Raw genomic sequence first — 72,089 nt, forward strand, 5'->3', positions numbered from 1 at the left:
TTGCTATTATAACTGTATATGTTGATGACTTAAATATAATTGGACTCATGAAGAGCTTCTAAAGGCAATAGAATATCTTAAGAAATAATTTGAGATGAGCGATCTTAGAAAAACAAAATTTTGCCTTGATTTACAAATTGAGAATTTAGCGGGTGGAATATTTGTTCGTCAGTTAACTTATATAGGAAAAGTTTTGAAAATGTTCTATATGGACAAAGCACATCCATTGAACATTCCAATGGAAGTTCGTTCTCTAGATGTGAAGAAAGATATATTTTGATCTCGAGACGATAATGAAGAACTACTTAGTCATGAAGTACCATATCTTAGTGCAATTGGTGCACTTATGTATCTTGCTAATAATACAAGACTAAATATAGTAAATTCATTAGCTAGATATAGTTATTGTCCAACAAAAAGACATTGGAATAAAGTTAAGCATATACTTTGTTATCTCCGAGGAACGATCAACACAGTTTTGTTTTATTCAAATAAATTGAATTTTGATCTGGTTGGTTATGCAGATTTTAGATATTTATCTGATCCACACAAAGCTAGATCTCAAACAAGTTATCTATTCACATGTGGAGGAACTGCTATATCATGGTGATTTGTGAAACAAACCATAATAGTCACTTCCTCAAATCATGTTGAAATTCTTGCAATTCATGAGGCTAGTCGAGAATAGGGTTGGCAAAAATCCTCACGGGTACCCACCTCGATCGGGGTAGGGAATCCTTGGTTTGACCGGGGATGGTGGTCAAACCGAGGACACAAATTTGGTCCCCGATTAAGGATGGGATGAGATGGTGGTCAAACCAAGGACATAAATCTTTTTTTTTTTTTTACAAAATCAATTTCTTTTCATTTTCTTTTCTTTCAATAAAAACAAAAATCCACCAATTGCAAATTAAAATTCCCATGTGGCAAGCTTTAATTGGTCTAATTTGATGATTAATTCGCTATATACCATTTCACATATTTTCTTTTATGCTTCCTTTTCATTTGAACTTTGATTTGGGTGATTCAAGATGCTCGGAATTGTTGTTCCGAACTCTACGCCATGGACTATTCAAAATAATAAATTATTAGTAAACAAAATCAAGTTTGTTATCATCAAAATATTAATTAATTAATTAATTAAAATTAATTAATTTGAGATTAATGATCAAAAAGTCAACCGACACACATAATCAATCCAAAAAGAGGGGAGAAAGTGAAGAAATCTACTATTTATTATTTTATTTACTTTTTATTATATTGTATTATATTTTCTCAATATCTATATTATTCATAACAGGTGCATATATATTAAAAAAATAATAATAATAAGAAACTCCTTATCATATCCAAAATCGTAGGACCATTTTACCCCCTATAAAAGGAGGCCATTTATCCGGTGGAAAGGCAAGAAGAAAAATAAAAGAAAAACATATATTTCAATCGTTTTAGATTATGCTGCAGAAGCCCATCGAAAGCTTCTCCCTTTCCAGCTCTCTGTGAAACCCTAACTTCCATAGCCTCACCAATTCCTTGCTTTCCCGAGGGTTTATCTTTCATAATCTTAGGTATTCTGCTTCGCAATCTCGATCTCCTTGCGTATCGTTATTCCCTTCCCCCCCTCGATTTGTAGGTATTTCGACCTCGGATGGTTTATTTTTCCCTCTCGATTTGCGCTTTGAGGTTTTCGATCTGCATGCCTGTTTCTTCACGGATTGTTTTGTGTCTCTTGTTTTCTTTTCGTTATTGATGGTACTCGATAGTTTCTTGTGTGATTATGCACCTAAGAATTTTTTGTTGTAATTATGAGGACGATAATTGGCATTGCGATGTTGCGTGAATTGTTGGATTGATTTCTCTGGTGCTTACTTGATAATGGGTTGTGAACTGCTCTAATTGTTTGTATGTGTTGATCTTAATTGGCGATCTTGCTTTCTCTATCGTTTGGTGGATCGGTTTGTGCTTTGAATTTACAAATAAGTAGGAAGTGGAAGAAGCCAGAGATAGAAAATGCAGATTAAAGTCAAACAACTACCATATGAGAAACCCCCTTTTACTATCTGGTCTTTGTTTCTGTATGAAAATTTATTCCGTCTCTTGCACCTCAATTAATGACAATGAATTATTGTTCACATCAATTCAGAAGTTAGGATTTCATGGTGTACATTTGTTGGTGGTGACACGGAATTATAAGTTGATGAGCGTGGAGTACTGTGTTTAACTTTGTGTACTAAATTTGAGGTTTTAATTGTAATAAGGCTGCCCATAATTTTGCAGTGTTCTCCTTTAAGTTGGCAAAATGGCGTCAGTTTCTAGTCAGCCACAGTTCCGTTACACCCAACCACCATCAAAGGTTCTTCACTTGAGGAATTTACCTTGGGAATGTACCGAGGAGGAACTGATTGAACTGGGAAAGCCATTTGGAAAAGTCGTGAATACAAAGTGTAATGTTGGAGCTAACAGAAATCAAGCTTTTATTGAGTTTGTAAGTGCAGTATTTTTTAATATATTGTTTTCCATCTTCAATGGACCGCACTAGCTACTCATTATTGATAAATATTTGACCAAGTTTAATATCACAGGCAGACATAAATCAAGCTATTGCAATGATATCATATTATGCATCTTCCTCTGAGCCTGCTCAAGTGAGAGGAAAAACTGTTTATCTGCAGTATTCTAACCGTCAAGAAATTGTGAACAATAAAACTACAGCTGATGTTCCTGGAAATGTGCTTTTGGTAACAATTGAAGGCACTGATGCACGCCTTGTCAGCATTGATGTTTTGCACTTGGTAAGCAGATTGTAGTACATTCTTGTTGCAGTTGAAGGTGAACCTCTGTGGCACTAAGATTAAATTATAGTGATTAGGTTATAGTTTGTCATGTTTCAAAAGCTTTTGTTTGACGTGAATGTAAATGAATCAGCAGGCCCTTGTCAAGGCAATATCTTTGATGGCAGCTTAGTGCATCGGGAGAAAGAGCACATGTGTGTTTGTCTCCTTTCTCCTTTCCTTAACACTACCTCTCTCTTCCCTTCTCTTCTTCCTCAACTTCCTCCTACCTTTCACAGTTTAGGATATTATCATTTCTGCTCTCTTGTGCATCCTTCTCCCTATCATCTCTGCATGTTGTGTCAGTGATACTGCTGTCTACATCCAGTCATTAGATTCAGAGGGTAGGATTTTTTTATACTAAATTTTGGATTATCTGTTCATTATAAAAGTATTCTGCCCTAATGGACGAACATTTGAAAATTTAGTTGGAAGATTAATAACATGATATTCCTTATGGCTTAGCATCTAAATTTTTTGGGGTGACTTTGCCTTCCCTTATTAAAATTATAGGATGAATGTTAAATTTGCAGAGGCATTCAACTAATATTTTACAGCTTATTTCATTTATGATTATTTTTAGGATAGATGACAACTATGCTGGTTATTGATTTCAAACCAATAGCTGCTCTTTCTCAAGTGAGAGAGTCTGGTGTTATTGACTTGTTCTGAATTTTGTTTTTTGCTTTATCATATCTTCCCTCATAGAGGAGTTGAAATGTACTTCTTGATGTTTGATTGCCAAATACCATTATGTGTTCTAATCTTTCCTTTTATTTGATGTATAAGTTCCATTTTACTCTTGAAAAAAGTTTACAAGCTTGTGTCTTTGTTGTCTAATATATGCCATAGGTTGGTTCTCCTTTTACTCTTGTTCCTGGCAGTAGCGTTGCTATTGCAATAATAAACTCCTATTGTTTTAACTCAGTTTTTTGTAGTAGAGTTTGCAATTTAAATGTTTAATGTTAATTAGTTGTAGCTATTCCATTTAGACATCCTACTTGGTCTATATTTGGAGATTTAGGTAGGTTTGCTTTGGTTATGATTGTAAATAATTCACATGATAGTAGTCATTTAATAGGTGTTGGGATATACTGAAAATGTGATAAATGGTGTGATATCATTTTGTTTGATTGCATTCTGAAGGTTATTCAATAATATGCCAGGTCTTTTCTGCCTTTGGGTTTGTGCATAAGATTACTACCTTTGAGAAAACAGCTGGATTTCAGGTCCGTGAATATCTATAATCTTAGTGGTAATTGCACTATTGTTTCTTCTGAGCTTGGATAAAATCTCATCATATATTGATGTGAACATTTTAGGCGTTGGTGCAATTTTCGGATGCTGAGACTGCCTCATCTGCTAAGAATGCCTTGGATGGGAGAAGCATCCCTAGGTGACAATTGTATTGAATGTTACACATGGTTTTTTGCCCTCTTTTATGGAGTATATAGCAGTAGAAGAGGTGCACATGCACGAGCTTGGTGTCTGTCTATGATTATTTTTGTTCATAGTAGTTTAAGCCATTGTAGAATATGGACTGAAAATTTTTCATTCCATTGCCAGCAGTATTCGAGCTTTCTTTAAAAAGATACTAAGTTTTAGATTCTTGTATGTCATTATTCTTTTTTCACATGTATCATCAATTATTTTTTGCTTGCAGGTATCTGCTTCCTGATCACGTTGGACCATGTCCCTTAGAATTACTTACTCTGCCCATACTGATCTGACTGTGAAATTTCAGAGCCACCGAAGCAGGTTTTCCCAACTTTCTGCATCTATTTTTCTATGAATGTGTTATTTTTACTCGGTTGAACATTTCACAATATCTAAGATAAATTTCCCCTGTTAAGTACCTTGTCTATTTTATCACTCTCCTTTTCCTGCTCTACTTTCTGATAGTATTTGATTTCAGGGACTACACTAATCCTTATCTTCCTGTTGCTCCGTCAGCCATAGATGGAAGTGGTCAGGTAAGGAATGCATTAGGTGGCATGTTGTTAAGTTGTGCTCATGAATTCTCCTTTCCATTCATCCTACTCGCATGTGATACAGAAAAAGCATCAAATGTAGTCCAATAAATTAATAAAAATAAAGCTTCAAATGATATACTTTTGACCAAAGTGCTGGCTTATCAGTACAATTCTTGGCATTTCTTCTTATCACCTTGTTTCTTATGTTACTTTTCTAAATCCTTTTCATCCATTGATTGAATTTGCCGTCAGTCACCTTTGCAGTTCACCGTGGGTTTGGATGGAAAGAAACTTGAACCAGAGAGTAATGTTCTTCTTGCCTCCATTGAGAATATGCAGTATGCAGTCACCTTGGAGGTTTTGCACATGGTATTGCAAAACAGCAATTTTATAATGGTTCTGTCTGTGACTTCGGAAGCGTATATATGTGCACACACACATATGTATACATGTTGATTGGCTACTTATTCATATCTTATAATTCTCTGCAAATTATTTTATTATGCTAATCATTTCTTTTTCTACTGGTAGGTTTTTTCTGCATTTGGACCTGTCCAAAAGATTGCCATGTTTGATAAGAATGGGGGAGTCCAGGCCTTGATTCAATATCCAGGTAATTCACTTTAACTAAACTCGTGCCGACACTAATCTCACTGTTGGGTGTAAATGTTAGCATATTTTGTACCCTTTATAACACGATAGGAACTACATCATTTATAAGTTAAAAAAGGATTCTTTTTAATTTAAAATCTGTGAACACAGCAACGTATTTGATATGGTTCAAATTTTCAATATTCATTCATATTATTTCAATAAGCATGGTAATCAGTAATATACCACGTGTGGGCAGATGTTCAGACTGCGGTAGTTGCCAAGGAAGCCCTGGAGGGACATTGTATTTATGATGGAGGGTTTTGCAAGCTTCACATCTCATATTCACGCCATACTGATTTGAGTATCAAGGTAATAAAAACTTTACTCTTTTGGTGAGTTGTCCAAGAGCAATTATAAGCTAAATGTTTCTTTACAGAGGATGATTGTTTTTACTTCATATTGGGTTCTTTGTGGCCTCGTTATCAACTGCATTGCTCCTTTTTATGGTGTTTTATTTATTATTATAGTTTTATTTATTATCAACTGCACTGCTCCTTTTTATGGTGACTTAATTTTTTTACTATATTCGCTGATATTGGGATTTCAAGTTTATAAATATAATGATAAAATATCTTTCAACAGATATTTATGTAAATAAAGATATTCTTATCAAAACTATTTATATTAAAACTCAAGCTATAGATCTTGTTATATCAGTAACCATATTTATATTGAGATTAATAGATATATATTTTTCTAATGTTGTGTATTTATAAAAAAAAATGTTGGAGATATTGATTAATCCTGCATATTGATGTTAGACCCTCCGATCGTTTAGTTCAAACCCTTTGATTGTATAAAAGATGAATGTTCCTAAATGTCTAGTTTGATGTGATTGTAGGTGAATAATGACCGAAGTCGAGACTATACAATTCCCAATAATCCTCCTATGGTGAATTCTCAACCGCCTGTTGTGGGGCAGCAACCACATCAAATGATGGGTCCTTCCACCCATCAATACAACGGAAATCAGTATGGTCCTTCCGCAGAGCAGCAGCCTCAGCAATCTTCAGGTTGGGGTTCGGGCGGTCCTGCTGTGCCGTACTCCATGCCCATGCACAATCCTGGTTACATGCCATCAGGGACAATGCCACCACAGCATGGTATGATGCCAAGCCCCAGTGGTTTACACCAGACACCACCACCACCCTATCGCCCCGATCATAGGCAATAGCATGTATTGTCTTCTTCTGTTTCATAGTTGAACGTCCATTCAAGAAAACCAACTAAGTCTTCTTAAAATACTAGAGCTTGCATTTTGGCAGAGGAAAAATGTGCATTAAATTCAACAGCGTGAACTCTTTCACTGTTCAGAGAACAAATTAGGTCAGTCCTTGTTCATTTCCCTTTTATTTTAAGGGATGTGAATGAATGTATGATCCCGAGTGCAAAAAACCGAGCACCTTTCTTTGATGCCAAGTGACTTACTAAACTCGGTTATCATTGATGATCACTGTTTTATTAGTCTTCCTCTTCCTTTTGCTCAATTCTCATCATTTCTAAAACTTACTCAACGTTTATGCAATGTACTTGTTTCAATTGTGGCTGTGTTTAACAAAGACTGAGTTTAAGAGGAAAATCTTATACATTACTCGTGCTAATGAAAAATTGTACTGAGGACTATATATATATATATCTAAAAATGTGTTTTTCTTTGTTATATATCTAAAAATACAGTAGGAATTTTAGTAAATTTCACTCTATGTATATCCTTATTACTGCTTTCAGTAAGCTTAATTGATGTATGTGAATACCGTCTTGATATGAAAATCTTAGCAACAAAATTAAGGTTAAAGTTCTTGAGATAGAAGTTCCTTGGTCTAAAATTTGAATTATTGTTGATGGTATGGTTCATATCATGTATGATGACGAGTTCATTGGTTAAAATTGATTCAACTCAGGTATGATGACGAGTTCATTGGTTAAAATTGAATTAAAATGTGTTGTCATCGTAAGCCAGAGATTAAAAGAGAAGGCATTGTTTTGGGACTTTGCCTGCTCATCAAACAATAATAGTGAAAAAAAGAGTATATACGTATGTATTGTGAAAGTGATGCCTTCGTTCTTTTTAACTAAGCCATGTTTACTAGCTTTTTGAGAACGTATTTAAATATGTTTCGCTTTTCATACGATTTATTGATTATGTTAACTAGGAAGTAGACATGCTACTTATTATTACTAACGAGGACATAAAAGGTTGCCCAAATTTATTTTTATGCACCCCTTTTGGTTGAGTTCAAGAAAAAGGTATTACTTCCTCCAAGGTCAAGAAATACCAAAATGAAAAAGGGCAGTAAAAAAAATTCCTTACAACGTGGATAAAGAATCAAATTAATCTGAAACAAAGAACAGTTTTTATATAAATGCTACTATTGAAACAAAAATGGCAGAATTTCATTCAACCACATTTAGAAAATTGCTAACACCTTGTTAAAATAAATTACTAGGTCTACAAATTTGGCAGTCCATATTTCAGCTGGAAGGGCTATGCCTACTGATGTTAAGGGTCTTTGAGCCAACTTAAAAAAAAAAAAAAAAAAAAATACATGTGATGTCAATATCTTTGCTAGTTGAACTATGTTAATTTGACTAATACAAGTCAAAATGAACATAACTTGGCTGAATTAGTGCTTCTACTATTAATCTCAAAGTTACAGGTTCAATTCCCTTACTCCACATATTGTTAAAAAGGAGGAAAAAAAACCAACTTTTATCATATAAACCTTAAATTTCATGAAAAATAAACATTACATCGTATAATTGTCTACTTCATATTTAAAAGATGTTAAACCTTTTTACTTTAGTTTGAGCTTTTATTTGAGAATCATTACAAAATAATATTTTTTGAAACTATTATCATCTCAAAGATTGACGTGTTTGGTTTCCTGCTTCTATGATTTTTAAACTAAAAATAAATAAATTAAGGCATCATACATTCGTTCCATGTGTTAAATGTTCTCATCTTTACCTCATGGTTTACTACAAAAGAAGGTGCATCCAATCAATTTAAAGATTTGGGCCTTAATGTGAAATCATGAGTGGTTTTAGATATAGATATCATAACATGGTTAAATTTGTGAGTTTTGATTTAATGGTTGGCTTTTGTGCATTTAAATTTTGATTAACTTGGATTTTAATCGATACCAATACGTATATATTTTCAATTTTGTGTCTTACCAATCTCAACAATGCTTATTACCAAAAATCCATGACTTTAGTACAAGACCTCTTAAATTAGAAAATCAAAAAGTATATGAAACTTTTTACCACCCATACTTATGGACGTGATACAAATATACTTTTTTTTTTTTATCTAACCAAAAACGACAACCAAACGCCACTCCCTTTTAGATATTTGGAAGAGGATCAAAGCCGAAAAATACTCTTTCTAAACTAAAGAACACAAGAAAAATATGTCAAAACGACTAGTCCATGAGTAACTTTATTCTCCTCTTTAAGAATTTTACAAAAATGTCTAATATTCCACAAATAAGAATCAAAGCTTAAAAGCTTATGAATAACTAACAAGCTTAAAGCTTAAAGATGTCAAACGGTTAGCCTATTGAGTAACTAACAAGCTTAAGGCTTCTTCAACAAAAAGGCAAACCTCAGACAAATAAGAATCAAAGAAATGTAATAGACTAATCACTTCAAGATAATCCGACATGACATCCATCAAAACATGCCTCTCAAACCTTACACAATAGCTTTGCCTTGAGAACTTTCATCGACCGTTTAAATGAAAAGATAACTTCCAAGAACCAAATGAGGTTTTGTGAGACTAAATATGCCACAACATTATTAGAATGCCGCCCAACTCCTCTTTGGACTGAATTTTCCCTAAGGCAGGCCAAATAATCAAGAGTTTGACCAACAACCACAGGCCACCAAAAACTAACGTTAGAGGGGAGGAAAGCAATCCAAATATGTTTAGGTAATTTACAATCTCACATGACACAAGTAGTTTCCACCAAGACCTTGAAAAAGAGTCGGATAAGTTAGAAGTTATATAGATCAAATTTGTAATTTACGAAGGTTTACCAAATTGTAAGGATTAAATTCTAACTTTTAAAACTACCAAGACTAAATTTCAACATTATGAAATTATAGGGACAATTTTTGTAATACACTACAAGAATTTTCACCTTTTCCTACACTGTCGGACAAAGTACTAAAAACGTTGGGATAGGTTATACCAATGCATTTTTTTGCGTCATCGGAAAAATGGGAGAAAAAGAAAAAATATATATATTTTTTTAACTTTGGCCGACGCGTTGTGTCTCGAGATAAGTGTCTAGTTGTGTCAGCATAAATATGTAAAAAAAAATGTAGGTTGCTTCATTTTGGCCGACGAATTAAAATTACGTCAGGAGAAATCAGTCTATGCCAACGAAAACTGATGCGTTGGAAAAAAAATACGTCGGAACAGGTAAAAATTCTAATGGTAGAGGGGAAGAAAGCAGTCAAAAAATATTTAGATAATTTACAATCCCACATAATATGACAAGTAGTTTCCACCAAAACCTTGAAAAAGAGCAAAATAAGTTAGAATCTATATAGATCAAATTTGTAATTTATGAAGGCTTACCAAACCGTAAGGACTAAATTCTAACTTTTAAAACTATCAAGACTAAATTTCAACATTATGAAATTATAAGGACAAAATTTGTAATATAACCCTTAATCCAACTCAAAATCTAGAGTGACTCTTGTGGCTTTCCTATCTGTACTAGGTTCAAAAGATTCGATAGAAGGCGACCTATCGAGATGTTGGAAGGAGAGGCTATTCAAGCTAGTCTTTATTTCCTTCTCCAATTGGGAGGAGAGGAGTGTCAACCTCTATTGGCGGAGTCAAAGTCGACATATATCATTTAGGCCCTAAATGATCCGAACTTTGATATTCCTGAAACATATAACATGGTGGATGCCACTATTGCACTTGCCAAACATTTTAGTGAGGTTTTCTTTGGTTATTGTAATTGCTATTGTAATTTTATTGTCCATTTCCGGTGTATATTGCTGTGAAGGTATGACGTTACCTAATTGGATGTCCTCTATCCTTATCACTCTTCTTGGGATTAGTTTCACGTCTTAATGGTTTATTGGGAAAAAAAAATGAAAACTTTTAAAGAGCGTGAAAGAAAGAAAGAAGGATTATGTTCATGGAAGATTAACCCACAAAGCTGGTTCACAAAGTCCGCGTAAAAAAGCCGGCGCCAAGAAGAGGTTTGCAAATCCAAATATTGTTATTTTGAGGATAAGGCTTTCTTTCTTCCTCCCCCTCTCCTTTTTTCCCCCCCTCTGCTCTCTTTTCACTCTCTCTCTATTTCTCCTCTCAACTTCCATTACCCATTTCGGATTTTGGGAGTTTCAACCGTAATGGTCAATCTTCAAGCTTCTTTGTTTTGCAATCCTTCACTTTCTTCTTTGCCTCCTCTGCTTTCTTCTTCCTCTTCAACCCAAAGGTTTCACTTCTCTTTCTCCCTTCCTTCTCGTTCCATTTCTTGCAACCCCTTTTGGGCTTCTGGGTTTCGATTTACTCATCGTTCTCCTTCTTCTCTTCCGTGTACATTGCACCCCGACTATGGGAATTTCAATTCAGAATCGATTTCTTCTCCCGGTGGCAACATGGGTTCTGGTCCTCAAGATTTCAATCTTGGTGGGTTTGGCGATCAGGGTGCGGATTTTGATGGGAGTAGGGTGGAGGGTAGTGAGAGTTCGGAGATTTTGATGAACATTGAGTCTGGGGTGATGGCTACTGATGAAATTGTTGAGCCAGTCTTGGATAGTCCTGGAAGTGTGGAATTCGAAAGTGGAATTCAGTCTGAGAAAGAGGGCAAGTGGAGAAAGTTGCCGTTTGTGGTGTTCTTGATGGGATTGTGGGCAGCAACGAGAAGGAGATTTCAGAAGGTGATTGAAATTGTAATGGATTGGTATAGTTGGTGGCCGTTTTGGCGGCAGGAGAAGCGTTTAGAGCGCTTGACTGCAGAGGCTGATGCGAATCCGAAGGATGCGGCAAAGCAGAGTGCTTTATTAGCCGAGTTGAATAAGCAGAGGTAAGTTCTGGAACTTTTTTTTTCTTGATTGCAAACTGGTTCTGCCGCTACAGGACGATTTAATTGATATTGTTTTGAAGTTTTTATTTTGAACTGTAAAGAATCAACATACTCAACTTTCACAAAAGTTCAATTTGTGAATGGTGATTTCATTTAAATCGAACTTTTTGGACCGTCTGTTTAGTTTTCAATGGTAGCAATGACCATAGAGTTTTATCAATCTCTTTTGGTTCTGAAACATTCCCTTTTCCCCTTGTCATTTGCTGAGATGAAATAACTAATTCTGACAATGCCTTCTTCAAGTAGTGTTATTGTTTGGAATTATGATTTCATATGTCATTAACTAGACGATACTTACTGTTTCACATTCTCTGTAATGTGTGGATCCGTTTCCAGTCCCGAGGCTGTCATTAGACGTTTTGAGCAAAGGGATCATGCTGTAGACAGCAGAGGAGTGGTGGAGTATCTTCGAGCTCTTGTTGTCACCAACGCAATTGCTGAATATCTTCCAGATTCTGAAAGTGGAAGGCCATCAAGTCTTCCTACATTGGTACTTAAGTTTGATCAATCTCCCTTCCTTTCATAAGAACTCTAATTTGTATGAGCACACTCGGATTAATTGCTGTTTGGTTTGTTCTTAATTATTATTAATAATTTTAATTATTCTTGTGGTTGTTTCTAATTGATAAAATATGCACAGCTACAAGAGTTGAAGCAGCGTGCTTCGGGAAATGTGGAGGAGTCCTTTGTGAACCCTGGCATTTCTGAGAAACAACCATTGCATGTAGTAATGGTAAATATTATATCATTTATCGTGATGAGGTGTTTCTTGGACTTCCCCTCATCGTTAAATATTAATTTTGTTTCTTTATGTGAACTATTATTTCCCCCCCTAATTATAAGGTGAATTTCTTTTGAAGGTTGACCCTAAAGTACCCAACAAGTCTCGTTTTGTACAAGAACTTATCTCCACTATACTTTTCACTGTTGCTGTTGGATTAGTATGGTATTAGCCTTTACTTCATGATCTCTACCATTGTTCTTCTCCCTTCTCCCCCAAAATGCAGTGTGGTTCTGTGTTTTTTTAGTTAATCGTATTAAATGAGAATCTTCTTGCAGGTTTATGGGTGCTACCGCACTTCAAAAATATATAGGGAGTTTGGGGGGCATAGGAACCTCAGGCGTTGGATCAAGTTCTTCATATGCCCCAAAGGAGTTAAATAAAGAAGTTATGCCAGAGAAGGTAGATACGAAGTATCCCATGTGGATTCTTTGTACTGATTGTATGTGAAATAAGTATTGTAGATGTCATGAAAAGCTAGGGGTTGCTTGGAATATGTTTACAAAATAGTTTTCTGCTTTTTAGATTACAAATAATGTAAAGAAGTTTGTTTGTTTGTTCCCCCCTCCCTTCGTTTACTATTCATGTGTTTTGATAAATGATATATTAAAAGAAGAATAATGTCGTTCAAGTTTATTTTCATTTCAGTAGTTTGTGAATAATGGTTTCAACTTACGCATTTATGAATTATAAGTCATTTGTTAAAAACAGTTCCGAAAACGAAAACCGAAAACGGTGATAACAGACATCTGTTAAAATAATGGTTTCATTATCATTGATTTTTCCTTCATCCGTAGAGGCGTCAGTAGAAAAAGGCTATTATTGTTCTCATTTTGATTAACCTGGGCAGAAATGTACGATCTAGGCTAGGAGTGAGTTAAGGCGAATTGGTAGAGGAAGAGAACTTATCTTTTTCATTATTCTTGTATAGTTGGTCTTACATTTTAATAAGCTCGTATCTTGGCAGGTAGTTAATAGGAATTAAGTTTCCTTTTGATTAAAAGCTCGTGTTTCAAGCTTTTCTGCCTCATGTACTCTCATGCATAACCTTTCTTTTGGAGTGTTTTGGTTCTTATTCTGTGGTAACCTTTTCCGTGTAGAATGTCAAGACATTTAAGGATGTTAAAGGTTGTGATGATGCAAAGCAAGAACTGGAAGAAGTGGTGGAATATCTGAAAAATCCTTCCAAGTTTACCCGGCTGGGAGGAAAGTTGCCAAAGGTTTGTGTTTGTCACTGTCTTTATTTTCATTTGTAGTTTTCTTATATCTGATGCTCACTTTGTTTCCTCTTTTTCTTACCTGGAAGCTCTTTAGCAGGCTGCTTGTCTTGTCCCTTGCTTTGTAATTTGTTTATGTTGTTTAATCTCACAAGGACTTTGGTATAAGGTTTTTTTTTTTTTTTTTTTTTTTTTGTGTGTGTGTGTGGGGGGGGGGGGGGGGGGGGAGGGGTGGGGGGGGGGGGGGGGTGGGGGGGGGGGGGTAGCACCTATAGAATAGTTACAAAAGGTCTTCGAAATCGAAGCCCACGGAGAAACATGAAAGTGAACAAGAGGGACCAAACTTCACTAGAGTCCTTGTCCACCCCTCTAAAAATTTTGCTATTCCGCTCACCCCATAAAACCCACAAGATTACACACCCCAACAAGCCACAAAAAGCGACCTTTTTCTTCCCATGAGGCAGATTGATGAGAAACTCCTCGAACATAGCACTAGCATCCCTCTGGCCAGCAAACAAAAAGTCGAATGTCTGGAGAAAACGTTCCCAAATAGAGCTACGCCAAAGACTATGATCCAGATCTTCCTCCACTTTTCAACAAAGGATACAACAAAATGGCCCAACGAGTGAGGGAAGTTTCTTAGTGAGATGATCCCCCGTATTCGCACGGGCACGTAAAACTTGCCAGGTAAAGAATCTCACTTTCCTAGAGACCTTAATCCTCCAAGGGAGAATAGTCCACGAGACTGTGAAGAAGAGTTTTTCTGAAAACTTCATTTAACCCTGGGATTTATTAAAAAACTTGCAGGAACAACGAAATTCAACAAAATCAGTTCTCGGTTATTTAGTAATCAACAGAAGAAAAGGATTATAGTTTCGTTCATCTTCATGCCGATGGATGACCTATTGGGCCTAATTATAGCTAAATTTAACAATTATTAAAAAAACGGTAGAAGTAGTTCTATCAATGTTAAGTAACTCACCACTACATCGCTTGTAGAATTAATTAGTAGTCATTGTTTAATTAGTTCAAGAGATCGTTGCACTTCTTTAGAACGACGAGCATTATTCTTAACTTTAATAACTTGAAAAATGTGATAATTACAATTATCATTAAGAAATCCCCCTCCCCAATGTTTTAAAAGGCTAAAGGGGCCTGAGTTGAGGCATAAGCCTCAAATAGTGAGTTAAAAACAATTTGTAAATAGTGAGTTCAAAACAATTTACAAATCCTTAATTGGTATGACCAAGTATCGCTAAACATGATATTCATATAAAAGTATAAAAAACATTCACCCCAGCAATTTGGTTGAATGGGTACTCCTTTATGCTGAAGCTAAAACCTTACCTTCTGACTGAGAGAATTTATGGTTGGGAAGTACCCTAGCCTCTCGTTTCTCCAAATTTTATGCCATCTCTACTAACTCCTTCAAGATGGTAGCCTATGCTTGAAATAGGAGCTTCGAAATTCTCCCACTCCCTGTTATCCAGAAAACTAAATAGATAAAAGAAAAAGAAAAAGAAAAAGGAGCTTTGGAATTTGGGAGGAGGAATTTTAGGAGTGACTTTCTCTCGCATGGGCTACATTGACTCCTGGTTGAGGCCTCTTGACCCTTAGTTTATCTCACATGTAGCTCCCTCCTTGAAGATCTCAATTTTCTTGGAGAGCTCTAAACTTGGATCTTTGAACTATGGTATGGAAGGATAAATTTCCCGAGAGGTCTTCATATGAGAAGTTGGTAGAGAGCATCAACACCTAAGACAAGATCCAAAGGAGAAATCCTTCTATGATTCCCTCTCCAAGTAGATGCATTCTTTGTAAGTGTGCGTTCTTTGGATCGAGAGAAATCACTGAATTTGAGTAGGGAAGGACTGGAACCTGCCTTCCTTTTCTTGATACTGTTATTTTTGCTGCTGGTTCTTGGTATGGACTTAGTAAATCCTTTTATAACTATTCAATTTCTGATATTTGGACTAATTGGAGAGCTTTCTTATATAAACTCTGTTAGCCTGGGTTGAGTTGTCTTTTCTCCCTTTGGATGTTTGGTCTTTCGTTTGATTTCATTTTTTTTTTTTTTTTTTTTTTTTTTTTTTTTTTTTTGTGGAGGGGGGAAGATGAAACAATTTTATTGATAAAAAGAATAAAGGAGCAAAACTTCAAACACCTAATTGGTGGATGTGAATTACAAGGAGGTTGTCCAATTTGAAATGAAATACGATAAGCTATAAAGAGCAAAAGGGTGTTTATCTTTACACCAAAAGAAACTAGTAGAAAGAACCATATCTATAAAACAGTCAAAGAAGAGGAAACATTTCTGAAATGTGGCCATTCCGTTCACACCAAGGATGCCAGAAAAATGCACAGATAATTGCCAACCATAAAGTCTTACTCAAACCACAAGAAGGGTAGCCCACCAGCAAGGAGATCATATATCTTTTGTTTTTGTAGGTCCTATTTTGCACAATTAGAGCCCTTTCCTTTAGAAGCGTTCCTTTTGAGTTTTGAGGGCTTTGTCCTCTTTAAGCCCTTGTATTCATTCATTCTCAACGAAAGTTGTTTCATAAAAAACAATAACAATAACAAGTAACAATACTGATATATTCTTGGAACTAATCTCTCTATTTACAATCCCCTTCATTTTTTGTTTCTTCTTTCTTCTTTCAATGATCTTTACTTTATTCATTTTCATATGGTACTTGCCTAAAAGATTTATTTACAGGGAATTCTTTTAACAGGAGCCCCAGGCACTGGAAAAACTTTACTTGCTAAGGTAAAAACTTCACTCAGCTTTCCTATACGATATTATGTTCTTTATTAGAATTGGAATCGTATATGCTACATTTTCTTCATGGCTTTGTTGGCTTTCATCTTGTTGATCTTCTGTTGAACAATATGTTTACTACTATGGCTGACAACTGACTGGTAATTTGGACTTTTTCCCTCATAAGAGCTCAGTAGTTGTAGATGCACTTTAGAAGGTGTAGAAATACTGGTTGTTCTTTTTGGTTAGAGAAGATATTTCTTGTTTGTAAATTCTATGACAGGTGGAAAAGTACCCAACACCTACCTGCAAAACATAAATGCTCAATACAAAACCCAAAAGTCTAGTTTCTTCCTATTAACATCATCAAAAGTGAATTAACTGAGCAACACCAAGCGAAGATATTTCTTGTCATGATCTAACCTGGTTGTTTCCATCATAGAAGACAGATCAGTGAAATAGGGGGTGCTTTTCCAACGAACTTCCGTTGAGAAAAAAAATTTAGGAAGAAGGGAGAAACATCCTTAGGGTTAGCACTAGACCATAGCTGTATCAAAAACTCTAAAAACAATATTCCAACTCTTCACACTGAGTTTGTTATATTCCAAAAAATAATATATCCCAGTTTCTTATAAAGAGAGAAATTCCAACTCTTGATATCAAACTTAGTTTTAATATGATGTATCTAATTAGTTTGGTTAGCTGCTGTTAACTCTTCCAATGTATTACTTTTTGATCTGTTTGGATACAACCGGTTATTAAATGTCTTCATTAATTAGTTAGTTAGTTATTTAGGTTGTTGGGTCATTTTCCTATAAATACAGGCAAGGCCATTTGATTAAAGGTTCAATAAAATCTTCGAGTATTTTCTTCAAGACTGATTCACACCAGAAGTGAAAAAATAGATGGTCCATGGTTTCCATATTATTTAATTGGTTGAAGCAAACGTGAGAAGTAGAGGGTTCTTTTTTTGCCTTATGGCTCGAGTTGAAGTTGTGGACGAAGACTCTTCAACACAGAGATAGATGGATGACCCAAACAACAATACTCTTCAAAGGGATATGACACGCTTGAGCATGTGATGGCCGTAGGTGTTTGTGGTTCAAAGATGTAAAGACCTCCAAATTCACGCCCTTTACCAATAGTCTGTTTCGTCGTAAGATCCTGAAATAAGCAATAACCAGGAAAAAAGGAGACACAACAATGAAGATCACGAGTGGGTTTATTGATTGAAATCAAATTAAACGAGAAATGTGGTAAATTTAAAACTGATGACAAAGAAATTGATTCAGTAAGATGGACGGTTCTTGATCCTAGAATAGGAGTGGAGGTTCCATCAGCTATAGCGACATTAGGTGAAGAGGTAGATGTACAAAGGTTAGAGAATAAATTGGGGTTACCTGTCATATGGTCTGTAATGTCAGAGTCAATGACCCATTTTGACGTGGAGGAAAGAAGGCATTTAGAAATGTTACCTGTCTCTGCGATGGCCGTAATGGGAGTAGAAGATGATGCCCCCAATGACTCTTGATACTGCTGAAATTTAGCAAACTCCTCTGCAGAAATCGTAATTGTCAAAATTATCAGGAGTAGAGGCGACATGTACAGAGGGTGATGGCATCCTCTGACCCTTATTCAGCAATCTTCTGCATTCACGTTTCGTATGGTCAGGTTTATAACAATAATAGCAAACAACACCTCCTGGATTTGATATTTGGTTATTGGGATGACCTTTGGAGCTATTTGATTCAGCCCCCTTATTCCCTCTATAATCATTTGTGTGCCCAATCAAAGCACTACTAGAATCAGATGATGTAACTGCTTGTGTCTTCTCAGTACGAAATATTCAAGTGTAAGCTTCTTCCAACGATGAAATATTTGAACTTGACAACACTTGATCTTTGGCCATCTCATATTTAGGTGCAAGACCTACCAAAAAACTCATGATAAACAACTTTTCACGTTGAGCCATTAGAACTTTTGGATCCTGATTGACATCATGGCATTGAATTCCGTGCATGTATTTTTAACCTCCATAAAGTAGTTTGTAAGAGATTTTTTTCCTTGATCAGGTTGATATAGAGTCTTACAAACATCAAACACTCTATTAATATTCTCTTTCCCTGAATAAAGGAAATCCAGATATTCCAATAGTTCCTTGACTGATTCACAGTGATTTACTAGTTCAACAATTTCACGGTCAATAGAATTCTTGATTTGTAGAAGCATCCTTGAATCGTCCCGCCACCAAATCTTCTTATTAGCATCAATCAATGGCTCTTCTGTGATGTGATCATCCATCTCCATGCTCCTAATAAAGTGGCGAACATTTGATCTCCATGAATAGTAGTTGGATCCATTCAACTTGTGTTCAGTTACTTTTGACACCATAGGAATAATCTCAGACATGACTACTGGTTTCTTATTAGCCATTACCTCAAAAAATAGACACCGGACAGCAGAGAATCAAACCCTAATTTACCGAAGAGATGTCTTTACAAGCAGTTAGTATTTCTATATATCCCAAACAAACACACCACCAAGAAAAGTCAACAACACTGAAGAAACCCATGGAAGACAAACCAAAATCAATGGCGCACGACGCGGACGGACGGCAAGTTGGAATAATCGGCGCATAAGCCCCACGCGCTGGTCAGACGGGATCCGGACTTTGGGGTTTTGTAGATCGGCGGCTGGGCTCCTCGATGGACTGGGCGGTGTCAAAAAAATAGCCCTTTTTTTTTTTTCCCAGCAGCGGCGGTGGCTAACGACGGCGAACGGACCAAAGACGGCAATTGTGAGCAAAAGTGTAAACTCACCTCTCCACAAAACTCTAAACGTATCACAAACGGGTTCTAAATTCTCAAACCCTAAGGTTCACAAAACCCTAAGTTTATTTAGAGAGCTCTAATACCATGTAGAACTCTTAGGTTTGAGAAAGAATCAGAATGCTCTATTCATTCACCAAAGATATAAATATATACAAGTGTACAAAGCATAGAAAAGGAAAATATCACAAAATATTTACAAGAATGAAAAACCCTAACTATAGAATTATAACATGCCTTATGGCTCGAGTTTTTAGGTTTTATGATAGAAGGACTTAGTAGGATTTACGAGGGTTATTGTGAAGCTTTGATAGTGGAAAAAACAGATTAAGAGGAAAAGCTTCTTAAGCTGCCCAACTGTGATTTTAATTTTTTTTTTTTAAACCAGAAACAGAAGTTTTCATTTAATAAATGAAAAGAAATAATTGCTCAAGCCTCAAAGGATACAAACTCCACGAGGGAGAGACAATTACAACGGAAATAAAAAAGCAATCCAAATAATACTGTATCAAAAGATGAAAAATCAACAAGATAGAAGAAGAGCACTAAGATGAAGTTGAAAGTGCATTAAGATGAAGTTGAAACGATATGGACTCAAACCATTCAGCCCAAAGAAAATAATTTTCTTCAAAAATAATTTTGTTCCTTTCCAACCACAAATCCGATAACAGAACTTCGACCGTACGAATGCATTATTAATGTGGATTTTTCCATTCACGGACCAACATAAAGCTGATGAATCCTCAAGATAGGGAGATGAAAACTATGATTAAAAGCATCTACATCCCAGTTTAGTGTATAAGTTTGTTGAGTTACAAAATATAAATAAGAGAAGCTCTTGTATACTAGGTTATGAAAAGGCCCTCCAGTTTTTTATAAGGTCACTCAGGCTCTACTTCGTGTAAGGCAATAAAAAATATGCACCAACCTAAGTGCTAAATCCCCAATATTTTCTTCTTGTAATATTTAGATTCTTCGCCCCTTTTTTATTTTTATTTTTTATAGACAAACTTTTATTGAGAAAAAAAAAGAAAGATTACGAGGGCGTACAAAGAACCAAGTCCACAAAAGCGAGACCAACTAAAGGAAAGGGCTCCATTCAAGCAAAATGGTGCCTATAGAATAGTTATAAAAACACTTTGAAATTCAAAACCCAAAGTGAAACATGAAATCTAATAGGTTAAATTGAAGATTTGATCCCTATGGTTTGGTGAAAGTTAGGTCCCTATGGTTTATAATTATAATTTAGTCCCCATGGTTTGATAAAACCCTCATTTGTCCTCTATTTATGAGAGTTTTATCAAATCACAGGAACTATTTACGAGAGTTTTATTAAATTATAGGGACTAAATTATAACTTTCTCTAAACTATAGAGACCAATTTTGTAATTTAACCAAGAGAACAAGGGACCAAACATCACTAGGATCCCTTTCCAACCCTCCAAACACTCTATTGTTCCTTTCACCCAAAAGATTCTATATAACAACACACACCCCAACAAACCACAAGAAACAATCCTACTCATATTCTTCTGTAACAACCTTATGTTTTCATGGTTTAAGTCATTCTTTACTTAAACCGGATTCTACGTTCTACGTGGAATAGGTATTAAGAAGATGACTGCAAATCTATTGATGTATGGAGATTTACTTGCCATGTATAATTCCAAACCTACTGCATATATATATATATGTGTGTATATATATGTGCGTGTATATATATATATTTTCATTTCTTTGGTTGTTTCATAATATGATGGTGTCAATTTTATCTCAGAAATTTTTAAGACATGATTTTTTTAATTGTTCAATCTGAAATGTCTAATTGTTTTTCTATGATGACTTGATATAATTGTTGTCCTGAAGGCTATTGCTGGTGAAGCTGGTGTACCATTTTTCTATAAAGCAGGATCTGAGTTTGAAGAAATGTAAGCCTCCTTTTTGTGCATATTGGTGATCTTGCATTAGGATACATTCCTTTTTCCTCTCCAGAGACATGAATTTAATGTTAATGATATCATGCAATTATAATCCTACTCAAGTAAAGGAAATCAATGAGTATTTGCCTCATAATGATAAACAACAAATTAACGGCAAGGTTAAAAATATTATTCTTGTGAAGTTGTCTTCAAAAAAGTATTTAAAAGCTTAATTAAATCAAATGAGTAAAGAATTTCACACAAAAGTATAACTAAGTTTGTCGTGTGAATGCATACATGTGTTGACTTAGATATGATACATCTCTACGGATGTTGATAGGGTATGAAAAGGATAAGAATTATATACCATGAAGGGCTTTAGTGTCGATGTTGTTTCATTTTCACGTCTTTAGTGTAGAGCAGGGACTATCAGCTTTAGGATTGTGGGACTTTCTGAGTTTTACTTCAACATTAGTGATGCTGACTCGCATTGTGTTTTCAATTGGCAGGTTTGTTGGTGTTGGTGCTCGGCGTGTAAGATCATTATTTCAAGCAGCCAAGAAAAAGGTTTGTTTCCCTTTAGTCTGCATCTGGATAACTTTAGTCGCTCGAAGGGGCATGGAAACTTTTAAAAACGAAAAAAAGGGTCTACCCTATAGACAAATTTATATCATGAGAGCGTCAAAGTCCTATTATAGTATTCATCTTTTCCCTATCCTCCACAGGCTCCTTGCATCATTTTTATCGACGAAATAGATGCTGTCGGGTCCACAAGGAAACAGTGGGAAGGCCACACAAAGAAAACATTGCATCAACTGCTTGTTGAAATGGACGGCTTTGAGCAAAACGAGGTACATCATAATTATTGGCTGCATACGTGAGATTTCTTATCTATTGAGGAGTTCGATTTAATTTCATTTTTCTGTAGGGCATCATATTGATGGCTGCTACAAACTTGCCAGATATTCTTGATCCAGCCTTGACAAGGCCCGGTAGATTTGACAGGCATGTAAGTTCCTTTGAAGCTGTGTAAGTTTTTTCTTCTTCTTTTCTTAGGAAAGATGCTGTGTGAACAATAGGTGTGAAGAATATTGTTATGAATTGTGAAGTATGAATGATATAGTTAGTGCACTCGTGTTGTAATGAGTTATTGTCTATTTATTCCTGCTACAGATATTATATCAGAGTGACAAAGTCTAAATCATTTCTCGTTTAGAGATGGTCAATTCAATCTCGGTTTCTATTTGGGAAAAGTTATAGTGCTCTTGGATGATCCTTGAATCATTTTGTTCATTAATGGAAGGATCTTAAGCCAATATTTGGATTTAATCCATTATAACTGTTCTTTATACTGTTCTATAGTTACAGTCTCCTTGAGTACTTAAAAACTAACCATCCAACCAACATTCATTTGTAGATTGTTGTCCCAAACCCCGATGTACGGGGCCGCCAAGAGATTCTAGAGCTCTACTTACAAGACAAACCATTGGATGATGATGTAGATGTTAAAGCAATCGCTCGGGGCACACCAGGATTTAATGGGGCAGGTAAATTTTCGACTCTTCAGATACCTTAACTATCACTACTTAATCTTATGATTTTAGATATTTATCAATCAACGCTTGTTTTCTTGTCAGATCTTGCAAATTTGGTTAACATTGCAGCCATTAAAGCTGCCGTTGATGGTGCCGAGAAGTTAAACTCTTCGCAGCTGGAGTTCGCAAAAGATAGAATAGTGATGGGTACTGAGAGGAAAACAATGTTTTTATCAGAAGAGTCAAAGAAGGTATTAATTTCTGAAGAAATTGGCTTCTTTGTGATTAATGCTTTTAGCTATTTTGATTATTACCTACGTTTTAGCATCGGCATCAAGTTTCTAAATATTGTATGGATGCTTGCTTATGTAAGCTCACTGCATATCACGAGAGTGGTCATGCAATTGTTGCATTTAACACTGAGGGTGCACACCCGATTCATAAGGCAACGATCATGCCTCGTGGATCTGCTCTAGGAATGGTCACACAACTTCCTTCAAGCGACGAGACATCTATTAGCAAGAAGCAACTATTAGCACGACTCGACGTTTGTATGGGTGGAAGAGTTGCCGAGGAGATCATATTTGGGCAGGACCATATCACTACAGGAGCGAGTAGTGATCTTAACACAGCTACGGAGCTTGCCCAATATATGGTACTTCACTACATTAGATTGTGTTTTTAGTTTCTTTCATTTTTCTAAATATTGATCGATCATATGATGGGCATTGCTTTGCTTTCTCATTCTCAATGCTGTTCTTGAAGGTATCGAGTTGTGGGATGAGTGATGCAATTGGACCCGTTCATATCAAAGAACGTCCGAGTTCAGAACTGCAATCCCGAATCGATGCAGAAGTATGTTATTGACACATTCAGCACTTTGAATGACCTGTCCAAGCTAATTCCTTGCAAACCTTAAAGTATCTAATTTTTTGTGCAGGTGGTTAAACTCCTTAGAGATGCATATGATCGCGTGAAAGCCCTCTTGAAAAAGGTTAGTTTTACGTTTTGATTCCTTCTCCACCGCGTTTCCCATTTCTAAAAATCGAAACCAGTTCTTAGGAACTAAATCAGAGAACAACGATCTCACATCATTCATTTCAAGTTCGATTGTAACGTTTGATGTTTTCATTTCAGCACGAGAAGGCATTACATGCATTGTCAAATGCTCTTTTAGAATACGAGACACTCAGTGCAGAAGAAATAAAGAGGATTCTACTTCCTTATCGAGAAGGACAGTTGCCAGACCAACAAATAGAAGTAGAACAACAAGGGGACCTTGTGTTGGCTTGAATCAGGCTCCATTGTTATCTCTGTAAAGTACCTGAAACAACCGTGAAAGAAAAGGTGACATTTCATATTTATTCTGAATATATAATGGTGGGTTATAGACAGTAAGTGTAGGATCCTAGCATCTTCTTTCAGGCAAGATTGTGTATTATGCCACTTTCCACAAGTGGGGTGAATTTTGGAACACAACAATCAGTCCCTTTACACTATTTTTTTCAGGAATTATTCATAATTATGCCCATGGAAGAACGCATTTGTAATACTATGACACTTTTTTTCTTTCCCCTTTTTGACAGTACATGTAATTTTTTATGTTAAATGTTACTGTTGGTGTATAAAAAAAAACTATTCTTCTTGGACATTGATTTTGCTATCAGATATCTAATTAGACAGAAGGTCCTTTATTGAATCTTTTCGCTACTCTGAACTTGAATGTAGATAGATTGATTAACATTAAGATAAGTGTTTAAATTAACTTCTTTTTTCCTCTCACAATTGTGTCTAAAGATATTATGAGAGTGATCCTAGCTGCTCAATTTGGGGAATTTCAAGCCGAGCTTCACTCACTATTCCGTAAGAGACAAAAAAACAGTGGCTCATCTCTTGAATCAGGAAGGAAATCGGAACAAATCTTTAATCTGTGAGCTCCTGCTATTCCTTCCCCTTGATGCTTCGGTTATTTTAAGTATCCCCTCCCCTTAGAGGGAGGAGAGCTAGGAATGAGGTTATATGGGTGTATGATAAACCAGGCAAATTCTCTGTTAAAAGCGCCTATCATTTGAGTATGAATCTTATGGTGGTTGATGGCCGATGGGGTTTTTTTCCTCTAACTCCAATTCTAGATCCTTTTGGACGGCTCTGTGGGACCTTAATACAAGACTCAAGATCAAGTGTATCTTATTGGTGTATGATCAGCGATTCCCTATGGCTAGTAACTTAATATCAAAAGATATTATTCTCATAGAAAATAAAAAATCTAAAGACGTTTCTTTCTTCATTTATTCGTGTGCCGTGAATCTGATCATGACGTGTTCTTAGATTCATCCCCAAGAATTACTGTCAAGCAGGCCAGTCGGCTTAGAGATAGAGAGAGAGCTAGAGAGAGGTTACACTCACAGTTTGCAGGAATGGACCTGGCGTCAAAGCATCTCCCTTCTCAATTGTAATTTGAAAATGGGCTGCAATGACAACATAAAGGTAGATTCAGGACCCCCAGAAACCTGACATCCTTTGTCATAGTGAAGGAAAAGGCTTCACTGATGTCATAGGATCCATAGTGCTGCACCTGCATGAATAGGTTCAGGTGAACTGAATTTGGTTTGGTGTGTGTGTGTGTGTGAGAGAGAGAGAGAGAGAGCATTTTATGCACCTTGGACCCATAAAAATTAAGACACGAACAGTTCAATCCATCAGCCTGATATTTTGCATGAATCCAAACCGCAGCAATTTGTCCACTCTCACCAGATACTTGAATAATTCCAATACAGTTTGCTTAACTTCTTAAAATTTGAACCTCAGATATTTTCATTGCCATCAAACTTTATATGTATGCACGAGTTGCTGACACTGATGTCCACCCTAATCGAATATCAGTATGTACAGTACAAGTAACACAGAAATGCAACAAAACTGAGATCATGAAGATGGGGACATTGGCAGATAGATGGGTAATAAGAGAAGTCAGTAATGCATGTATGTCAGCTCAGATGGAGCTTTTTGATGTCAAACAATCAGAGATACCTTGTGATGAAACGGCAGAGAAACCTAAAACACAGGACGCCACCAAGAAATAATATTACATTTACCTCAAGTAATCATAGCATCTTATCAGACATCGACTAACTGTAGTTTGTCAAACTGAAACAGAGAGGACGCCAATATACAGAAACCATTCATTGTTATCACAGATATATACATCAATAAGCATACACCTCCATGGACAAAACCCTGTAAATTAGATGAAGGAATTTAGACTTCCCTCTCTCTCTTCCTCTCTCTAAATAACTAAATTCTTAAGAGTTTCTCAAACCTTACAAGAACCCTTTGTACTCCCCAGTTACTAGATATGACTTGCTGAACTAAAATAAAAAGGAAGACAATATCAACCGATAAAAAAGAGTATGCTAATTTGTGTATAATATACCCTCCTGCCAGTCCATCTCCAAAGCCTCCAAAGATATGAGAGCCTTGGAGGCTTCATTCATGGCAAGCCCTTGCATACATCACATGTTACCAATCCCATTTTTTAGATCCTATCAAGAGGCTCAGTGCGATCTTGCACTGCAAGTCGCTCTGAAACATCAGCAAGTGACTTGAGATTGCATTTAATCAAGGCTTCCACAAAGTAGCAAGTCTCATCCTTCGTGTTTCCTTCAGGCACATCCACCACAAACGATTCAATTACCAAAGTCCCTGGTCTTCCATCGATGATTTCTGGATGCAGGGAAATGATTGAAGAGTAATTCTGAAAGAAAGTTGCCGATAATTTAGAATTATTACTGATTTAGACACTTGTTCAAAAATGGAGCGTGAAATGAAGCATCTAACTAGGTATCCCAAAACGAGAAAGTGAGAACTATACATCTTCAATAGCTATTACAGTGCCCATTAAAATATTGTCGTAGAAACAAAGCAGAATTTCCAGTTTAATTCATCAATCAAAAAGTTAACATCATGATAAAGCTTTGATCGATGTTAAATCCTTAGTCAGACAGTCACATGATACTCATCATAAGATGTTCATTTTTCTCTATTCCAAAGCACATGCCGCAAAAGCAAATAGTTGAAATTACATGGATGATAAAAGTTCAAGCCAACTTGAGTTTACAAATCCAATGCATTATCTGTGGGCACAAATGACTACCAAAAGCTCATTTTGAAACAAAATCATGGCAAAACTCTATAAAATGATCATTACAGGCAAGTCCAAATATTTTCAATAAAAACTGTTCTCAACGGTTTCTCCTTTTGAACATGTACAAACTTTGGATCAATTTAGGTTTCAAACTTTCAAGGATGAATATCAGCATAAAAAGCTCGGAAAATTATGAATATTACAGATAATTCTCATGCATACTTTCTATGAAAACACACAGGACAACTATTTTCACCTTAAACAATTAAAAACTGTACACGTCCATCCAAAATCAGGACCATGCAGTTCTCAAATAAAATACTACAGACAAAATACATTAAGACGTATACCTTTAGTCTGTGATCTCCGCCAACAATCCTCATGCTAAGTATGTGCCGGTCATCATCAAGGAGTTCCAATCTCTCTGTACTCGTTGTGGCAGGAAGCCCCGATTTCACATCAACTTCTCTGAGAGTCCCGATTTCAAGGTTTCCCTTCAAAACACATCTGCTAACAAAAGGTTTGTATCTTTGTGGTTGATCAAACCTCCTTACCAGAGACCATACCTGGAGATGAAAATTTCCAATTCAGAAAACAATTCAGTACACAATGAAGGCAAGAATCCAAAAACCCAAATTATGACAATAAACCAATATACCCGTAATAATTATTACAAATTTGTACATCTATTGTTCAATAAGATCAAAAGACCCATAATGGTTCACTTTCCAAGTTTGAATAATTCCATAAGACCTCCATATGAACTCAGCTATAGAACAAATGAAAACATAAAGCAACATAGTTCACTAGTTCCTAGTGATACAATGTCTAGTGATACAATGTATTTACACTTTTTACTTGAAGTTGGTACAGTAGGACTATACCTTCCACTTTCTTTGCAAAAACTACCTGCAGAAAACAAACTCCAAAATTCACGAAAAGAACCTCTTGGTAGCAGCTGACTCATTTAGAATTGCTACTATACTCTGCTTCTGTATTCTTCAAAGCTGTTTCTTAAATCACCCCGAGAAGACAATGTCTCCTTCCCAGAAAATATCCAAGGGATTGAACTCACCCACAAAAGGTAAGGAAGGAACCGTGGTGATGATTAAGTTATAATGCATGGACATTCAGATTTCCATATAAACATAAAAGGATGCAGAGACCAATAGAAACAATTAAGCCAATAAAATAAGATATAAATTATCATGATACGTAAAGCACTTATTGATGCCAAACCGATCAGTCAGATCCTCTAAATTTGGAACCTCTTAGACCATTAATGTTAAGAAGTAAATTAAGATTTCGAAAGCACAAATTACGCACAAAAAACCCAAAAAAAAAAAAAAAAAAAAAAAAAGACAGGCATCTTTAGCAACAGAAATTTAAAATGGACGGAGAGAGAGGGAAGATGATTTACAAGAGGAACAGGAGCTTTAATGCTTTAACTAGCCGAGAGGTGCACTGATTCTCAGCAGGCTCGTTTCTGTGGTACCTCCGTATAAGCTCCCATTCCGCGTCACTGAATCCTCCTACATTCCCATTCCCATTCACAGTGTTGTTTCCATTCATTTTCGCAACTGATTCTCCTTCTCCACACAACAAAATCAAACTCCACCGCTAAATCAAACCAGTTTTTCTCCTTCCTCCCTCGTCGTTAGTTAAACAAAACAAAAGAAACCGAAAAATTCAACTCTCTCTCTGTATAACCAAAAAAAAAAAGGTCAAATCATCACATCAACCTATACAATCCAAGTCCTCGCTCAATCGCCGGCAACCGGAAGATCCAATCGCCGGCATAAAAGGCTTAATAAACAGAAAAACTCCGTCAGAAACACAACCGTGATTTGGTTTCACTGGAGAAACGGCCACCGGAGACTCACCGCCATAGACGACCGATCGAACTTTGCCTCAAAGCTTTTTCTTCTTCTTCTCTTCCTTCGTCTCCTCTTTACCGCTTCATATAAATTTCTCTCTTAATTAATTGATTAATTTAATTAACTATGCTTTTTTTCCTGTATTAAAATATTAATAATCTCTTGTTAATGACAACAAATTTTCGATCCCGAAACTACCCCTACTTTTTTCGTATAATTACGTCCTATGCCCATTCCTTTTATTACCGACTTTTCTCGTCGTTATCTTTAACCGTTGGGTAAAAATAGAAAGTTGAATTTTATTTTTAACTGAGAAAAGAAAAAGAAAATGCCTACGTTTTCTTGTCGGCGGTTATTTGTATTTGAAACCGTTGCACTAACGGTGCCGTTTGCTACCGTTAAAGGCAGTTGATATTTTTGTTTAAGTGAGATATTTATCGGTCAGTTCTGATTAAGGAATTAATAATCACCTAATTTTTTAAATAAAAAAATTCTTCTCCCTTCCAATTTTTGCAAAATTGATTTGTTTGGTCAACTTTTGTCTCATCTAAAAATCTAACTATACTTTATAAACCAAAAAATAAGTTTCCAAGGCTAGTGTTTTATTGATAATTCATATTTTTTTTCAATCTTAAGATCTTAGTCAACCTTTTGAATAGTTCGAGCTGTTTGAAAGATATTTAATTTATATTGAAATGCCTGTTAAATGATATAATACTTCGAATGATTAAGTACAGCGTCTCACTGACACTAGGATTTAGAGAAGTGCACTATATAAATTCTCAAACCCTTGAGGTACTATTATTCTGTATTGTATAATATTCTCTCTAATAAAATTTTTATTTCTCTACTCCATTGACATAGCTAACACAATGTTATTGTCGATTTCGTAACATTTTAGTATATATATATAACATATTTTTAAAATTATGGTTAGGATTTTAGATAGGAAAATAAATAGATTTCTACACATATAGCCTAACACAATTGTCTACACTTATATATATATACACTTATATATATTTATCTGAATAGCCTAACGGGCTATTATTTTACACAAAATTCTCGCCCAATTATATATATAATGTTGGGATTGGTCTCCTAATTCTTTTGGAGTCTCGTAGTTTGTAAACTTTGTACACATTGTTATTAATAAAATAAGAGTTATTTTAGTTGCATTTACTCATATCCAATAAACAAATATCCATGGTTATTATATGTAAACTTAAGCATGTATATGAGATATACAAGTGGATCATGCCTTAAAGTAATAACCTAAAAGGTCTGTAGTATAAGGATTAAAGAGGGATACCTTATCCTGGTGACACTACGAATATAGCTCTGGTCTGATCCTGACTATTCATGTGGAGACATGCGAGTAGGGGTGTCCTATACAAAGAGTTTGTATAAGACCGGATCATGAGATGATTACTCTTTATATAACGCCGTTGATAATTGAGACTTACATCTAACTAAAACGACTATAGGTGACATGACCTTAATCCTAGGTGTTTTGGGAACTCCTGCCTATGAGAGCGGTCCTTTGATTAGTATGGGTGAGAGTGGCCAGATTGCCAACTCACTTGCCTACCTTTTTGGGGATTTGTTTGATTAGGGAGCTGGGAATTCAGTTACACAAGACAAAATTCACTCCTTCCCTAAAGTAGGGGTAAGTAGATAGATTGCTCCCTTAAGGGCTGATTCCGGGTCTTGAACATAGTGGTCACATCCTCTCTTTGTAAGAGAGGACCCAGTCATAATAGAATTATGACTTATTGTTCATCAGAGAAATTAGTGGTACTTAAAGAGTTAGATGTAACTATAGGGGTAAAACAATAAATTGACCCAGCTATACTTACGAGAAATCTGTGAAGGGTTATCGCACTGTTGATTGATTGATATGGACACAAAAATATATCTGTAGTGAGAAGAGTGCAGTTGTCGGTGTTTAGTGAAGTGTCCGACAGTTAACAATAGTGGATCCTATGACTAAAGAGTTTAGCCAGTTATTCACGTACCATTGGAGCTTCAACACGTACCATTGGAGCTTCAAGCTATAGGTCCATAAGGTCCCCTTGATAGCTTAATGGATTCAAGTTGAGAATCAGTTCTTAAGGTTAGTTTGAAGTGTTCAAATTAATAAGAGGAAATTCAACTATATATGATATAATTGGTGTGATATATGAGATACATCAAGTAGAGGAATTAATATAAATATGATTTACATTAAGTATCATAAAATAGAAAAAGAACTATAGTTTGTATGTTTCATGAGATGAAATATTAAAACTATAAGTTATAAATATAATATGATAAGTTGGTTATCATATTTATTTATAATAAAATAATTATATGATAATTAATTTCTTTTTCTCTAGTAACCGATTGATTGAGAGGTTATTGGTGGTTTTATGGTAACCATGAGATAAAAGAAAAATTGTTTTCTTAAAATTAGAAATTACTTGATTCGGAAAGAACTCACGGAGAAAAGCTGTCAAGTGAAAGAGTTTCACCAAATAATCACTTATCTTTGACTGTGCGATAGTCATTTAGCTGATCGTAGCTAAACGATCGAGTGGCTAAGTCTATACAATAGGCTGTCATTTACTAAATGATCGAGCACATCGTCTATACGATAGACAGCTGCTTATCTCCCACTTGCTCGATCGTAGTCCTCCAGTCTCTTCCTCAAGTCAATATCACACAGAGCCCACAACTCCTGGATTCTCACACCGAGAATACCAAGATAACCATTGTAGTGGTGTCCTCACTTAGTTCGTGGATCGAGTTAGACTCGATTGGTTTCGAGGAGCTGTTGGCCATTCATTGTGTTCGTGCTGTTAGTCATGTTGTTTTGGTCGTTGCGTTCGAGTGTTGTTGTGGACACTTTGGACTGATCGAGGGATTCGTGAAGAATGGTTCTTCAGATGTACGCATACTTTATCCCTTGAGTTCTATCTTAGCATTCTGTAATTTCTTGTTGTGCATGATATTTTAGTTTCCATTCTTAGACTGTAATTGTTTATGTTCAATTCGAATGAAATTTGAAACGATCCCTTCTGCTGCTCATGGAAATCCTCGTATTTGATTTTCTTCGTATATATATATATATATATATTAATAATAATAATAATAATACCAAATGAAGCATGCAATGGAAGTTTTTTGTGGCTATAACTTTCCAAAACTATTTTCTTTTCAAAACCTATACAAGTAAGAAAAGTTCTTTAAGAAAAAAAATTCAAAAATTTTTGCCCTCATAAATGAAAGCAACAATCAACAAGAAATTTCAAAGGAGAAGACAAGATATATTTGATATATATACAACACTATATATTTGAAGTTTCTAGAAATAATCAGGGTATATTTGATTAAAAAAAAACATGTGGTATATAGTTACATTTTCCAATATATTTGTAAACAAGCCAAAAATTAAATCATAATATATGCGATGTATATTTACATTTTTTCAGTATACTATCAATATATTTGACATATACTTAAAGATCTAAATGGAGATGTGATTGGTTTTTAACTAGGAATATGAAAAAAAATAAATGAAATCACCTAACATTAATTTGAAATATCATGCATTAAATGAATATCAACTAAAATTAATAAATAACAAAAACAAAAGTCAAAACTCGAATATGATATTAATAAGGACAGAACTAAACATATTGAAAATTTATTGATGAGTTGAGAGATAACGCGGTTAATGATTTTTAAAAAATAAAATTCTTATAAACTTAATAGTAGATCTGGAAATTATATATATATATATAAAAGGATATTACAAAATTAAAAGATGAGAGAGAATATCAAGAATTAAAAATATCTCAAAATGTTACTAAAATCTAGATATGGGATATAAGACATTTATGATATTATTAGTTATATAGTAGGTTGGTTTCCTAAATCTCTTAGTTTTACTGCATAAAGGCTGAATTTATTAGGTACCATTGTATTAAGGTATCAATATGATAAGATACTACAAGCTTTCAAATGGTTGCCTTAAATATTATATAATTGTTTGTGCATGATTCCATAATTTACTAATGTTTCTGGTTTAGGTAAGGAGTCAATAAAAAAAAAATAAAGAACATCATAATTGTAAGTAAGGATTTACAAATAAATATAAAGGTTAAGTGTCACGTCCCCTCTCAGGCTACTGGCTACTCTCTTGTCTTAGAAAGAGGTGTGAAAACAATAGATATCAACTCTCTTATGACACCTATTGTCCACTTAGACTTGTAATCGGTTTCCTCGCTTCTGTATCACCTAATAGACAAGTATAACTTTATGTATAATTTCATGCAACTGAACTCAAGCTTCTAAAGTGATCAGAACTCTTCACATAAAGGGGTTAACACATCATCAACTTATATATATATTTACAACCAAAGTTCATGTCACAAGTTTCAAAACATGAGTTACAAACTTGAGTTCTACCCTTTCCCACTAATATATACATGAGTTCAAAACCCTCTCAAACAAAACAAAGATCTAAGTAGACTTCAGATCTATCAGGGAATCTACTATCTTATGGCAAACTAGCAGCTGTAAGCTACGCTCCAAGACTTCGATTGTTATCTGGAGAGGGAAAACATTTGAAAAAGTAAGTTGTGATGCTTAGTGAGTGACTATTTAAAAATAAACTTCATCAACATCAACATATTGAAGAATTTAGAAAATAACTAACAACCATAAATGCTTTCATAAATTCAGGGTTATAGCTTGTTTTACTTAAACTTTAAACTTTAAAGCATCAATATACTCATATAGTCATTAAAAAACCTTGAAACATATCGTATCTTTTGCAAATCACATAACATATGCATACTTAACTTTGTAACCGTATACCTTAGTTGAGGTAAAGCCCTTTTACTCATACTCTTAATGTCAATAGCCTTAGCTAAGGCGGCATTTATACATCACCATCAATATTGATAATACTCATATGTCAACGTGGATATACCCTAAAGGCTAATAGTAACCTAACATACGATCCATATGTGTGCTAAAGTGGGTCCCAAAGACATTCATAAGATAATCTCTGGATAACTTCATCTCCTTCAGTATCAGGAATTCATAACTAGGGTACTGAAATCATGTTTTAAACAAAACATATGTTGTTCTTAAACCCATTTCACATTCCTTATAAAAACATGGCATTAAAGATAGGTAACATAGTATAACGCTTTCATGAACTCATTAATAATGTTTTACCTTATTGAAAACATACTTGAACATCATGTGGAACATAGCATATAACTTGCCTTCAAAAGAAATACATACTTTAGAAACATTGAAGCTTGCAGCTTATTAAAAAGAAACTCATGCTTTAGCATACTTTGGGACTTTGCTTCATGTTGGATAATTCATTCTTTCAACATAAGTCATGCTTTGACTAAAATAGACTTTGAAAGTATTTAAGTAAAGTTTCATAAAACATATGCATAAAAAGCATACTAAGAATAACATTTTTAAAACTTTGTTACTCACTGTTACTAGCTAGCTTCCAAAGGGTTATAGGCTTTTCCAATCTCTGCTTGGCCTGTAAAATAAATGGATAACCCTTGGTCAATGATACTTGCTCACCTTTGAGCTTAAATAACTATAACTAACTTAGCCCTTTTAGGTCATTTTTCCTTTATCTTAAGTTAAGCCTTATATTCTTTATAGAGACCACATTTATGCCTTCTTATAGCTTAATATTCATAATACTTCTTAATGGACTCAACAATACCTAACACTAAAATTCCAAGATTAGGCCAATCCCAAGCTTACAACAACCTAGGCACACCAATGGATCGGATGGCACAAAGCACACGCACACTAACACTAGGAGTGGGTGCTAGGACACGCACACTGGCCTTCAGGTGCAAGCACAAGGCAATCAGATGGCCCTCCGTAGGCAATAGTCAAGCACACAAGTGCTTGCGTGAGTGGTGTGGTTAAAAACTGTGCGCGCATCCTAGCCGTCAAGGTGCGCAAAGACTGGGTGACGGGTAGACGTGGTCGCCTGGTTCGCATAGTTGCTTGCTGATAAGTGTGGGTCGTGCGAAGGGCGTGCATGAGAGACGCAACACCACCAGTCTACTCAACGCCAGCTTCCTCAATCCTTGATCAGCTGCCTGCTTCTTCAACCTATGAAGTTGCTTGCTTATTCAATATCAAATTCTAGATTCAATTTCTAGGACTTATAACTTAAAATCTATTCATCAAAACTCAAAACTTCTTTCTATGAACTTCTTACATATTCTTTAAACTAGCTTGCCTCAAAATTTGAGCTTCCAATTTTTCCTAAAGAGCTCAAAATTCATCAATCTTTACAGCTTATTCGAAATTATCTAGAAATCAGAACACTTATTAATTTCTTCAAGATTTCAACATCAAACTGTGAGTATTTCTTCACAGCAGACCTAGATCATCAAGTAGATAGATCAAGCTTCACTTTGGTTGTTGAAGCTCTTCCTTTGAGAGAGAATAGGCAAAACCGATTTCCTCTTTCTAGCATCTATATATACTTGCTCTTGCATGGCTACTTTGTCTAATTAAGTGATACCCCATGCCATTAACCTTTGTCTTAAGCCTCTAACTATGCCATGTAGCCCACTAATTAGGTTGAATAAATGGTCTCTCTTAGCATATCAATGCCTAAAGTGGCATGACCTTCATACCCTTTAGTCTCTCGGCCAAGGATTCTCCTCATGACCCATGCTACTACCTTGCCATCACCTAATACTTCTAATCTTCCTCGCCCAAGGCTCACCTTCATCTCCTCGCCTAGGCCTTCTTTGCATCATCCTTGTCTCTTGACAAGCCTTCCATGACTTACCCACCAAGATCTTTGCCTAAAGCTTGCCAACACCGACCTTTTTTTAGCTTGCTACCAAGGCCTCCTACGCATCTTCTTCATACTTCAAAAATTCACTAAGTATTGGAAACTCCTATTTTAACCCGAGTGCTTCTTTTTCTATACTTAGAATATTTTCCCACTAAACTTTAGTTCCTTCCTTTTTAGAATTTGAACACTTAGAAAAGTTTCTTCTTTTATTACTTCACTTACTAACTTCAAATTCAATAAAATAAAAACTAATTTCCTAAGCATTCTTTAAAGCAATTAATAACAACATAGACTTTCATGCAATATCATTTAGGAAGCCAAATTTTGAGGTTTACCTTAAGGAGGCAAGCAAGGAACAAAGAACAACATTGATAGTCAACCTGAGAATAATTCAACTAATTTAACTTAAGTTACATGCTCTTGATCAAAATGTTATTATTTTGAATATCCTACCCCACTGGTTGAACAAAACAAATGTGGACATGTGATAATTAGCCTTAATTACTAATTTGTCAGGTTGGTTGAGAAAAGTAACAACCAATGTGATGGGAAGTGAAATGGGATGGAACAACTATGGCCATTGGACTCTTTCATTGGTTTCCTTAATAGCTAAAGTCACACTCACATATGCAAGGAGTTCTTTCTTACCTAAATGGTAAGATGGTTTTAAGTTTTCCTAGATAATTTAGCATCTCACTTTCATAGTAAGAGAAAGTATGAGTGATCATTTATTTAAGTCGGTTGATGCAAAGAATCAAATTCAATTTAGATAGGGGTGTTCAAAAAACCTAATGATCCGAAAAAATCGATCAACCCAATCCAATCCGTATGATTTGAATTGGGTTATCAATTCATTTGGGTTGGGTTGGATTAAGTTCAAATAAATGAAAATTTTATGGGTTTACCTAATATAACCCAAACCAACTTGAATCAACCCAAATCTATTATTAACTTTAAAATATTTTTTTTTATTACTTATAACACAATTATTTATACATATATTGATTTTAATTTTATTTGATTCCAATATTTTTTGTAGTTTATTCTTCAACTACTCTTAAAAATAGTTTCTTTACCTTTTAGAAAGAAAATTTTTATTATATAAATTGAAATTGAATTGCTAATCTTAATTCAATATATGAAAATAATTAAATTAGATTTTTACATATTTACGTTTTACTTCTTTTTAGAACAAAAATTTAAACATATGACCCGATTAACCCGAACCAACCCAACTCATATTTCATGGTTGAATTGGGTTGGGTTCATTTTTTAATAAGGGTTGTTTGGATATTGAAGAAATTTACAACCCGAACAATTGAGTTATGTCAAACTATATCAACTGATATATTGACAATATATCAATCAAATCATAGATTCAGCGGTAGTAAAAAGAATAGTTCCAAAAAACCCAAAGTTCAAGATAGATCTCGTGACGGATAGTGCAAAAATTAGTTTTTGAAATCAAGCACATTCGAAGACAAGATATAAAGGGAGATCGTACTCCTAAGTTGAGTTCTCAAAAGCTTGACCCAATGGATAGTTGAATCACAAACTCCAATTAGGAGTGGAGCTAATGTTATGGGTAATTTTTGACCGAATTTAATAGACATAAAATAGGGATAGAAGTAATAAGATGGACATAATAATAAGGTTTAGGCCAAAAATAGAGGGTTAGCTCGAGACAAGTCCAAATCATCATGTTTGGCCTTAACCCCCAACGAAATAGTTAATGTGACACGTCTCACACATTCTTGCTTCAAATATGGTTTGATATTGTACTTTTCTTCGCCACCTTAAATATTGTCTATCTCCCTCCCATTAGACCATTGTACATGCAATCTAACAGATTGTTAGTCCAAAGAAGTCCTATTTACTAATCTCAAACTTTTAAGGTTGGTTTCATTATCACAATTATTCCCTACTACATAAATTATTTATTAGGTCAAGAATCTTAAAGCAACCTCACTGTAATCTAGACAATTATTTAGACCCTAACTAACGGATGCAAACACTTTTCCCTTTTTTCTCTACTCACTTCCTTTTAGCTGAATGAACCAATAACTTATATCTTTAATGCTTCATTTGTATTGAATTGATCCCATATATAAGGAATAGAATTGGAACGACAAAAATAGATTAGCTGATCCAAGACTCTGAATTAATATAATAATTTAGACCCTATATTTTAAATTCCGTCAACAATTTAGTCTTTAAATTTTAATATATAATAATTTAGATCTTATACTTTAAAATTTGTAGTACTTTAGATTTAGTCACTAACATTAAAAAAAATGTTAAATTTAATAGATTTCATACTAAATCGATAGATTAATAAGAAACTAAATAAGTAATTATGACTAAATTGTTACATGATCGAAATTAACACTAAGATAGATTAATTAGAAACTAAATAAGTAATTACAACTAAATTGTTACATGATCGAAATTGACACTTCATTTGATGAAAATGTTCAAATGTTCACAATAAAAATTAAAATATTACAATATTAGAAAGACATAGGACTAAACCACTATAATCTAAAGTCAATGGACTAAGGGTCTCTTTGGATTGATTTGAAAACAAAAATATTTTTCAAAAAACTTATTTTTATTTAAACATTTTTGACAAAAATTGTTGAAAATATATTTCAAAAGCAATTTTGATTTGTTCCAAATAAAATTTAAATAAGATAAATTAGAAGTTTAGTTCTTAAAATTTTTAGGATTATTTAATTGTTGTACTTTGAAGATATTCCACCAATAGAATTTTTCAAGATTGTGTCTATACCATGAAATGTTTGAAGCAGTCCATCGCGTAAGCTTTAAATATACATCAAGTTTGCCACAAGCAAGAAATTGATAGTCGACGACTATGATCTATTAACCACGAATTTAAGCGTTCAAATGCCTATTGAAATTCTTTTTGAGGAGAGAAATTCAAAAGACAAAAAAATAATAATAATAATAAAAATAAGGCTTGTCTGTTAATCCTTTCATTTTTATTTATTTATTTATTTTTTTTTTTTTGAAAATTAAGTCTATTTTAATTTTCTTCTTATTTCTTCTAATGATTTGCATCTTCTTATCTACAATGGTTGAATTCTTAGCTAAATTTCAAAAGCAAAAACAGTTTTTAAAAACTACTCTTTTTAACTCTCAAAGTTTGGCTGACTTTTTAAATTATGGGTAAAAACTAGCTAACAAATGAAGAAATTAGAGGTAGAAGTAGTGTACGACTTAATTTTCAAAAATACAAAAAACCAAATAGTTGTAAAATGAAGCCTAAAAGTTCAAGAGAAAACTAAACCTTAGAAATGTAAGGACTAAACAAACTTATCTTTTATATTCTTTAATTACCATTTTTATCGTGTAAGTCGTTCATTCAACTCTTGGACTATACTTATCAAAGCAAACATAATTCAACTGACAAATGATCAAGGTCTAAATGTCAAATTCAACATAAATACTGATGTCTTAATTTTATGAAAATTTCAATGGAAAAATCAATAAAATATCGATATCGATGATTATTTCTGGAAAAATTATAAAAACAAACAACTCAAACAAATAAATTTAAATTAGTAATAAACATTTCATGATTTTTAAACAAGTTAATATATCTACTATTTATATTATTTTTACATTAGTTGCTAGTGTTTTTTATGTTTCATGAATTTTTCTACAATACAATAGAAATATCAACTCACTCACATTGGTATCAAACCCATAGAAATATGTAAATGTTAATAGAAACATCGACATGTCACTGAAAATTAATACTATGCATGTGATACGTGTTAATGACAATGAAGCCTATAGTTCAAATCTCTTATTGCCTGTCATACTTAAGGAAAACTTCTAGAACTAAATTTGTCATTTAACTCAATAAAAATCTTTTACTGTTAAAACTATGAACCTTTACTATCTGCATTCATACTCAACATTTCATCAACATTTCCACTGTATCTCAAACATATCAATGTCAAAAAAATTTATATGAATGCATATACATATACACTAGCATCCACATATTCCCACAAGCAAGATGCCCTTAAAGCCTTGATGTAGGTCCCACCCTAGTAAGTGCAACCAATGAAAATGGAAGTTGCCAAAAATATCAAAGTGACTTTGGAAAAATGAATAAGAAATTCAAAGGCACAGCTGAAAAGAAAAAGTCCACCAAAACCTATTTTGGATGGTCATATCAATGTTACCAAGAAATTGGAGAGGGTTCCCCAGACAGAAAGTGAGACTGCATATATCCTCACTCTTCTTCTACAACCAAAAGCATATCATTCTCCAGTTAAAGATGAAGCATTTTTCATTAATAAAAGAAACAAAAAGCCAAACCCTTTCATTATTGTACTTGAAATTCCTCATGTCAGACACCTGTCAATCTCTTATTTCCAGAAGGGCTAGTGCAGCAACTCCCACTGTGACAAGTATTAAAAAAAAGATATTATATGCAAAAGAGAGAGATGAGAGAGAAGCATTATAATTTATACACATGCAAGAATGCAAAAAAGAATGATCCAGTGCAATTGATCAGATAAATTTTAGAGGAACAAAATTCCAAAAGATATCAAGTGTAAATGATTTAGCTTTGTTCTTTTCTAATCAAAGAAAAGAAAAGAAAAGAAAAGAAAAAAAGTTCTCACAATATTACAACAGCTGATTTGATTTTGAATGGTATTTCTGGAACTAAAATAGAGGAAAGCATCCTAAATGAATAATTGCATATCATATGGAGCAATTATTTAGGAGCAAGAAAGAGCTCCCACAGCACCACCTTGTACAAAAAAATGCATAAAGATCTAAGCTGATTAACATATTAAATTAAGAGCACAGATGGAAACGAGAGCCACTATTGAATAAAGCAAATAAAATGCTATCTACACAGTGGCCAATACATGGATATACAACCTTAAGAAAGAGAGTGCTGATTCGCTCAAAAGAAATCTATAACACTAGATTTGAATTGCCTATTTGTCTCTGCAATCTAATAGAATATGTAAAGCAAAAAAAAAAACCATCAATGCATCCTATGATTCTCAAGCCTGTACCTAATTGGATAATCACTATAACGCACAAAGATTTAAGTATCAATTCTCCAATTCACAGCACCAATCAGATATAAACTAGTGAGATCAGTACTAATTTTTTTAAGCTCTGCAAATCTCCATCCATGTGATTATTGGTGTAAAGTGCCCAACAAAGACTAATTACGTGTCATAATTTGCAACAAAGGAAGACTTTGGTATTTAACTAATATAAAAAAAAAAATAGACAGTACAGCACATGCAGTCACAGCCATAAGATATTTTGCCACAGAGCTATTATGAAATTCCTCCATTGCTATTAGCTGAAGATAGTTTATTCTAAAGGTTGCCTGTTGGCTAACCTTTAAGATGTTCTCTCTTCCCCTCCGTACGTTCACCAAGAAGCCAACTGAATTGATACATACCTGCAGCAAAACGCAAATTTTCCACCCATATCTGGATGTGCGCAGACAGGAGAAATGTGTGTTTGTATGTGTGTAAACTGTATGTATCTCATGTATGAAAGGTGTATATTCATGCTCATATTATGCACATATTTGTATGTGCAATGATGAATCGATAAATTTGCATATAAAATGACTTTTATGCGTATGAAACTATTATGTACATACTATATATGACAATCATTAAACATGGCCATACGATTGCTCTTCCTGGTAGCAACACCAGTAGCTCTGATCCTGAAGAGATGACAGAGTACATATAGCTGCGTCAATAAGAAAGTTTCCTGAGCTTTTTTTTGTGGGGTAACTTTACAATATCCAATATATACATATAGTAGTTTCAAACCTAATTCTTGTTTGATGCTTTTACTTGTACCTAACCACCCAATTTATGTACGTTCAAGTCAGGAAAAAGGGGAAAGGCAATTAACCAACAAAAACTGAAATATATTGATGGAGCTCTTACTTCAATAAGGAAGAGAGAACAAACATGTTTTAAAGGATCCTTACAAGAGAAAGGAATATGAACCAAAAGTATAAACGTGGGCCGTAAATGAAGCATTTAAGAACTGGGTCTGGGTCAATTTAGTGCTAAGGAACCACATATAACTAGACCCTCAAAAATTTCAGGTAAGTAGAGAAAAGTTGGATCTCATTTTTGTCCCAAGTATGGCTGTCATCATCGATGAATTTCTCGATAAGACTTAAGAGATTCCACTGTCCCAGGTACAAAGCCACAAAACCAATAAACAATTGGAGCAACCATGGATCCAGTCCAAACAAAAGCAAGAAATTCTCTACAATTTTGGTCAGACAGAATTCAAAAAATGCACCTATTGAGTATACCTCGAGCAATCTCCATATCTAGTTGATTCACTTTTGTTGGCATCATTTGCCATATCAGCTTCCTTAGCTACCCTGGAAGGCAACATCACCAGACATCTTAGTGTGTTCATCTTCCTGGGTTACTACATCTACCTTCCTAGCTTCCAAAGTGTCTTCCACTTGATTAACTACAGTTTCCTGGTTAATATGAGATATTGCTTCTTCAGTTTTTACCTCAGTCTCCTTCGTCATTGCCCGATTCGATTCTGTATCAATCTGGAGGAGCTCCAAAGGTGTTGCTGCTGGATCCAATTCCCGACAACCCTTGGGAGCATTTTGGGCTTCTTCTCCCGTAAGTAAGTAATTGGGAACCTGATGGGAGAAGCGAAACATCTCTTCTTTAGGGATCTTCCTCACTTCTTTTGGGTCCATGTGTGTACGGAATACTGTCCTGAAACCAGCAACCTTAACAAGAGGAGCAACAGATACGCCTTCTTCATTAAAATCATTAAGCACTTCTACCATATCATACTTGTGTATCATTTCTTCTGAAGTACCTTTATTCCAATCCGCAGACCAGTTTCTATAAAGAGCCCAGACTTCACCCTTCTGAGGAAATATCCGAATCACACCTCGTAAACCTTTTACCCAGCAAACCTTATGCGAGAAAGAGTTCAATGATCTTGTGACTTCATGTCTTCCTATTCTGAAATCCCCACAGGTTTTTGTGAACCCCGAACCTATCCAGTCCATTGGGCCAATCTCAGTGTTGCTTCTTGAATTGAGCCAACTGATACGCATTCTGAATGGTCTTAGGGATATCACCTTGTGAATTCGAGCATAGAAACGAGGCATTCCATCATCATCATCATAACAAGCCCAAACTTGATCATCCCCAAATGAACTTTCGGCTCGGTCCAAGTCAAAATTATGAAAATCAGGATCCGGAACATTAATTGAGATAGGATCATTCTCATTGTCTGTACTTTTACCAGCTAAAGAGTCTGACTCAGGCTTCCTCTCATGCCCTCCTTTACCATTTGCAGAAGATTTACCATTAATTTTTATATCATGAGTCCCATCATTCACCACACTCTTTTTCTTCTTTGACTGTTTATTCAAAGTTGACTTTTCAGCCAATGATCTCCATTCTTTAAGTTTCTTACGTATTTCAGCTCGAGCTTTGTCCATTAGCATGTTCCGAATTTCAAAGATTGACAACTCTCTCTGGCTATTGTTCCTGTTAAATACACCATACAAACTATGTAACTTTTGAGTATCAGGGTAACTCTTCCTTAATTCGGTTAAACCAACACCAGCTGATCCATCTCCTCTGGCCACTTGATTTGCCACGTGGACCCCATAGTTGTTAATTCCATCCGTTTTTTTCTTTTTTAAAGAGGGCAAATGACTCCTCTCCACTTCAATCGATGGCTGTGTTTCATCACGATCTCTCTTCACTTTCTCACTTGCTTGTTGAACCAAATTTGCAGCTTGCGCGGAAGCTGACGAAAAGTTGCTACCCACACCAGTTGTCCTGGAAGAAGGACCCCACTGGAAGTTTGTGTTATCAACTGAATTAACACCCACAGAATGCCCAGTATCAGGATTTTTAACATTTCTGCCAGTATTATAGACATTGCCACTAACAGGATGCTGTCTAGAATTTTGATGCTGCTGCTGAGAAGACCAACTAGGTGACTTGAATACATTTGGGGGTGGAGCCTTCTCTACAGCTAAAAAAGCTTCATGACAATTAGGACAAAGGAGAGTGTGATTTAGATATACTCTAAGGTACTCGTAATGTGTCTTGCATCGATTGCAAAGAGTCCAAAAGGTATCTGGTTTTCTAAGAGAAGGCTGAAATGGGGTAGTAGCCCCTACCTGGACCTTAGTTTGAACGTTCCTTGCATTTGGAGCAACATTCTTAAAATTTTGAAAGCCATTTGCACTTGGCGGCGCTGAAGTACTATGAGAGTGGGTAGGTGTTTTCTGTCGACCTCCTTTCGGGTCCCTCTTCTGATTATAAGCCAACCTCTTTGCCTTGTCGGATAACAAACTCCACGCCTCTGAAACCAATTTAAATGCACCCTCTGCACCAAGTGACTTGTTTTTATCAGGATGAAGGACAAGAGCCAGTTTTCTATATTGTCTCCTAATAGTCTCATCATCGGCCAAGTGGTTCACACCGAGTATCCCATACCAATCCATTTCCCCATTTATCTTATTATCTGCAGAGATATACACTTCGAGAGTCGTCATCATTTGAGAGAGACCATCAAGCCCAGGGTACAAATTTTGAGCCTTCAAAACAAACTTCTTTGCAGCAGAATAATTTCTCTCTGTAAATTTCCTCTCAGCAATTTCTTTTGCTCTAGCTGCCTCATCTTTGTTGCACTCCATAATTCCCTAAGAATCTGACTCTTGAGAACCACGTCCAACTATAAACTTTAATTCAATCAATAATATCAGGTTCTACAGCTCAAGAAAATTTTGCTCTCGATAGGAAGTGCTATAGAAGTTAAGATACCTGATACAAAATCAAATTAAAAGTTATAAATAAACCGGCCTGCAAGGGTAAGCAGTACAATGGATCTTATCTGTGGGGTTAAGTTAAGAAGAGGGAATTGCTAAAGAAACTTAGAGATAGATCAACTACAATTGTTCGTTAGTGTATATATCAACATTAATCATGATGCACGTACTGAATAAAATACAACTAGATGTCGTGCAAATTCAAGAATTCGTCTTTTTATTCATCATGAGTGCCTTAATTTCTTTACTCCAGACTACATTTAGTAATAAAACCAACCAATCTAGTATAATATAATTTAACTATTTAAAGGATAGAGTAGAGTGTAAGAGTTTTCTAGATTTGAATGGAATATAATATTTTTGTATTCCGATTATTCCATTATAATATACATAGCCTTCTTACATAGGAGATAGGCTCATTACATAAAAGGAAAGAATTATAATGAGAATAGAATAAAATCATAGCTAATTTTACCACTAGTTATCTTATTTAAAACCAACATTCCCCTCAAGCTAGTTTAAATATATCTTCCATTGCCAGCTTGGATGTCATTCTATTGAACTGTACTTTTGGTAGCCCTTTAGTCAACACATCTACATAGCAGCAATTTGTTCCGTACTAGGTTGGTTTTCCAAAAATGACACACCCATACTCACATAAAGTTGTTCTAATTTAACAATTCAATTGAAGTGTGTGCAAGCTAGGATAGACACCCATGAAATCAAAAAATAAGAACAACAATAATAATAACTAAAAAAAACTATTTTCATTAGAGAAAACCCACAAACCAGCATTGATTATTTCTCCCCCAACAGTAAAATTCTCAATAAATGTAAATAAATCCTGAGAATTAATAAATAGTATGTGGTAGATCTTTACGCATGTTAAAGAAATGATATTATATTCATGTATTTAAGTTTAACAAAGTCAGAAGGACGTCACTCCTGATTTCTCATAAAACAAAAAATTATAACCACATAATTTTATAATTTTATAAACACAGCTTTCTCCTCATTATCAGCTACCTCTTGGCCGCAATGGCATTCAACTCAAGTGGATACCATTATATTCTCTCTCGCACACTCCCTCTGCCCCTTCCTACCTTTCTCTCAATCAACAAGGCAAAAAATAAATATGTAACAAGGAAAAACTTACATGACATCAACTTGGGCACCCATCAAGGAGGTGAGAGAAAATGAGGAAAGTGTGTTTAGAAAAATAATCACTTTCAGAAGCTTAAATTTTAGCCTTTATAACCATGTTGTCTCCTAAATAGAAATCACATATTAGAGCCTAAAAGAAAATTGCAGTAAGAAATATATGCAATACTTCACCACCCTCTCTCTTACTCCTATGACTAAAAATCCTCATCAACAAGCACAAACTGAGAAACAAGAAACTCATGCAACGTTTTCACCATCCTCCAAATCAGCATCTCCCCCCACCCAACTCACTAAGAAATCCCACCACAAGACTCACATCTATAAGATGATCTGTGTGTTCATCACCACCATCCAAATGGCTCCATCCAAGATAAGTTTGCATTTCAAAACCTTCAGTTCTTTATTGACAATATCAAAGTTCAATTTTTTTTTTTTTTAAATCACATAACCAACAGTCTAATACTATTCCTCTGCAGTTTCACTACAAAATGAGTGCCCAATCCCAAAAGTACACTCAACATATCCTCCATGTGTGTTGCAATACCAAATAAAAAGATAATAGTGAAAAACCAAGAGCCCAAGGTCACCTAACACTCTAATCAAATTCTAACCAAATTAGAGAATTAATGCTTCCAACATGCACAACAATTAAATGCTAGTTTCCTCCATCTACCATCTAAATCCATAACATAAAATAGTGTAAAACTAATTTCTTGAACACGATCTTGGAGAACTTTTGAAGAACTCTGTTATTACTCCTAGAACTAATGCCTCTTAAAACCTAGGGACCCCTATTTAAAGGCTACAAACCAACCTTTGAGAGATTTAAAAAGAATAACTAAAAACAACTAACCAACCAAAAAACTTAAAAAGTGACCAGCTGTAAAAACAGAGTTACAAAAAACAGAGGAAAAAAACAGAGCATACTACTTTGTCTTATACCGACCCGAGAGAAAACAGAACTAGAAAAGGACTTAATCCTCAGCTTATTACATCATAGAAGATTAGAAAATCTCAATAATATACTCGCATGATCTCCAAAGCAAATACTTTTACTTCATCCACACACAATTTCACTAGATTACCAAGTCCAAGGACCTGTTTTTGTCAAGTTGTTGGTTTAATTGCAACTTGGATACCGTTTCTTATTGTCCCTCCTAATATTGTCATATAGTTACTAATTCTAAGTAGTTCTTTTAAACACCACAAGATTTTGAAGCACGGTGAGAAACTACGACATTATTTAGCTCAAATATTGCACTTGAGAGCACCATTAGAGATCCTCCAATTGCCAAATAATGTAGATCAGGGTTCTTCAAATCAAATTATCAATATATTATTCAATTTATTTTCTTATTAGGCTATTACTCACAACAAAAAGCCAAAATATATTGTTCAATTTATTTTTCTCAGATTTAGGGATAGGAATTCTAGACCTTTGATCTCGAGGAAAGAAGAAGATGCCTTAACTGGTGAATTATGCTCTTGTTGGTAAAAAAAAGGACAACAAATTTGGTAATTGATCAGACTCATTTTATTATGAAGAAAGATAATACGCTCTTATTTACCTCAAGACTATTTCTTTCTAGAGCTAATAAATTGTGCACCATTTGTTTGATCAGTGCCCCTTTAGCCTGAAATGTTTTGAACAGATTATTTTACGTAATTTTAAATAAGATGATTTTTTCCGTCCACAGCTGAAAACTTAAATAAGCAAATTATTTGCAGGTAGAATGTTAAAACCAAAGAATAGATCCATGGGATATATCAATATGTGATCAAAGCGGAACGAAGGGATCTTCAAAGACACAGTAGAAACTGAGAAGAGACTTATAGCATGGCCAAACTCATAGCTTATTTTTTCCGTGCACAGCTGAAAACTTAAATGAGCAAATGATTTGCAGGCAGAGTGTTGAAACCAAAGAATAGATCCATGGGATGTGTGGTCAAAGAGGAACGAAGGGATATTCCAAGACACTGTAGAAACTGTAAAAAGACTTATAACATGGCCGAAATCATAGCTTCTATTTCAGGCACTATCCAAATCTTCTTTAAATCACAGCTCTTTTTCTTTTCTTTCATTTTTTTTTTTTTTTCCTTTTAACATCAATTGGACAAATTCCTTTACAAGATCTTGGGATTTTTGGAGCATTTCCTCTATTTCAAGTATTCGATGTCTAAATCTTCAAATAAATTGCAACCCATAAAACATCGTAATGGCTAATCAGACTGCCTATACAATTTACATACATGCAACCAATATCAGAGTCTCAGCGCATGTGGATAGACGCATAAAATTATTCATATAAATGAACTTCTTTTCAGAGTCCCGTTGTTCTCAAACACCTTTAAACTCTTCAAAGTAAAACTACCCGTCGAGCCCATCACACATTACATCAATAGTTATAAATGCCCAATTAACAATATATTTTACAAATTTAAACCCACATTCTCCTCAAAATTCCATCGGAAAACCAGATACGAAATTATCACGATTCCGTACTGACAGCCACTGAACAATAAGGGATAGTTAATTTTATTTCAAAAAGGAAAAAAAAAAAAAAAAACAAATAATCGGAACAACAAGCAGCTAAAGACTGATCTAAGAACAAGGAATTGGAAGTGGAGGTTAACGGTCAAATTTCCGTAGAAGCATTTGAATTGAAGCAATCCAGTAGTGAAAATGAAACCCTAGAAAAACCGAAATTGAAGGAACAAATTTATGCAGAAAACGAAGGTCCATCCGAATCAATAAATTTGAATATCGTAGAAAGAATTTTTACCTAATACGAAAAAAATAGAAGGGCTCCGTGTTTGAAGTGATTTGAATCTGAGAAGACCATCACCATGTACAGTGACCCATTTGTCAAAACCCCCTGAGAGCTTCAGAGATTTTCCAAATGCCCCAAAAAAAACTGAAATTTTGGGGGAGACAAAAAATTAGCAAGTATGGGTTTGGTTAATATTTAACCTTTCTCTCTCCTTTTTTTTTTTTTTTTTTTTTTTGAGATTTAACCATAATGCACTTTTTTTATGGGAGAACCAAAAAAAAAAATTGCTTAACTAGAGTTAACTTTTAACTCTAGTATATGGTTTGTAATATGCTAAATATGGTTAATCATTTATAATGTATTTTCTTCCATATCAAAGTGAGAGGAGGAAAAGGTAAAATAAATTTTATTAATAAAATTTTTAAGTAGAAAATTATGCTTTATTTTTCATTTTTATATGTATTAGAGAATCATGGAAACAATTTTTTGTGATAATTATAAATGCCAAATCCTATGTGTAATACATGCTTTTGATTTTTGTTTTTTTTTCCCCTTTTTCCTTTTTAACTTTTACTTTTACTTTTAACTTTTAGGATTAAAACATGAATGCCATTATGTATGTAGACCTAATAAATGTAGAAGCATACATAGACCTAATAAAAAAACCCCACTTCAATTTTATGTTTGAGGTAAATTTGTTGAGTTGAGAAATGGAGCTTTGGAAGTTAGATCATCTTGTTCACTTTAGAAAATAATGCTTTAAAATTAACAAAAACAGAACAAGAAAACCATCTTTAAACTTAATCTTACCAAACAAATATTATGCAAGTATAATATTATCTACGGTGGGTGACTTTGCTTTTAGATTCAATTAAAACTTCTCGTTCCAATGAGGATGATTGTTCTCGCTTATCTATTTATGGTTGTTTTTAAGAACCCGTGATATATTGTGCCCTCATAAAGTCAATGTAGGACTTGGTTGTTCTCGCTTATATACCTATGATCTTTTCCTCACCTAGTCAATTTGAGACCTTAACTGCATTCTCGACAATCTCTTGACTCAATATGTCAGATAGCTAAAGAAAGAATTGAGTAATTTTCCTAGCATGCCCTAACTCCTAAGAACATGTTGAATGGAGACATGTAGAGCTTTAGGTAATCAAATAAGAAGGTAGAATGAACTATAAAAGAATTTTGGACAAGATAAGCTTTTGGCTTCAATCCCTAATTTTGAGTTAAATATGTGAATTGTTTATAGCACAACAATAATTAAGCACATACAAAGGGATTTTATTTATTTATTTATTTATTTATTATCACTACATTAATGACACACGTTTGTGTCATTAAGAAAAGTACATATAACGTTTGAATTCTACATTTATTGTTGAATTAGGAGCATTAAACGAAGCACATGATTGTTTGGTTGAGACATTATAATGCATACAAAATTCAAACCAAATATAGAAAGGTATAAGGAAGGGAAAAGAATAAGCATATATCATGCTTCATTATGACTTGGAAACTTATCTATTCTCACTTAATTAAACAATAAAACTTCCAAATTATAGAATTACACAAGCTTCAAAGTCGTTTATTCAGAAATAAAACTCAAAGTATCTGTTTGATGACACTTTCAGGTCTAGTTTAAACAAGTTATAATCAATGTATAAGGAAAATCCTTGCTTATACATGTGCATTTAATAGATAAGATATCTCATAAATATATGAGTCACTATAAACAACCTTTGATTTTGGAAGTTGTAATATTCTGAAAATAAAAAAGAAAATTGGAAGCTGGTGAGGATAAATAGTTGCTTATATTGTTTGTCAATGTTGCCTTGGAAGAAAGTAACTCGATTTTGATTCCAAGCAGCGTCCTTCAACTGCACAAAATACAATGTTGGCAACAGCCACACGAAACTAAAAAATAAAAAATAAAAATCTCCATGGAAGAAAGCAACCCGATTATGCCTGTCTCAGCCTTGTCCTTCGGTTAGTTCACAAAAACACTGCACCCAAATAATACTTTATGCAATACAATGAGCTTTTGGCCAAAAAGAAAGAACCTTCTTACATATGCTTGTTTTCACATAGCTTTCCAAGTATCAGACACAAATTACACACTTCCTTTGTTTTTCGTTTTTTTTTTCTTTTAGTGCAACTAAAATAGAGAGAGAAGATGATGTCTTTGGGCACCACTGCTCTGCTTCTCCATAGATATTGATATATGATGTGCTAGACATATAAAAGGCAAAATGTGTGGATGTTTGTCTAATGTTGTAATGCATTGAGTCCAAGATTAGAATTAGGATCTGAAATTTGCGGCACATAGCCCCTACATTTTCATACATCTCTCTAGGTCACCATACTTGTCACAAACAGCTTTTGAGAGTGATGACTGTCCCCATATACCAGCAGAGATCCTCTCGTTTGCCTTGGTTCATCCCCAAATCACATCATGTTAGAGAGGTTCTCTCTGGCTTAGGATTCAAAATATGGGCGTTGACTAGTTAGAGGGCATAACAGACAGTATCAAATCAAAGAGGAATGGATTTTGAAGCAAATTCTGATTCTTGGGCTTGGTGTTACAGACGCAGATTAGAGACGACAAGAATTGTGCAAAGTAATTGACAATTATCTGGTGTATATTTAGTTTGTGCAATTGTGAAGTGTAAAAATTGGTGAATAGCCTACAACCCCAGAGATTATATAAGCTCATAAGATTAACAAATTCATAATATATGATAAATAAGCCCACATATCGTACAGAGGCTTGACCTCCCCACCGTATGCTTACCACAGAGCCACCCTGTAATCCGAACACCCTCTTAACGTCTATCTAATTAATTCAAAATGTTGTGAAGAAATGAAAGTTACACGAGATCCCACGGCCATCAATCACACAGGCAGCTCAACATGCAGCATGCACCACCAAGTACTACAATTACAATGATCAATTTTCAGTCTACGACAAACATATCAAAAATCCTATACTGTATGCCACTTACTGCCAATAAAGGCCATCACAAAAAATAATGTAATATCACATCTTTTTTCCCCCATATATTTCTAAGTAGAAGAAGCCAGATTGAGACAGATAAAAATTTAAGGCACATGACAGTAAGTGGAAGGTATGAGGTGATTGCAGTAGCTGAAGGCCCTTTTCTGTAGGAGTAGGGTAAAGGAAAGGAAGTACTAAAGGTGGAGCCAATTGAGATCCCCCGCTTTGAATTCTTGTGCAATGCACTTTCTTTTTGCCATATATTGATACTTCACATATCACCAAAGTAAGCAGCTAAGCAAACTTTTGAGGAATGGAGATTTATTGCCAATTGCAATGAGAAGGGGTGAATAAGGACTATTTTTGCTTTTCTTTTTTGGTTCCACAAGACCAGGCCAAGAAACTTTTAGTTCTCTTATCATCGATGAATTAAGATGCCTCATCTGATATCAATAAAATGACAAAGTTCCTAGGATAGAACTACAACTAGGACCTCATATGGTCAAAAACATGGTGACCAGAAAAACCGAATAATGCAAAGGGACAAAGAAAATCCTCAAGAAATTGTTCATTTCAGAATAAACACACAACAGAATCAATAGTCTTGTCAATGGCATTAAATAATTATTCTCAATTTTTCTATAAAAACAGGATTTTCCTTTTCAATATGGAGAAGCCAATTCAATAAACGAAACTTCTAAAGCAATTTTTGGTTGATTTATAATCATAAGAGCCCAAAGAACCTTCACTTATTCTTAAAAGACACCTTTCCTTTCGAAAGGGAATGAGCGGCTTATTTTAAATCCAAACAACAGTTCATGTTCCCAATTAGCAGACAAGATGAATTAAAATCAGAAAAAAAAATGTCAAAGTTAAATCAACAACAGAAATACTCATCGAAGAATATTGCCACGTACTTTTTTGTCTAGTAGGGAAAGGAAAACTACAGCACAAAGCAAGTAAAAGATGCTCCACTTCACTTTTCCAGTCACACCATAACACTTTCCTGCAATCCTTCAATAATGGCCTGACATGGGAAACCTTTGCCTTGATATGAAAGAAAACTTGTTCATAATCTAAATCCACATGGAAACAATTAACCTATATGAGCATATTGTCTCCTAATTACATCATAAGAAGACAGCCAAGTAATTTTGCAGATAAATCAATAAAACCACGCGACCAATCAAAGCTAAAATCGCCAACTTTCTTCATCCATAGGAGTGAAAGTCGATTAACGGCACAGGAGAAAGCTCGCATAAATTTTTGCATCCACCACAAGAACATTCAACCCGATCCAATCAAATTCACCATGTCATCCAGAGAAAACTTCTCCAGAAACGACTAAAATGAATGAAATTATGGAATAGATGACGAATCTTCTCGATTGTGAGGCATTGAACAGAGAAAATACCTTGCCGCCGAACGAGATCGAAGAAACATACGCCGAATGGAAGTTGCCTGTTCGTATCAATGGCGTGAAACTCCGTGAGAGTATCTGATTGGGCCTTATATCCATAAAATCACTTTCCAAAAGTTATTGGGGTTTTCACATCAAATTCTGACTGAAGTTAATAAAACCAACTCGCCTTTCTTCTCTATCGCTTCCTTTCTTCAACAGATTGCTTTCACTCTCGCTATCACTTCCTTTCTCTTATTTTCTTGTTGTCTCACTCTCGCATTCTCGTTCTTTGTGAAAAAAAAAAAAGTTGGAAAAGGGTAAATCTGTAACTTTATTCATTCATCACATAAAGGATGAGATCATGTTATTAGAGACATAAAGGATGTTCAAATAACTCGACAACCAAAATAATCTAAACTACCCAACTCAAAATGTAAGGATTGGGTTGGGTTAATTTTGTTATTGGGTTGGGTTAGATTGAATTTTTCTATTTTTATTAGGTTGGGTTGGGTTGTGGGTTGGCTAAAAAAAATTGTGTTGACACAACCCAACCCGAATTTTGTATATATATATATATATATATTCCTCTTTGTTTAAAGTTTAATTTCTTTGTATTGATTAATTTTTAAATTTTTAATATTTTTCTTTTAAAATTATTATGATATTTGTCTTTGTTTAAAGTTTACAATAAATATCATAGATATTTGGTATTTAGCATCTTAATTTTATGAGATTTTAGTTATTAGTAATGTGATATATAAATTTATATATTTTTCATTAAAAAAAAAAAATTATAACCCGACAACCCTACCCAACCCGAATTTTAAGAGTTGGGTTGGGTTGAGTTGGAAACTTTATTTGGGTCATTTGGGTTGCCAATCAAACCAATCCAGATTTTCGGGTTGGTCCAAAAAATACCCTCAACCCAATACATGTATACCCCTAATTCTTCGTTTTGAGCCTCTAAAATAGGTCAATCATGCAATTTACTCAGGTTATTAGCTAATGAAACCATTTTTCTCAAGTGAGTGTGTTTGTTAGAATGTATCTCAAAATCAATTTATTTATAATTTTAATAATGTAGCATTGATTTTGAAAAATATAACTAAAAGTAATTACAAAATAAATCAGATTGTAAATGAGAGAAGTAGTTGTAAGCTTTGTTTAAAAAAAAATAAAATTATTATCAAACGGGATTTTTATGGTTATTTATGTGTTTTTTTTTTTAGTGTATGGAGGGTGGTTGGGGTGGCATTTTGTTAATTGATGTGTATTATGATTAGTGGTATTGAGAGACAATTTACTTTCAAGCTTTTTTTTTTCTCCTCCTTGATGGTTGACCAATACTATAGTTAATAGTTTATTGATACTAAAGGGCTTTTGGAAACAATGAGAAGCTTGATGGGTTGTTCTTACTTGAGGATGCAAAGATTATTTAATGCATCTCTTTGTGGTGTATTTTTTTTTTTTTTTTTTTTTTTGACATTACGGTAGAAATGGTGTATTTTAAATTAAAAGTAGGTATAAATTGGTGTAACTAAAGCAGCAAACGAAATCTACCACTAAAATCTTTGAGATACTTTTTTATGTTAGGAGTACAAACACAGTTTCACGGTTGGTTAGGGAATGAAGTGACAATCATGGATATATATATAAGTAAGGACAATTATCTCCATTAGCATGAGATCTTTTGGATGATTCTAAAAAATAAAATGACGAGGATTTATTCTCAAAGGTAATATCATACCATTATGAAGATAGATGGAGGTCATGTTGTCCTTATTGATTGGTATCAGAGCCATGGTTTGAACCTAAATTGTGTGGGATGAGATCCTCTATAGTTTTGAACAGAAGTGAGAGTCTTGTAGATGAATCCCCATATCGGACAAAAGTCTTGGAGTGGTAAGCAAGTAATAACTCTATCAAACTCACTAGTAGAGGTGGATGAATCCCCAGATCGGGCAAAAGTGCTTGGATAGGTAGTCAACATCAAGTGTAGTTTGCAAAAATGATTTGTGGTTGTGTTTTATTTGGTTTTACAAACAGGTCTTAGCTCTCATGGACGATCGAGCGTAGAAGAATAAGGGAATACTCAAGGTATGGTACTTTGTTCGAGGGAGAAATTGTTAGGAGCTGGCAAACAAAGTCCTATACTAGTTAGGAAAGAAAGTGATCGTGAATATATAGGAGAGCAAGTAATAAGGACAATTATCTTTATTGGTATGAGGCTTTTTTTAGATGATTCCAAAAGTAAAGTGATGAGAATTCGGACAAACTATTCCAACAAATTGTCATGGAGAACAATAACAAGCCTGCTTGTAAACAAGATCCAAACTATGTCATTCTAAAGGAAGATACATCTAGCTAACATGGTTACCAAGCTCAAAGCTAATTGATTTATGAGATGAAAACCCTACAATTTGTAAATTAAGAACCCTTTGATGAACCCCTAATAATAAATTTCAAAAAATCAATTAATGTCAATTCAAAGGGAAGAATTAGAATTGGATTACCTATTGATCCAGGACTGAGAGATAAGGAGAACTAGTTCCTTACTCTAAGTCCGAACACTTCACAAGTAAGATGATCAGACTTACCTAATGTTCTTGGCATGCAACCTTGAATTCAAAAATTGCAAAAGAATGGTGATGAAGCTCCATCATCCACCAGAGAATTTTCATTCAAAGAAAACCCTAAAAACTCAAATATCAAAACTCCTCCTACAACCTGATGGCCAGACTTTATATAGCCTCCCAAACCCTAATGTATTCCACATCATAGATTTAATAAAATGATAAAATTATCCTTATTTATCATGTTTAGAAAGGATAAAATTGAAAATAATAAAATTAGACTTAAATTAATAAAGAAAATATTAATAATAATTTTGAGCCATAGACGGTTTATATCAATTTATGTTATTGTGATGTTCCTTCTTTGTTTTACAAGGACATGCAAGTGTTCTAGCTCGACGAAGTTTACATTTTTGTCCTTATTGCTTCAGCTATATGGCATAGGCGATAATTCTCTATGGCAAAGAGTAAATTGCACATTTAGAAGTGAATTTAAAATTATTAGAATTAATAAGTAATCAGATTTAAAATCACTTTGAAATATGTCTTTAATCATTCAAAATTAATTTTCTTTAATAATAAACTATTATGTCTCTCTACCGATGAACATATATAGCTAACATTATTTATGAATCATGTAAATTTCTGTGATAATTTTTGTACTGTTTTATCTTTTCTCTGTTTCTTTTAATACTTAGGCAGATTTTGTTCTCTTTCGTGGTTGGAAGCCTCTCTATGCATGCTTACAAACAGAATGTTAGGGAATTATAATATGAAATATCTTAAATCTAAATTTATCAACGGAATTCAAATAATATATATCCCTAAATTACAAAAGGTAAAATTGTGTTTTTCTCAACCAAAAAATGGTTTTTATCAAATTGTTGGATGTATAATCTTCACATTGACCAATTTTTTTTTTTCATAAAGCATAAGTTTAATTCTTTATCTCTCTACATTTATAATAGGGGAAAATACCATTAGTATTTAAGTTATGAGTTCGATTTTTATTGAGTCTCTAAGTTTCAAATGTGACAATTTGATTTTTAAGATTTAGTTATATTTTAGTTTGATCTTTAGGTTTCAATATTTACACTTTTAACCTCGATTTCTCACTAAATATTCACTTTTAGTGTTGGTCATTAATGTTTAACTTAAATTAATTATGAAGAAAAAATTTAATAGTGATAAAAAATAGTGAAACTTGATTAATTATAATCTTTTAAATTATATTATAAACATTACCACTAAGTATTTAGTGAAAAATCAAGGTTAAAAGTCTAAATTTTGAACCTAGCGATCAAATTTAAACAAAACTCAAATTTCAAAGGTAAAATGTAACATTTTGAAATTGAAGAACTGAATTGAAACTAAACTTAAAATTTAAAGAACTAAATGTACAATATTTGAAACTTATGAACCAAATATAAATTATACCCAAAACTTCTTGAAATTAATTTAACGGTATTTAATAGGTCATGACTTTTTAATTTTGTATCTATAAATTTTTTTGGTACAATAACCCTAAAAGTTAGACGAACCTCTAACCTCTATAAAGGAAGGTCAATTACACGTGTGTGAAGTTCACTTTGACATGTCTATAAATATTTGACAATTTAAATTTTTAAATAATTATATATATATCAAACACACAATGATCATCTTAAAAAATGATTTAATAAGCCGAAAAAGAAAGGCCGATGGAGGCTTACAAAATAGTCAACTATGGTTAGGTAAACTGTAGATCAAATTATAACATTTCAACATTATAATAAACACATGTTGTGATTTTTTTATCAATTAAATAAATAAACACTTTATTGATGTATTCAAGAAGTTGACAACATTCTTAATTAAAACAAACTTTCGATTTAGGGAACGGTAAACGAAAAGGTCGCGTTTGGTTTGAATAGTGAAAGAAATATTTTTCATTTATTTTAAATAATAAATATTTAATACGATTTTACAAAATCAACGAAGAAATAGTAAATAGGGTTGTATAGTTTTGTTAATTTACAACGTATATAAAAAACAATCGAATTGAGTATATATAGTCTTGAAATTAAAGAACTAATTCTCTCACCCCATGTAGGAAGAAAATCACAAATTGCTAAAAAAATCAATTTTGACCTAGTTGAAAAACATAAATTGTACGATGAAATATAAAATTTGAATAATTATACAATTCATTAAGTTTAAATTATAAATATTGGACATTAAATTTTAGTATAAGGAATGAGAGATTGAAATGAAAAATAATAATAATAATAAAAGATTCATTAATTAAATGAAAATACATATAGATATGAAACTAGACGAAAAGTTATATATTAACTTATATAAAAATATAGTATAATAAGATATCTTATTTAAGGACAGTTTGGTTTAAGGTTTTAAAGATGTTCAGGAATTAAGTATGGAATAAAAAATCTGGGAATCAAGTATGATTGTGTTTGGTTGTACATGGGAATGCTATTAAAATTTTATGGTAACAAATTAATTTTGTATTTTATCTATAAAATTAATCATGAACATTTCTATAAATTTTGATAAATTAATTAATAAACAATAAACTTAATTCAAAGTTTTAAGTAAAATTAATTATTTAACTATTAAATAATAATAATAATAAAATTATTAATTACAAATATTTGTAAAATGAGTAATTTATAATTGAAGTTTGATAATTAATTAACTACATATATAATTATTAATGAATTAATAGTATTAATGCATCGATTCTTTATGATTCATTATATAATTAATTAATTAATTTATGAATCTGGAGTAGTTAAATTCAAATATTATAATTTAAAATTTAATATAATTTTCTAAATTATAAATTTAATATTCATATATTAATTAATTTTAATAATATAAAATAAAAAAAATTAATTCATGTATTAAAGGGGGGAGAGATAGGGCATCAAGAAAATCGCACCTTTGATAGGTATCATTCATGAGTATAAGAAATGCATGAGAATAGTTTATTCTAAGTTTCAAAACTTGTACCAAACAAGGAATGTGTATCTCTTATCCATTCTGAACCTTATTCTCATCTCAATTCCTTCGATCCAAACTCCCCCTTAGTAATTGTTGTGTAATTTCTTCAAATGTGGATTGATTTATAGAAAAATAAGTATTTTACATAAGAATTATAGGCATCGACATAAATATTAAATTAACAAAAAAGTATTAAACAAATTAAACATTCATCAATACAATATAATAAAATGAGAATACGAAAAGAGAGAGAAAATGATAGATCATTGGGATTTTAGATTTAGAATAGAATTGAAATTAAAAAAAAAAAAATTAAACTATATTTTACAAAAGATTTGTCGAGAACTTCTCTCCATATCTCCTTAACCTCACTAAAAAAATCTTTTATCATACCATATTTCTCAAAAACTTCTATTCATATCTCCCTAACCTCTCAAAAAAATGTTTTATACGAAGTAAAAGAGAATAAACATAAAAAATAATTAAACTTTGAAGTCATCCATTGAATCGATTTTGGTTTGAAGTTTCTAATTATGACAAAATTTGTTCAAAACTTTGCACACCAACACAGGTCAGTTTAATACTCTATTTCTCTAAATATTTTTTGATATGTTACTCTTGTCTTCATCATTCTTACTTCTCTTCATCATTCTTATTTATTTATCTAGTGTTGATTAAAGTGTGGATAAAAGAAATAATGGTTGAGAAGGAACGTGTGAATTCAAAAGCTACATCCAATCTATTTCTCTATCTTAGTCATAGATTACTATACCTCTCCATCAATGAAATGAGTTTCTGAATTTGTAGAGGTTCATCTTGATCAGTTCCATATTTTCATTCAAAAGATCAAAATTTTTTAGTCCACACTATTGGGTTTTATGTCCTAAAACTCGTGGTAAGTAAACTATGTAACTTATTCTGAAAATTCAATAAGGTGTTATTGAATAGATGTTTTGCTTATTAGAAATCCAATAAACCTAAAAGTCCATTGACTATTACATGAGTACTTGAACTTTATGTGGAAACATAAAAGTGGATCAGGTTCGAGTAAATAGTCAAAATGATCTGTAGTATATGAATAAGGTTGGGTACCTTGATCTAGTAACACTATTGGATGCGGCCTGTTCTATAGTTGTTACGAAGTGATCCTAATTCGTTCATATTGGGACATGAGAAGTTGGGGTGTCCTTGTGCAAAAGGGTTTGTGTAAGATCGAACCACAAAAGCAGTCACTTTTACTTTATAACGTTGTTTACTGTTTAAGACTGACTATTTCAAAGAGATGACCTAGCTAACTTGACCTTAATCCTGAGCTAACTATGTTTCTGTTTATTCGGGATTATTCTTAAATTTGCATAGGTGAGAGTTGGCTCAACAACGTCAACTTAATAACCTCCAATTTCAGGGATAAGACCGGATAGAGAGCTGGGGATATAGGGTACAAGAAGGAATTCACTTCTACCCTCTGTTAGGGATAGTAGAGAGTTGTTCCCTTAAGTGTTGATTCTGAGTCTTGAACAAAGGGCCTCTGATAAGTAAATAATTGGCCATGATTGGGAGCTGGAGCATTAAAAGGCTTACTTCCAAATTAAGCTTCCAAGTATGAAAAGTTGCAACCCTTTCAAGAATCAAAGCCACCAAAAGTCATAATGAATTTAGAAATTCAGATTCATTCACATATTTAATATTAGATGTATCAATTTATGAAAATGTATTTACATTTATGGAGGTTAATGTATGTAGTTGAAGAGTTTTTGTTGAACCTAGTTAATTAGATGAAAGGTTGTGTCCTTTCAAGTTGTCTTTTCAATTATTATAAATACCTATGCACTTTTGTCATTTGAAAAAATACTTTGAATTTGAATGAAATTTCACTAGAGTTTATACTCTCAAGCTTTATGTTTTTTCTTTGTATTCTTGTGTTTAGAATGCATGTATTAGAACTTTCAATCTAGTTTAATCAATTGGATTGTGGAGAGTTCGAAATCTTGAAGTTAAGAACAAGTTCTAATTTCTTCTTGATCATCGATCCATCTACCAAGCAAAATTTGTTTAGTTTTCTTGGGGTTGTTATCATTTTGTTTATTGGGAGTTATTTTTATTACCATTGTGGAGTTCGCCTAGAATAAAAGGGCTTCTCATATGTGATTGAGATAGTTCCGTTTATCATTTGGTATCAGAGCTTTGGCTCTAAACAGATTATATCTTCTTTTTTTTTTTGTTATCCTTTCCATGTTATCTTCTTTCTTTCTTTAAATTATTTTATTCGTTTCCATTTTTTCTTGTGTCTCTTCATATTCTCATTTATTTTTCTTACTTTGTACACTAAGCTTGCCAAACAAAGTTTGTGAAAAAAAAAAAATAAAGTGTTTTTTTTTTTGTTTTCTTGTGACCTTTAATCTTCTTTTATTTCCTTCATATCTCAATATACTTGCAGGAAAAATTAGAAAAAGAAATTGTCTTTGCATCTTTCCACAATTTTTTTTTAAAAAAAAAAGTTCGAAATTTTGTGACTTTTCGCATTCTAGGCTATATTGGAATTTCTTGCATGGTTCTCATAAGAATAATATAAGATTTGCTGAAGTTTGAGATACTAGAAGTCTTATGATATGTCTCATCGAAGAAGAAATTGTCATGTGACTTACAACAATGATGATAATTTTTGGAAGAGTCTTAGAGAAAGTTTGGCTGAGTTGCACCAATCCATTGATTACATAGGCCAATTGAATGAAACGTTGAAGTTGCAAAAGTTAGCAAGAAAGAATCATGCCACGCGAAGAAGATAGTTCATTGCTAGAAATTGATCAACCAATTCCAAATGATGGAATTCATCCACGACTCAAAAAGGAAGATTCCAACTGCGATGATGTTGAGATGAAAGTGAGTGACGATCATCAAAGTTTGGGAGAGGAGCCAACATGTGAAGTAGTTATGGAGGGAGAGAAGCTATCTGAAGTATGTGTTAGGAATGAAATCATACCAAACCTTTTTTAGGAAAGTAAGGACAACATGGAGACAAAGAAAACAGAGAAAAGTGAGATATTAGTGACCAAAGAAAAAGAAGAGAGTGTGACTAAGAGTGGAAGTGAAGGAAAATATTCATGTGAGAAAAATCATGGGAGTATTTTTCCAACTAACGTTCTTTCTTATTATTTTCCTTGTGTTAATGCTATATTGAAGGCACGATGGGAGATGGTCAAGTTTGAAAATTTTCATCAAAGACAATTAAGGTGGAGTGCGCTACGAAGAAATTTCACATTTGATTTTGGAGGAGATGAGACATTCAAACTCTTTTCTAAAGTTCGAGATGATGATTACAAATTTGCGTTACAAGGCCATTTAAGATTCAAGGATGAATTTTCTTAAAGAATGGGAGAATGATTAGTAAATAATTGGCAATGATTAGGAGCTGGAGTATTAAGGCTTACTTCCAAATTAAGGTTCCAAGTATGAAAAGTTGCAACCCTTCAAGAATCAAAGCCACCAAAAGTCGTAGTGAATCTAGAACTTCATATTCATTCACAAATTTAATATTAGATGCATCAATTTATGACAATGTATTTACATTTATGGAGATTCATGTATGTAGTTGAAGAGTTTTTGTTGAACCTAGTTAATTAGGTGAAAGGTTGTGTCCTTTCAAGTTGTCTTTTCAATTATTATAAATACCTATGCACTTTTGTCATTTGAAAAAACACTTGAATTTTGAATGAAATTTCATTAGAGATTATTCTTTCAAGTTTTATGTTTTTTCTTTGTATTCTTGTGTTTAGAATGCATGTACTAGAACTTTCAATCTAGTTTGATCAATTAGATTGTGGAGAAATCGAAATCTTGAAGTTAGGAACAAGTTCTCCTTTCTTCTTCATCGTCGATCAATCTACCAAGCTAAATCTGTTTAGCTTTCTTGGGGTTGTTATCATTTTGTTTATTGGGGGTTATTCTTATTATCGTTGTGAGGGTTCACCTAGAATAATGGGGGTTCACATACATGATTGAGGTAGTTCCCTTTATCAGCCCCGCCCTCTCATTGGCCCAAGAGGGCCTCGGTTTTGTTGATTGGATCACAAAAAAAATTGTTCATTAGAGGATCATTTAGACTTAAGGAACAAGAGGTAATTTCGGGGGTAAAACAGAGATTCGACCCAGCTGTTATTACGAATAACCTGTGAAGGGTTAACTTACTAATCATGGTTATATCGAGTGGACATAATATATCTACAATAAAAGAAGTTCAACTATAGGCTTTAGTGGAGTGACCCATTGGTTAACGAATGGGGGGTTAGTTCGGTCAATGAGTCAGATTGTTGGAGCCTATAATCTGTAGGTCTATGAGGTCCCCCCTAGTAGTTCGGAAATGGATTAACTCTAGAGTAGCGTGTTAAGTTAATTTGAAATGTTCAAATTAGAATTAAATAGAATTAGAGAATTTATATTTAAATATGATTTAAATATATGAAGGTAGATTTNATATTAAATTAATTAGAATTATTTAAATTGTTTAAATAATTATTTAATTAATTTTATAAAATTAATAACATTTTCAATTTTAGAAAATAGATTGATTTATGAAATCAATTTTTGAAAAGTTGAAAAAGAAGTAAAACACAAAATGGAATTTGAGTTTTTCCATCATCTTCAAGTAGCTCACACTAAACCCACCATCTTTAGACTTCAATTACTCCAAGCATGAGCTGCATCTCATGCAGCTATCTTCCTTGCATGATGGTCTGCAATATATTGAAAAGATTGGAGTGAATTTGAGGCAATGCAATCATAAGAATTTTTGCTGAAAAATTTGGTTGAAGAAGGGGTTCTTCAAATGGGTTGCTATTGTGAGTTATCCTCCAAGTTCCTTTTATTCAAGCTTCACAACTCAATCTAGAGCACCAAGAGAATAGTGGGGAAGATTTTGTAGTGGTTTACAACAAGATTTGGAGAGTTTTTGCAGCTGAAAATCGAGATTTCAAGAGTTCTACAAAGGTATGACTTGAAACCTATTTATTTCTGCAAGAGTATGCTTTATATTCTGCCAAAATTAATGAATTAGAGTGTTTATTGATCCTTGTTGCTTCGCTGCGTGCTTATACAATCCAACACACACTATTTTTAGAAAGGTTTCTATGATAGAGGAACTTTTAGTGGCATCATGTTAACATGAAAATTGGCTAGAGACTATCAATTTCTTGATTTTTATAGATAGATTATCACATTCATATATGGAAAAGGTATGTTGTTTTGATTTGGAGTTGCATGAGAATTTTTTTTTTTTTCATGTACCTTTTTTTTAATAGAGAGTACGTACAATCATGAAAAGGTATAAATGTGAGGGCAAAATAGTCTTTACAAAAAAAGCTAAAGGCAAAGAGGTAAGTGAAAAATTATCCCCTCCTAGCTCCTTTTAATGTAGTATGTGATAATTGTGAGAATGGGAGATCGACCTCAAAAAAAAATATTACATGTCAATTACTATTGATCTAAACTCATATTGATACATTTATATTTAATTAAATTGATAAGTTTATCTCATTAAAGGAAATTTAGAATGACATTTTACCTTCAATTTGATCCCTTTCCTTCGTGATGGAAATTGGGAATGGCTCAATGCTCAATCTATAGTGTTTATGGTTTCAAATCTTAACTCTTCCGATTTACCCCTTGCATGTACTATTTGTTGGGTTATTTGGAACGATAAGAATGCTATTTTACATGGCAAGCCTATCCCATAGTAATATCTTATTTTGAAAGATCTCAAAAGAAAGCTCTACTTGTAGCCTCTGCTATAACAATCTCGGGTTCCTCTTCTTCACCGACAACTTTTTGTTGGCTTCCTCATCTAGTTTGCTGTTTTAAACATAATATAGATGGAGCATGGTCTTCCAAAGACTCTTCATCACGATTTAGGGCCATTATTAGAGACAACTTCAGTACTATTGTAGCAGCTTCTTGAAGGTTTTTTGGGCTTCTTCAAAATTCTCTACAATCGGAATTAGTAGCCTTGTGGTTTAGTTCTGGCAACTAATCCAAAACTTCATCATCTTCTTATTAAATCTGATTCTCTCAATGTTCTTAGGGCTGTCAATGACTCTTCAACTCACATAAGTTGGAGTTTGGTGTAATAAAATACAAACATCATTTCAGCACTTCTCTTCTTCATCAATCTCATTTCAAATTCTTGTAATGATGTAGTTCACTCTTTAACTTCCTTCCTTGTTGATTTATCTTTCCTTGTATTTTGGACAAATTCTTTTCCCTTATGGCTCTCTATCTTACCTATCCATCAACAAACCCTTTTGGTAGATAAATATCTATTATCTTTTATGAGGTTACAAGTTCAAATTTTCTACCTTTACTCCTATATTTGTTCAACTAAAAAGTAAAGCTTATAAAATATCCCAAATTTAATTTAATTGTGATTTTGGCTACTCAACTTCAAAAATTATAAATAATAAATTACTAAATTTCTAAAAGTGTTTAATAAATTTTGAATTAAAGTTATTATAAAGATTTAAGGACTGTTTGGAATACAAAATTTGTTATAATAGTCTATGTGTTAGGATAGTCAACTCAAAAATTTTGTGTTGGGTATAGATTTTTTTAACATGGAGTTTTGAAGTATGAATTTAAGTTGATTATTCTTGTTGTTTTCTTTTCTTTATATTATGCAAGTAGTGGTATGTTAAATATTATATTTAGCAAATAGAAATAAACATACTTGCTTAACATGTCATTTGATATTCTTTTAATATAAAATTTTGAATGAGGGCATTTTTTGATTGCCTAGAAAAAAATATTTATCTAAATATAATTTTCATTTGAATATACTTTTATAAATTATGTTTAAAATAGAAACATTCAGGTGTCTTATTACATTTTTGTTAAAAGTATTTTTATATATAACTTTGTTTGGTTTGTTATACACTCAAAGTGTTTTTATTAATGTCAAATTACTATAAAAGGAAATTATTATACATTATGAAATTATAATTATAATTTTTATTTGAAATCGGCTACACTATTTTATTAGTATATGAATGGTTGAGTTGGTCATTAAAGTGAGTCGTGAACATTGATCACCAGAGGTAGCTATTTGAGCTTGTTGTTGAAAGTTGACTGTCAAAGGTGATCATCAGAATTGGTTGCTTCAGTATATCATCGATGATTTTCGTCAAAGTGAGGCGACGATAATCTCTAATGGTAGTTGTCGCTAGAATTGGTGGTTGCATTGCTGAGTGTGGTAACTAAAGCTCATGCCAATTGTAGGTCTAAGCTTTTACTCTAAGGTATATATGTCTAATTTGCACTCTTCTAAGAATAACTTAGACAAATCATATAATTTTTTTAAATAATTTTTTACAAATGCACTGGATACTAAATTTTATTATCAATTCATTTTAACATTCATCAATATTGAGATACTCTAAAAATATTTAAACAAAATATAATTGTATAATAATATTTACAGTCTATGCTCTAAAATTAAATTGTATTACAAACTTTAGAGTCTAGGCTGTATATTTACTAAAATAAGAAATTAGGGGAAATTTTTCATTAAGTCAACGAGGGGCTGAGAAGGGGCAGATGGGATTATATTTAATATGGGATTATTATAGATTCAAACTCTTTTGAAATTATTTTTCATAAATGTCCAAATATTTGATTCATGTAAGAAATTTAATGTCATTCCAACAAAAGTACCTTAAAATGGATGATTGGAAAGAGAAAATTAGAGAAAGAAAGTTCATTTATTATATACTTTTCTATTTTTAAGAAACATCTTTAATATTGGAGAATAATGCATTTATTATATTATATTAATTAGTTGAGGTTTATTTTCATTTTCGATTGAAGATAAAAATATATATATATATATTTTTAATATAATTTTATTTTTTATTTAACGCGTTTAATTAATCAAGCAATCGGTTTTTAATGGTGGATTCATTGCTATTTTTAATTATACCTTAGAACATTGTATTAGATGTTTGTAATGTTCCAACTAATATATGAAATATACTTATATATATATTTGACATGTACTCAAATGCAACTGGTTTCACATTTGTTGGTTTTTCTGACGGATTCATAATTTTTTTTTAAAAAAATATACCTTAGAACATTGTATTATATGTTTACAAATATTATAATCAATATATGAAATATAAATATACTCAAATAGCTAGTTTTACCATTCAAAAGTTTTGATACTTAATGTTCAATATAAATCATAGTATATATCATAAATTCAAAGTAGTTGTATACAAACAACAATATCTACTATAGTATAAGTCCTAGATTGACTTATTTCGACATAAATCATAGTATATATCATATATCATAGTATATATGATACTTGAGGATTTATATATAATAGGGTTAAAAAAACAAAAGAGATTCCTTCGTTGGTGTGTGCAAGAATCTCCCAACTTCATCTTTGTCATAGTTTTCGACCATTTGCCATCCATGCCCATGTACCGCAATTCGACTCTTCGCTGCATGTCACTGTTGTCCGAGTTGTGCTGTCATCTGTCGTCAAGCTGAGTTGCTCTCTGTTCAACTCTTTCACCCAATATTTTTACCTGAACCATTTTTCTATAACGTTGCAATATGTATGTATAAAGTAGGGAATATCACATTTTAAAAGATTTGTCCTAATAGATAGTCCATATAAGTTGTATTGTACCTCAATACATAAATAAAAATTGACAGTTTCTTATAAAACTTGAACATATATGTTAGTTATACTTATACAAAAGTATATAACTAAATCAACCAAGGTATATCGTATAAACGCTCTTGTTTATCCCAATCACTAGAAGAATTTCGGGCTTTAATGTCGGTTGACAACCGACATTAAAGATAGTGTTATTAAAGCCCTTTAATGTCGGTTGTCTTTAATGTCGGTTTTAAACCGACATTAAAGGACTTTAATAACACTGTCTTTAATGTCGGTTGCAACCGACATTAAAGCCCAGAATTTGTCCATTTTATCAATTATTATCCGTTTTTTAAAATTCCGTTGTCGAATCCATTTTTTTGGTCAAAAAGTATAACATGACACATCATCATCGAACACTGTGGTTATGACATATTATTTATATACGGATTGCAAATCTATTATATTTAATCCACAATTTCTGCTATAAAATTATAATTTAAAAGGTCGTACAATAATTCAGCCCTTGAAAACACAAATTACAAATAATACAAACATTATGAGTTTATTGTCCCTCTTCAATTGGTAATATGGATCCCTTCATAATTCTTCTTGAACAGACTCCCCCAGCTTCAGCAGTGTCTGGTTATAGGCATCTTTGTTTGACCACTGTTGTTCAAAAGATCATAAACAAAAAAAGTTTAAGAAAAGGATTGAAAGTATAAATGTGATCAGAATTCATATTCAACTAACCGTGTTTATTGGGAATGTGTATAAATGGTACATTCAAGGCAAAATTGTTTACTAGAGTTCCCCAAGAAAAAGCATAAAGAGGTTGCGATACCAAATCTTTACTCATTTGTTGCACCTACAAAACAAGAAAACTCAATAGTTGAATAAATGAGAGAATCTTCTTTTTAAAACTGTGAGTCATCAACTAACACTTATTAAAACTGTGAGTCAAACATTCTTTTAGTGTATTTAATTAGCATAATGCACATGTTCTCAAACCAGTCAATCGTTTAGTTCCTACATCTATCGCTTACCTCTAGGGGCCCATCGTGTAGCTCAATCGTTTAGTAAACGATCTCGCGCATAGGCTATCGTTTCGCTACCGCGCCCATCGTTTACCTCCATCATTTAGCGCTGACGCCTTATCGTCTAATGCATTCGTCTATCGCTTAACGTCATCGCCTATCGCTTAGCATTCCACCTATCGTGTAGCGCGTCTGCTCATTGTCTAGCACTCATGCCTATCGCGTAGCGCCATCATGTAGTCTATCGCTTAGCGCCTGCGCATCTGCTATACGATCGTCTAGCGCCCACGCATATCTACATGATCGTCTAGTGCATCGCTTCGCTCCGCATATCTACATGATCGTCTAGCGCATCGCTTCGCTCCGCACATCTACTATATGATCGTCTACCTCATCGTTTAGCTCCCCACATTGCTACACGATCTTCCAGCACTTGCCTACACGATCACCTACCTCATTGTGTAGCGCTACCCATTTGTTACACGATCGTCTACCCAGTGCCTTGCGCTTAATATTTCGCTTTCATTGCTCTTGCTTACGCATACCCAATGCATGAGCAACTCTTGGCAACGCCTCTTGCCAATACTTCAACAAATATATCATATACAACAAAACCATTAATCAAATTGAATTTCAAAGGCCATAGATACATAAAAGGCCGAAATCTAAGAGTAGAGAGACATATTGAAGTGAAACCGCAACTAGCTTTCATTGACACATTTACACAAACAGTTGAGAGGCGTAACATAAGAAAAAAAAATTGTTGTGAGTTTAAGAGAGAAAAGAGAATAAGAGCATACTGATCTGGATGAACGATGAATGGCGAACTTCAGATCTTCATATCTAGACTTTAGATCGAGCGACAAACGGCGGCACATGGATCCGAGCGATTGGGTGCAACCAACGACGGACGAATGAGAGGATCTACACCACGGACGACTGGGTGTGACTTTAGATCCGAGCCAGATCTACACCACGACAGACTCTTCACCCACGATCGACGGATGAATGACAAGGGTTTCGAAGAGAGATGTGAGAAAGAAGAGGGTTTGAGGAGGGAAGTGTGAGAATGAGAGGAAAAAGAAAATAGGGGGGAGAGTGAAGAGGGAAAATTGAAAAAAAGGGGGAGAAATAGAAAACAGGGGGAGAGTGAAGAGGGAAAAATTAAGCGGGTCTTTAATGTCAGTTTAAAACCGACATTAAAGGTACTCCTACAATGTCGATTTAAAACCGACATTAAATAGCCGCTTTTTTTTAAAAAAATAAAACCGATATTATACATCCGATTTTACTTTTTTCAACCGACATTAAAGCCCAAAATTCTTGTAGTGAATATATGTAATAATAATTGTTCATTAAAGTCATGTGTACTTAAAAGAAACCCTAATGATTGTATATCATAAAACTAAATGCATATCCCGGAAAACTTCGCATATATATCAAATAAATCTTAATTGATTGAGATACTTGATAAACCTATAGCCTAAATATCATAATAATATGTATCATTCTAAATAAACAGGAGTTTATATCTATCAAATATGATACAAACACTAACATTTTTTCCCAAAAAAACTCAACTCTATAACAGTGCCACCATCTTAAAAGTATGCTACATTTTATTCCATATAACCCTCTAAAAAAAATTCAATGTCTAAATCCTAACAAGAATCCAAGTATATAAGTAGTTAGAAAACAAATAATCATCCCTACAATACATTGCATAAAAAATAATAATCCCTTCAGTATATTGAATAAAAACATCCTTTTTGTTATTTTTAAAGAGTAGGTTGAAAACAAAAAATCCAAAATATATATATCAAGTCTTCAAGTAATATAGAGTATATATAAGTCTTCAAATCATCCAAACAAGAATATCAGTATGTTGTATAAAACAAGAGCTCCCCATCCCCTTTGTATTTATAAGCAGTTGTTTGAAAATAAATATTAATCCAAAGTACATATCAAGTCTTCAATAAATCCAAAGTAGCATCTTCAAATAATCCAAAGTATACATGAAAGTCTTTCAAATAATCCAAACCAAGAATATGGATATATTAAGTTTTTAAATACAATATATTGCATAAAAACAAATAATAGCTATATCCTTAAACCCTAAACTGAATGCACAACAAGAATAATACCTCTAGTATCTATCAAGTCTTCAACTAATTATATTGAAGAGAAAAATCCCAATGAATCAAATAATATACTAGAAATCCTGAGAGAAAAAGAAAGTGAGAGAAGGAGAATTAGGGGATATAGAAAAAGAAAGGGAAGAGTTTCATTAAAATATTTGAAAAAAGAATTTGGTTTAATTAAAAATTGTGTGTGAATCGAGTAATTTTTGGATTTTCTTTTTTAAAATACGTGTTATCGATGGTGGATTGAGGATACAAAAATAATTGAGCCCTAATATTTGTATAATTAAGAAATATGCTTAGACATTCTTTGTAAATAACGGAAAAGTTAAACATAAATGTAATATAGGGCGTTGTTATCCTATTTGATATTATAGAGTGTTTGCCTCATTGACTTCATAAATCGATGTTGAATAGTTTAACTCCACAAACTTCAATAATGGTCGTTATTGAAGTTCGTACATTTATCGATAAACTTCATTTGCTCCTCTTTCTCTCTCCCTCCCTCTAGTGTTTCTTAACAATTTTGCAGATATTTAAGCAAAGAGCTTCTACTATTTAATTCTAACATACTAATGTTAGACTTTAAAAGTCAAGTCAATGTTCCAACAATTCTTTAAAGTTTGATTTATTAATATTTATGAAAATAAAATTATAAGGGGTGTTTGATTCACCAACATGAGTTGAGTTGAGTTGGTATATTGTTTGACCCACCAACTTTAAATGTTGGTAGATTTGAGTCGGTATATTTTATCAACTCACTCTAACTCTCCATTCTTCTAATGTTTTCAGTGGCTCCACACATCAGCCACTGTTAGTGACTATCGTTGTCACATTCTGGGAACCGACTTTGACCTTCGAAAACCACATCCAATGACAAACTCCTATGACCAATTATGGACTTCGACAACCGCCTTCGATGATGACTTCAGTGACCCAACTCTGACGACCACCTTCGTGCGACCAACTCCAATGACCAGTTTCAGGCTCTGACAGCCAACTTCGACAACAAACTCCTATAACCAACTTCGACAACAAACTCCTATAACCAACTTCGACAACCACCTTCATAGGCTCTGACAATCACCTCCGACTATAAATTCCAACGAAAATAACCTTTGATGACTACTTTCGAGCAAGCAATTCCGAGGACCAACATCGAGCTTCAACAACCACCTTCAATGAAAAACTCCGACAACCAACTCCAATACCACCTTCATGCGACCAACTTCAAGTTTTGAAAACTACTTCCGACTATAAACTCCAACAAAAATCATCTTTGATAATCAACTTCCACAACCACTTCCTACTATTATAAGATCGATGACTATTAGAGTATATTATGAGATTGTTGATTACATAGTATTTTGTCTACATTAAATGCAATATTTATTTGTATAAATTTGAAATATATTTTTATTTAATTGAACTCACATATCAAATGATTGTTAAGAATATTTGAAAAAATATGTGGAGATTTGTTCTTTGATGATTCTCCAACTTTGGAGAAATTGAAAGTAAAATTGTTGAAAAAATGTGGTGACATTCCATTGGTTGCTAAGATGATGGATGAAATTCAATTAAAAATAATTTCATGACAAAATAAAAATACAGAGGAAGAAAATGATGATGAAATTCATGGAGGAAAATTAGGAACCAAAAGTTTCGATTTTCTTTGGTTCCTCGTTTATTTAACTATATTTTTGCAAAAAAAATGTTGTAGCTTAATTGTTATTCCCTACCAAAGAAAAAAGAAAGAAATAAATAAAATCTTTAAGAATTAAAAGAAAAAATTGCAATCCATATTTTATTTAAATAAAGATGAATAGAATTATTAAATAAAAAAGTTTCAAAACAAAAATAATAATCATAAAAACGAACTATTTAAGCCCATTTGATAACCATTTGATTTTTGTTTTTTAAAATTAAATCTATCACCACTACTTCTATCTCCATATTTATTCCTTTATTATCTTTTTTTATCGA

At 33.5% G+C, this 72,089-nt stretch overlaps 4 protein-coding genes across 4 annotated transcripts; 2 read left to right on the forward strand and 2 right to left on the reverse strand.

Annotated features, from left to right (window-relative positions):
• Positions 1 to 1,411: 1,411 nt before the first annotated feature.
• On the forward strand, positions 1,412 to 7,049 carry LOC120067317 (polypyrimidine tract-binding protein homolog 2). The gene is given in 12 exon segments (XM_039018878.1): positions 1,412 to 1,568; positions 2,278 to 2,485; positions 2,583 to 2,792; positions 3,998 to 4,060; positions 4,154 to 4,227; positions 4,495 to 4,523; positions 4,526 to 4,589; positions 4,747 to 4,804; positions 5,069 to 5,173; positions 5,336 to 5,417; positions 5,655 to 5,767; positions 6,300 to 7,049. Coding segments are annotated over 11 exon segments (1,317 nt in total). The 5' UTR covers positions 1,412 to 1,568; positions 2,278 to 2,299; the 3' UTR covers positions 6,633 to 7,049.
• A 3,596-nt stretch (positions 7,050 to 10,645) lies between these two features.
• On the forward strand, positions 10,646 to 24,266 carry LOC120092807 (ATP-dependent zinc metalloprotease FTSH 11, chloroplastic/mitochondrial). The gene is made up of 17 exons (XM_039051013.1): positions 10,646 to 11,514; positions 11,911 to 12,064; positions 12,215 to 12,307; positions 12,435 to 12,520; positions 12,634 to 12,757; positions 13,456 to 13,575; positions 16,292 to 16,342; positions 21,028 to 21,089; positions 21,590 to 21,647; positions 21,806 to 21,931; positions 22,009 to 22,089; positions 22,498 to 22,627; positions 22,718 to 22,866; positions 22,989 to 23,270; positions 23,381 to 23,470; positions 23,556 to 23,609; positions 23,753 to 24,266. The coding sequence occupies exons 1-17, from the start codon at positions 10,838 to 10,840 to the stop codon at positions 23,906 to 23,908; spliced, it is 2,493 nt and encodes an 830-aa protein (XP_038906941.1). The 5' UTR covers positions 10,646 to 10,837; the 3' UTR covers positions 23,909 to 24,266.
• Positions 24,267 to 25,679: 1,413 nt separating this feature from the next.
• Positions 25,680 to 28,744, reverse strand: LOC120092808 (abscisic acid receptor PYL8-like). Its single transcript, XM_039051014.1, is given in 4 exon segments — positions 25,680 to 26,369; positions 27,110 to 27,325; positions 28,180 to 28,202; positions 28,205 to 28,744. Coding segments are annotated over 4 exon segments (585 nt in total). The 5' UTR covers positions 28,332 to 28,744; the 3' UTR covers positions 25,680 to 26,150.
• Positions 28,745 to 41,440: 12,696 nt separating this feature from the next.
• LOC120067126 lies at positions 41,441 to 48,478 on the reverse strand. Its single transcript, XM_039018554.1, has 2 exons — positions 48,300 to 48,478; positions 41,441 to 44,347 (listed from the first exon to the last, which is right to left on the reverse strand). The coding sequence occupies exon 2, from the start codon at positions 44,218 to 44,220 to the stop codon at positions 41,902 to 41,904; it is 2,319 nt and encodes a 772-aa protein (XP_038874482.1). The 5' UTR covers positions 44,221 to 44,347; positions 48,300 to 48,478; the 3' UTR covers positions 41,441 to 41,901.
• Between the last annotated feature and the right edge of the window lie 23,611 nt (positions 48,479 to 72,089).

This window comes from Benincasa hispida, chromosome 12, assembly GCF_009727055.1.
Source record: "Benincasa hispida cultivar B227 chromosome 12, ASM972705v1, whole genome shotgun sequence".
In the NCBI taxonomy this organism is placed as follows: Eukaryota; Viridiplantae; Streptophyta; class Magnoliopsida; order Cucurbitales; family Cucurbitaceae; genus Benincasa; species Benincasa hispida.

What these genes read in the sequence shown, in the direction of transcription:
- LOC120067126 (XM_039018554.1), bottom strand. Translation starts at nt 44,220, where the DNA reads ATGGAGTGCAACAAAGATGAGGCAGCTAGAGCAAAAGAAATTGCTGAG.
- LOC120092807 (XM_039051013.1), top strand. Translation starts at nt 10,838, where the DNA reads ATGGTCAATCTTCAAGCTTCTTTGTTTTGCAATCCTTCACTTTCTTCT. An exon ending in TTCAAGCAGCCAAGAAAAAG is followed by an intron (nt 21,648 to 21,805) that starts GTTTGTTTCCCT and finishes TATCCTCCACAG; the next exon opens with GCTCCTTGCATCATTTTTAT. An exon ending in TATCAGAAGAGTCAAAGAAG is followed by an intron (nt 22,867 to 22,988) that starts GTATTAATTTCT and finishes TGCTTATGTAAG; the next exon opens with CTCACTGCATATCACGAGAG.